The 69312-nt window shown below is 47.4% G+C and overlaps 1 protein-coding gene across 1 annotated transcript; it reads right to left on the bottom strand.

Annotated features, from left to right (window-relative positions):
- Positions 1-21932: 21932 nt before the first annotated feature.
- Positions 21933-36685, bottom strand: LOC135174561 (uncharacterized). Its single transcript, XM_064141882.1, is given in 3 exon segments — positions 21933-23217; positions 23219-23300; positions 36679-36685. Coding segments are annotated over 3 exon segments (1374 nt in total).
- Between the last annotated feature and the right edge of the window lie 32627 nt (positions 36686-69312).

Here is a 69312-nt window from a genome sequence, read left to right as displayed (position 1 = left end):
ACGGAGCTGGAAAGCTGCAGAATGGTGCAGGGGATTCCAGGCTAGGCCATTCCTGGCTGGGTCTACACGCAGAAGGAGTGCTTTTTCTAACCGGCATTTCTATGGTTCTTCAATGGGGCTAGGATGTAAACGTGTTTCTGCTTCAAAGGAAAGCAGCTAGGAGAAAGTTTCTTTTGCCAGTGTGTGAGGGAGCTGGAAAGCTGCAGAATGGTGCAGGGGATTCCAGGCTAGGCCATTCCTGGCTGGGTCTACACACAGAAGTAATGCTTTTTCTAACCGGCATTTCTATGGTTCTTCAATGGGGCTAGGATGTAAACGTGTTTCTGCTTCAAAGGAAAGCAGCTAGGAGAAAGTTTCTTTTGCCAGTGTGTGAGGGAGCTGGAAAGCTGCAGAATGGTGCAGGGGCATTCCAGGCTAGGCCATTCCTGGCTGGGTCTACACACAGAAGTAATGCTTTTTCTAACCGGCATTTCTATGGTTCTTCAATGGGGCTAGGATGTAAACGTGTTTCTGCTTCAAAGGAAAGCAGCTAGGAGAAAGTTTCTTTTGCCAGTGTGTGAGGGAGCTGGAAAGCTGCAGAATGGTGCAGGGGATTCCAGGCTAGGCCATTCCTGGCTGGGTCTACACGCAGAAGTAGTGCTTTTTCTAACCGGCATTTCTATGGTTCTTCAGTGGGGCTAGGATGTAAACGTGTTTCTGCTTCAAAGGAAAGCAGCTAGGAGAAAGTTTCTTTTGCCAGTGTGTGAGGGAGCTGGAAAGCTGCAGAATGGTGCAGGGGATTCCAGGCTAGGCCATTCCTGGCTGGGTCTACACACAGAAGTAATGCTTTTTCTAACCGGCATTTCTATGGTTCTTCAATGGGGCTAGGATGTAAACGTGTTTCTGCTTCAAAGGAAAGCAGCTAGGAGAAAGTTTCTTTTGCCAGTGTGTGAGGGAGCTGGAAAGCTGCAGAATGGTGCAGGGGATTCCAGGCTAGGCCATTCCTGGCTGGGTCTACAAGCAGAAGTAGTGCTTTTTCTAACCGGCATTTCTATGGTTCTTCAATGGGGCTAGGATGTAAACGTGTTTCTGCTTCAAAGGAAAGCAGCTAGGAGAAAGTTTCTTTTGCCAGTGTGTGACGGAGCTGGAAAGCTGCAGAATGGTGCAGGGGATTCCAGGCTAGGCCATTCCTGGCTGGGTCTATAAGCAGAAGGAGTGCTTTTTCTAACCGGCATTTCTATGGTTCTTCAATGGGGCTAGGATGTAAACGTGTTTCTGCTTCAAAGGAAAGCAGCTAGGAGAAAGTTTCTTTTGCCAGTGTGTGAGGGAGCTGGAAAGCTGCAGAATGGTGCAGGGGATTCCAGGCTAGGCCATTCCTGGCTGGGTCTACACGCAGAAGGAGTGCTTTTTCTAACCGGCATTTCTATGGTTCTTCAATGGGGCTAGGATGTAAACGTGTTTCTGCTTCAAAGGAAAGCAGCTAGGAGAAAGTTTCTTTTGCCAGTGTGTGAGGGAGCTGGAAAGCTGCAGAATGGTGCAGGGGATTCCAGGCTAGGCCATTCCTGGCTGGGTCTACACACAGAAGTAGTGCTTTTTCTAACCGGCATTTCTATGGTTCTTCAATGGGGCTAGGATGTAAACGTGTTTCTGCTTCAAAGGAAAGCAGCTAGGAGAAAGTTTCTTTTGCCAGTGTGTGAGGGAGCTGGAAAGCTGCAGAATGGTGCAGGGGATTCCAGGCTAGGCCATTCCAGGCTGGGTCTACACACAGAAGTAATGCTTTTTCTAACCGGCATTTCTATGGTTCTTCAATGGGGCTAGGATGTAAACGTGTTTCTGCTTCAAAGGAAAGCAGCTAGGAGAAAGTTTCTTTTGCCAGTGTGTGACGCAGCTGGAAAGCTGCAGAATGGTGCAGGGGATTCCAGGCTAGGCCATTCCTGGCTGGGTCTACACACAGAAGTAATGCTTTTTCTAACCGGCATTTCTATGGTTCTTCAATGGGGCTAGGATGTAAACGTGTTTCTGCTTCAAAGGAAAGCAGCTAGGAGAAAGTTTCTTTTGCCAGTGTGTGAGGGAGCTGGAAAGCTGCAGAATGGTGCAGGGGATTCCAGGCTAGGCCATTCCTGGCTGGGTCTACACGCAGAAGGAGTGCTTTTTCTAACCGGCATTTCTATGGTTCTTCAGTGGGGCTAGGAGGTAAACGTGTTTCTGCTTCAAAGGAAAGCAGCTAGGAGAAAGTTTCTTTTGCCAGTGTGTGAGGGAGCTGGAAAGCTGCAGAATGGTGCAGGGGATTCCAGGCTAGGCCATTCCAGGCTGGGTCTACACACAGAAGTAATGCTTTTTCTAACCGGCATTTCTATGGTTCTTCAATGGGGCTAGGATGTAAACGTGTTTCTGCTTCAAAGGAAAGCAGCTAGGAGAAAGTTTCTTTTGCCAGTGTGTGAGGGAGCTGGAAAGCTGCAGAATGGTGCAGGGGATTCCAGGCTAGGCCATTCCTGGCTGGGTCTACACACAGAAGTAATGCTTTTTCTAACCGGCATTTCTATGGTTCTTCAATGGGGCTAGGATGTAAACGTGTTTCTGCTTCAAAGGAAAGCAGCTAGGAGAAAGTTTCTTTTGCCAGTGTGTGAGGGAGCTGGAAAGCTGCAGAATGGTGCAGGGCATTCCAGGCTAGGCCACTCCTGGCTGGGTCTGCACGCTGAAGTAATGCTTTTTCTAACCGGCATTTCTATGGTTCTTCAATGGGGCTAGAATATAAACGTGTTTCTGCTTCAAAGGAAAGCAGCTAGGAGAAAGTTTCTTTTGCCAGTGTGTGAGGGAGAAGGAAAGCTGCAGAATGGTGCAGGGGATTCCAGGCTAGGCCATTCCTGGCTGGGTCTACACACAGAAGTAATGCTTTTTCTAACCGGCATTTCTATGGTTCTTCAATGGGGCTAGGATGTAAACGTGTTTCTGCTTAAAAGGAAAGCAGCTAGGAGAAAGTTTCTTTTGCCAGTGTGTGAGGGAGCTGGAAAGCTGCAGAATGGTGCAGGGGATTCCAGGCTAGGCCATTCCTGGCTGGGTCTATAAGCAGAAGTAGTGCTTTTTCTAACCGGCATTTCTATGGTTCATCAATGGGGCTAGGATGTAAACGTGTTTCTGCTTCAAAGGAAAGCAGCTAGGAGAAAGTTTCTTTTGCCAGTTCGTGACGCAGCTGGAAAGCTGCAGAATGGTGCAGGGGATTCCAGGCTAGGCCATTCCTGGCTGGGTCTATAAGCAGAAGTAGTGCTTTTTCTAACCGGCATTTCTATGGTTCTTCAATGGGGCTAGGATGTAAACGTGTTTCTGCTTTAAAGGAAAGCAGCTACGAGAAAGTTTCTTTTGCCAGTGTGTGAGGGAGCTGGAAAGCTGCAGAATGGTGCAGGGGATTCCAGGCTAGGCCATTCCTGGCTGGGTCTACAAGCAGAAGTAATGCTTTTTCTAACCGGCATTTCTATGGTTCTTCAATGGGGCTAGGATGTAAACGTGTTTCTGCTTCAAAGGAAAGCAGCTAGGAGAAAGTTTCTTTTGCCAGTGCGTGACGCAGCTGGAAAGCTGCAGAATGGTGCAGGGGATTCCAGGCTAGGCCATTCCTGGCTGGGTCTACAAGCAGAAGGAGTGCTTTTTCTAACCGGCATTTCTATGGTTCTTCAATGGGGCTAGGATGTAAACGTGTTTCTGCTTCAAAGGAAAGCAGCTAGGAGAAAGTTTCTTTTGCCAGTGTGTGAGGGAGCTGGAAAGCTGCAGAATGGTGCAGGGGATTCCAGGCTAGGCCATTCCTGGCTGGGTCTACACACAGAAGTAATGCTTTTTCTAACCGGCATTTCTATGGTTCTTCAATGGGGCTAGGATGTAAACGTGTTTCTGCTTCAAAGGAAAGCAGCTAGGAGAAAGTTTCTTTTGCCAGTGTGTGGCGCAGCTGGAAAGCTGCAGAATGGTGCAGGGGATTCCAGGCTAGGCCATTCCTGGCTGGGTCTACACGCAGAAGGAGTGCTTTTTCTAACCGGCATTTCTATGGTTCTTCAATGGGGCTAGGATGTAAACGTGTTTCTGCTTCAAAGGAAAGCAGCTAGGAGAAAGTTTCTTTTGCCAGTGTGTGACGCAGCTGGAAAGCTGCAGAATGGTGCAGGGGATTCCAGGCTAGGCCATTCCTGACTGGGCCTTTAAGCAGAAGGAGTGCTTTTTCTAACCGGCATTTCTATGGTTCTTCAATGGGGCTAGGATGTAAACGTGTTTCTGCTTCAAAGGAAAGCAGCTAGGAGAAAGTTTCTTTTGCCAGTGTGTGAGGGAGCTGGAAAGCTGCAGAATGGTGCAGGGGATTCCAGGCTAGGCCATTCCAGGCTGGGTCTACACGCAGAAGGAGTGCTTTTTCTAACCGGCATTTCTATGGTTCTTCAATGGGGCTAGGATGTAAACGTGTTTCTGCTTCAAAGGAAAGCAGCTAGGAGAAAGTTTCTTTTGCCAGTGTGTGAGGGAGCTGGAAAGCTGCAGAATGGTGCAGGGGATTCCAGGCTAGGCCATTCCTGGCTGGGTCTACACGCAGAAGGAGTGCTTTTTCTAACCGGCATTTCTATGGTTCTTCAATGGGGCTAGGATGTAAACGTGTTTCTGCTTCAAAGGAAAGCAGCTAGGAGAAAGTTTCTTTTGCCAGTGTGTGAGGGAGCTGGAAAGCTGCAGAATGGTGCAGGGGATTCCAGGCTAGGCCATTCCTGGCTGGGTCTACACACAGAAGTAATGCTTTTTCTAACCGGCATTTCTATGGTTCTTCAGTGGGGCTAGGATGTAAACGTGTTTCTGCTTCAAAGGAAAGCAGCTAGGAGAAAGTTTCTTTTGCCAGTGTGTGAGGGAGCTGGAAAGCTGCAGAATGGTGCAGGGGATTCCAGGCTAGGCCATTCCTGGCTGGGTCTACACACAGAAGTAATGCTTTTTCTAACCGGCATTTCTATGGTTCTTCAATGGGGCTAGGATGTAAACGTGTTTCTGCTTCAAAGGAAAGCAGCTAGGAGAAAGTTTCTTTTGCCAGTGTGTGAGGGAGCTGGAAAGCTGCAGAATGGTGCAGGGGATTCCAGGCTAGGCCATTCCTGGCTGGGTCTACACGCAGAAGGAGTGCTTTTTCTAACCGGCATTTCTATGGTTCTTCAGTGGGGCTAGGAGGTAAACGTGTTTCTGCTTCAAAGGAAAGCAGCTAGGAGAAAGTTTCTTTTGCCAGTGTGTGACGCAGCTGGAAAGCTGCAGAATGGTGCAGGGGATTCCAGGCTAGGCCATTCCTGGCTGGGTCTATAAGCAGAAGTAATGCTTTTTCTAACCGGCATTTCTATGGTTCTTCAATGGGGCTAGGATGTAAACGTGTTTCTGCTTCAAAGGAAAGCAGCTAGGAGAAAGTTTCTTTTGCCAGTGTGTGAGGGAGCTGGAAAGCTGCAGAATGGTGCAGGGGATTCCAGGCTAGGCCATTCCTGGCTGGGTCTACACACAGAAGTAATGCTTTTTCTAACCGGCATTTCTATGGTTCTTCAATGGGGCTAGGATGTAAACGTGTTTCTGCTTCAAAGGAAAGCAGCTAGGAGAAAGTTTCTTTTGCCAGTGTGTGAGGGAGCTGGAAAGCTGCAGAATGGTGCAGGGGATTCCAGGCTAGGCCATTCCTGGCTGGGTCTACAAGCAGAAGTAGTGCTTTTTCTAACCGGCATTTCTATGGTTCTTCAATGGGGCTAGGATGTAAACGTGTTTCTGCTTCAAAGGAAAGCAGCTAGGAGAAAGTTTCTTTTGCCAGTGCGTGACGCAGCTGGAAAGCTGCAGAATGGTGCAGGGGATTCCAGGCTAGGCCATTCCTGGCTGGGTCTACAAGCAGAAGGAGTGCTTTTTCTAACCGGCATTTCTATGGTTCTTCAATGGGGCTAGGATGTAAACGTGTTTCTGCTTCAAAGGAAAGCAGCTAGGAGAAAGTTTCTTTTGCCAGTGTGTGAGGGAGCTGGAAAGCTGCAGAATGGTGCAGGGGATTCCAGGCTAGGCCATTCCTGGCTGGGTCTACACGCAGAAGGAGTGCTTTTTCTAACCGGCATTTCTATGGTTCTTCAATGGGGCTAGGATGTAAACGTGTTTCTGCTTCAAAGGAAAGCAGCTAGGAGAAAGTTTCTTTTGCCAGTGTGTGAGGGAGCTGGAAAGCTGCAGAATGGTGCAGGGGATTCCAGGCTAGGCCATTCCTGGCTGGGTCTACACACAGAAGTAATGCTTTTTCTAACCGGCATTTCTATGGTTCTTCAATGGGGCTAGGATGTAAACGTGTTTCTGCTTCAAAGGAAAGCAGCTAGGAGAAAGTTTCTTTTGCCAGTGCGTGGCGCAGCTGGAAAGCTGCAGAATGGTGCAGGGGATTCCAGGCTAGGCCATTCCTGGCTGGGTCTACACGCAGAAGGAGTGCTTTTTCTAACCGGCATTTCTATGGTTCTTCAATGGGGCTAGGATGTAAACGTGTTTCTGCTTCAAAGGAAAGCAGCTAGGAGAAAGTTTCTTTTGCCAGTGTGTGACGCAGCTGGAAACCAGCAGAATGGTGCAGGGGATTCCAGGCTAGGCCATTCCTGACTGGGTCTTTAAGCAGAAGGAGTGCTTTTTCTAACCGGCATTTCTATGGTTCTTCAATGGGGCTAGGATGTAAACGTGTTTCTGCTTCAAAGGAAAGCAGCTAGGAGAAAGTTCCTTTTGCCAGTGTGTGAGGGAGAAGGAAAGCTGCAGAATGGTGCAGGGGATTCCAGGCTAGGCCATTCCAGGCTGGGTCTACACACTGAAGTAATGCTTTTTCTAACCGGCATTTCTATGGTTCTTCAATGGGGCTAGGATGTAAACGTGTTTCTGCTTCAAAGGAAAGCAGCTAGGAGAAAGTTTCTTTTGCTAGTGTGTGACGCAGATGGAAAGCTGCAGAATGGTGCAGGGGATTCCAGGCTAGGCCATTCCTGGCTGGGTCTACACGCAGAAGGAGTGCTTTTTCTAACCGGCATTTCTATGGTTCTTCAGTGGGGCTAGGAGGTAAACGTGTTTCTGCTTCAAAGGAAAGCAGCTAGGAGAAAGTTTCTTTTGCCAGTGTGTGAGGGAGCCGGAAAGCTGCAGAATGGTGCAGGGGATTCCAGGCTAGGCCATTCCTGGCTGGGTCTACACACAGAAGTAATGCTTTTTCTAACCGGCATTTCTATGGTTCTTCAATGGGGCTAGGATGTAAACGTGTTTCTGCTTCAAAGGAAAGCAGCTAGGAGAAAGTTTCTTTTGCCAGTGTGTGAGGGAGCTGGAAAGCTGCAGAATGGTGCAGGGGATTCCAGGCTAGGCCATTCCAGGCTGGGTCTACACGCAGAAGGAGTGCTTTTTCTAACCGGCATTTCTATGGTTCTTCAATGGGGCTAGGATGTAAACGTGTTTCTGCTTCAAAGGAAAGCAGCTAGGAGAAAGTTTCTTTTGCCAGTGTGTGAGGGAGCTGGAAAGCTGCAGAATGGTGCAGGGGATTCCAGGCTAGGCCATTCCTGGCTGGGTCTACACGCAGAAGGAGTGCTTTTTCTAACCGGCATTTCTATGGTTCTTCAATGGGGCTAGGATGTAAACGTGTTTCTGCTTCAAAGGAAAGCAGCTAGGAGAAAGTTTCTTTTGCCAGTGTGTGAGGGAGCTGGAAAGCTGCAGAATGGTGCAGGGGATTCCAGGCTAGGCCATTCCTGGCTGGGTCTACACGCAGAAGGAGTGCTTTTTCTAACCGGCATTTCTATGGTTCTTCAATGGGGCTAGGATGTAAACGTGTTTCTGCTTCAAAGGAAAGCAGCTAGGAGAAAGTTTCTTTTGCCAGTGTGTGAGGGAGCTGGAAAGCTGCAGAATGGTGCAGGGGATTCCAGGCTAGGCCATTCCTGGCTGGGTCTACACACAGAAGTAATGCTTTTTCTAACCGGCATTTCTATGGTTCTTCAATGGGGCTAGGATGTAAACGTGTTTCTGCTTCAAAGGAAAGCAGCTAGGAGAAAGTTTCTTTTGCCAGTGTGTGAGGGAGCTGGAAAGCTGCAGAATGGTGCAGGGGATTCCAGGCTAGGCCATTCCTGGCTGGGTCTACACGCAGAAGTAATGCTTTTTCTAACCGGCATTTCTATGGTTCTTCAATGGGGCTAGGATGTAAACGTGTTTCTGCTTCAAAGGAAAGCAGCTAGGAGAAAGTTTCTTTTGCCAGTGTGTGAGGGAGAAGGAAAGCTGCAGAATGGTGCAGGGGATTCCAGGCTAGGCCATTCCTGGCTGGGTCTACACACAGAAGTAATGCTTTTTCTAACCGGCATTTCTATGGTTCTTCAATGGGGCTAGGATGTAAACGTGTTTCTGCTTCAAAGGAAAGCAGCTAGGAGAAAGTTTCTTTTGCCAGTGTGTGAGGGAGCTGGAAAGCTGCAGAATGGTGCAGGGGATTCCAGGCTAGGCCATTCCTGGCTGGGTCTATAAGCAGAAGTAGTGCTTTTTCTAACCGGCATTTCTATGGTTCTTCAATGGGGCTAGGATGTAAACGTGTTTCTGCTTCAAAGGAAAGCAGCTAGGAGAAAGTTTCTTTTGCCAGTGTGTGACGGCAGCTGGAAAGCTGCAGAATGGTGCAGGGCATTCCAGGCTAGGCCATTCCTGGCTGGGTCTACACGCAGAAGGAGTGCTTTTTCTAACCGGCATTTCTATGGTTCTTCAATGGGGCTAGGATGTAAACGTGTTTCTGCTTCAAAGGAAAGCAGCTAGGAGAAAGTTTCTTTTGCCAGTGTGTGAGGGAGCTGGAAAGCTGCAGAATGGTGCAGGGGATTCCAGGCTAGGCCATTCCTGGCTGGGTCTACACACAGAAGTAATGCTTTTTCTAACCGGCATTTCTATGGTTCTTCAATGGGGCTAGGATGTAAACGTGTTTCTGCTTCAAAGGAAAGCAGCTAGGAGAAAGTTTCTTTTGCCAGTGTGTGAGGGAGCTGGAAAGCTGCAGAATGGTGCAGGGGATTCCAGGCTAGGCCATTCCTGGCTGGGTCTACACGCAGAAGGAGTGCTTTTTCTAACCGGCATTTCTATGGTTCTTCAATGGGGCTAGGATGTAAACGTGTTTCTGCTTCAAAGGAAAGCAGCTAGGAGAAAGTTTCTTTTGCCAGTGTGTGACGCAGCTGGAAACCTGCAGAATGGTGCAGGGGATTCCAGGCTAGGCCATTCCTGACTGGGCCTTTAAGCAGAAGGAGTGCTTTTTCTAACCGGCATTTCTATGGTTCTTCAATGGGGCTAGGATGTAAACGTGTTTCTGCTTCAAAGGAAAGCAGCTAGGAGAAAGTTCCTTTTGCCAGTGTGTGAGGGAGAAGGAAAGCTGCAGAATGGTGCAGGGGATTCCAGGCTAGGCCATTCCAGGCTGGATCTACACACTGAAGTAATGCTTTTTCTAACCGGCATTTCTATGGTTCTTCAATGGGGCTAGGATGTAAACGTGTTTCTGCTTCAAAGGAAAGCAGCTAGGAGAAAGTTTCTTTTGCTAGTGTGTGACGCAGCTGGAAAGCTGCAGAATGGTGCAGGGGATTCCAGGCTAGGCCATTCCTGGCTGGGTCTACACGCAGAAGGAGTGCTTTTTCTAACCGGCATTTCTATGGTTCTTCAGTGGGGCTAGGATGTAAACGTGTTTCTGCTTCAAAGGAAAGCAGCTAGGAGAAAGTTTCTTTTGCCAGTGTGTGAGGGAGCTGGAAAGCTGCAGAATGGTGCAGGGGATTCCAGGCTAGGCCATTCCTGGCTGGGTCTACACACAGAAGTAATGCTTTTTCTAACCGGCATTTCTATGGTTCTTCAATGGGGCTAGGATGTAAACGTGTTTCTGCTTCAAAGGAAAGCAGCTAGGAGAAAGTTTCTTTTGCCAGTGTGTGACGCAGCTGGAAAGCTGCAGAATGGTGCAGGGGATTCCAGGCTAGGCCATTCCTGGCTGGGTCTACACGCAGAAGGAGTGCTTTTTCTAACCGGCATTTCTATGGTTCTTCAATGGGGCTAGGATGTAAACGTGTTTCTGCTTCAAAGGAAAGCAGCTAGGAGAAAGTTTCTTTTGCCAGTGTGTGAGGGAGCTGGAAAGCTGCAGAATGGTGCAGGGGATTCCAGGCTAGGCCATTCCTGGCTGGGTCTACACACAGAAGTAATGCTTTTTCTAACCGGCATTTCTATGGTTCTTCAGTGGGGCTAGGATGTAAACGTGTTTCTGCTTCAAAGGAAAGCAGCTAGGAGAAAGTTTCTTTTGCCAGTGTGTGAGGGAGCTGGAAAGCTGCAGAATGGTGCAGGGGATTCCAGGCTAGGCCATTCCTGGCTGGGTCTGCACGCTGAAGTAATGCTTTTTCTAACCGGCATTTCTATGGTTCTTCAATGGGGCTAGGATGTAAACGTGTTTCTGCTTCAAAGGAAAGCAGCTAGGAGAAAGTTTCTTTTGCCAGTGTGTGAGGGAGAAGGAAAGCTGCAGAATGGTGCAGGGGATTCCAGGCTAGGCCATTCCTGGCTGGGTCTACACGCAGAAGGAGTGCTTTTTCTAACCGGCATTTCTATGGTTCTTCAGTGGGGCTAGGAGGTAAACGTGTTTCTGCTTCAAAGGAAAGCAGCTAGGAGAAAGTTTCTTTTGCCAGTGTGTGAGGGAGCTGGAAAGCTGCAGAATGGTGCAGGGGATTCCAGGCTAGGCCATTCCTGACTGGGTCTACACGCAGAAGGAGTGCTTTTTCTAACCGGCATTTCTATGGTTCTTCAATGGGGCTAGGAGGTAAACGTGTTTCTGCTTCAAAGGAAAGCAGCTAGGAGAAAGTTTCTTTTGCCAGTGTGTGAGGGAGCTGGAAAGCTGCAGAATGGTGCAGGGGATTCCAGGCTAGGCCATTCCTGGCTGGGTCTACACACAGAAGTAATGCTTTTTCTAACCGGCATTTCAATGGTTCTTCAATGGGGCTAGGATGTAAACGTGTTTCTGCTTCAAAGGAAAGCAGCTAGGAGAAAGTTTCTTTTGCCAGTGTGTGAGGGAGAAGGAAAGCTGCAGAATGGTGCAGGGGATTCCAGGCTAGGCCATTCCTGGCTGGGTCTACACGCAGAAGGAGTGCTTTTTCTAACCGGCATTTCTATGGTTCTTCAGTGGGGCTAGGAGGTAAACGTGTTTCTGCTTCAAAGGAAAGCAGCTAGGAGAAAGTTTCTTTTGCCAGTGTGTGAGGGAGCTGGAAAGCTGCAGAATGGTGCAGGGGATTCCAGGCTAGGCCATTCCTGGCTGGGTCTACACACAGAAGTAATGCTTTTTCTAACCGGCATTTCTATGGTTCTTCAATGGGGCTAGGATGTAAACGTGTTTCTGCTTCAAAGGAAAGCAGCTAGGAGAAAGTTTCTTTTGCCAGTGTGTGAGGGAGCTGGAAAGCTGCAGAATGGCGCAGGGGATTCCAGGCTAGGCCATTCCTGGCTGGGTCTACACGCAGAAGGAGTGCTTTTTCTAACCGGCATTTCTATGGTTCTTCAATGGGGCTAGGATGTAAACGTGTTTCTGCTTCAAAGGAAAGCAGCTAGGAGAAAGTTTCTTTTGCCAGTGTGTGAGGGAGCTGGAAAGCTGCAGAATGGTGCAGGGGATTCCAGGCTAGGCCATTCCTGGCTGGGTCTACACACAGAAGTAATGCTTTTTCTAACCGGCATTTCTATGGTTCTTCAATGGGGCTAGGATGTAAACGTGTTTCTGCTTCAAAGGAAAGCAGCTAGGAGAAAGTTTCTTTTGCCAGTGTGTGAGGGAGCTGGAAAGCTGCAGAATGGTGCAGGGCATTCCAGGCTAGGCCACTCCTGGCTGGGTCTGCACGCTGAAGTAATGCTTTTTCTAACCGGCATTTCTATGGTTCTTCAATGGGGCTAGGATATAAACGTGTTTCTGCTTCAAAGGAAAGCAGCTAGGAGAAAGTTTCTTTTGCCAGTGTGTGAGGGAGAAGGAAAGCTGCAGAATGGTGCAGGGGATTCCAGGCTAGGCCATTCCTGGCTGGGTCTACACACAGAAGTAATGCTTTTTCTAACCGGCATTTCTATGGTTCTTCAATGGGGCTAGGATGTAAACGTGTTTCTGCTTCAAAGGAAAGCAGCTAGGAGAAAGTTTCTTTTGCCAGTGTGTGAGGGAGCTGGAAAGCTGCAGAATGGTGCAGGGGATTCCAGGCTAGGCCATTCCTGGCTGGGTCTAGAAGCAGAAGTAGTGCTTTTTCTAACCGGCATTTCTATGGTTCATCAATGGGGCTAGGATGTAAACGTGTTTCTGCTTCAAAGGAAAGCAGCTAGGAGAAAGTTTCTTTTGCCAGTGCGTGACGCAGCTGGAAAGCTGCAGAATGGTGCAGGGGATTCCAGGCTAGGCCATTCCTGGCTGGGTCTATAAGCAGAAGTAGTGCTTTTTCTAACCGGCATTTCTATGGTTCTTCAATGGGGCTAGGATGTAAACGTGTTTCTGCTTCAAAGGAAAGCAGCTAGGAGAAAGTTTCTTTTGCCAGTGTGTGACGCAGCTGGAAAGCCTGCAGAATGGTGCAGGGGATTCCAGGCTAGGCCATTCCTGACTGGGTCTATAAGCAGAAGGAGTGCTTTTTCTAACCGGCATTTCTATGGTTCTTCAATGGGGCTAGGATGTAAACGTGTTTCTGCTTCAAAGGAAAGCAGCTAGGAGAAAGTTCTTTTGCCAGTGTGTGAGGGAGAAGGAAAGCTGCAGAATGGTGCAGGGGATTCCAGGCTAGGCCATTCCAGGCTGGGTCTACACACAGAAGTAATGCTTTTTCTAACCGGCATTTCTATGGTTCTTCAATGGGGCTAGGATGTAAACGTGTTTCTGCTTCAAAGGAAAGCAGCTAGGAGAAAGTTTCTTTTGCCAGTGTGTGACGCAGATGGAAAGCTGCAGAATGGTGCAGGGGATTCCAGGCTAGGCCATTCCTGGCTGGGTCTACACGCAGAAGGAGTGCTTTTTCTAACCGGCATTTCTATGGTTCTTCAGTGGGGCTAGGAGGTAAACGTGTTTCTGCTTCAAAGGAAAGCAGCTAGGAGAAAGTTTCTTTTGCCAGTGTGTGAGGGAGCTGGAAAGCTGCAGAATGGTGCAGGGGATTCCAGGCTAGGCCATTCCTGGCTGGGTCTACACACAGAAGTAATGCTTTTTCTAACCGGCATTTCTATGGTTCTTCAGTGGGGCTAGGATGTAAACGTGTTTCTGCTTCAAAGGAAAGCAGCTAGGAGAAAGTTTCTTTTGCCAGTGTGTGAGGGAGCTGGAAAGCTGCAGAATGGTGCAGGGGATTCCAGGCTAGGCCATTCCTGGCTGGGTCTGCACGCTGAAGTAATGCTTTTTCTAACCGGCATTTCTATGGTTCTTCAATGGGTCTAGGATATAAACGTGTTTCTGCTTCAAAGGAAAGCAGCTAGGAGAAAGTTTCTTTTGCCAGTGTGTGAGGGAGAAGGAAAGCTGCAGAATGGTGCAGGGGATTCCAGGCTAGGCCATTCCTGGCTGGGTCTACACGCAGAAGGAGTGCTTTTTCTAACCGGCATTTCTATGGTTCTTCAGTGGGGCTAGGAGGTAAACGTGTTTCTGCTTCAAAGGAAAGCAGCTAGGAGAAAGTTTCTTTTGCCAGTGCGTGACGCAGCTGGAAACCTGCAGAATGGTGCAGGGGATTCCAGGCTAGGCCGTTCCTGGCTGGGTCTATAAGCAGAAGTAGTGCTTTTTCTAACCGGCATTTCTATGGTTCTTCAATGGGGCTAGGATGTAAACGTGTTTCTGCTTTAAAGGAAAGCAGCTACGAGAAAGTTTCTTTTGCCAGTGTGTGAGGGAGCTGGAAAGCTGCAGAATGGTGCAGGGGATTCCAGGCTAGGCCATTCCTGGCTGGGTCTATAAGCAGAAGTAATGCTTTTTCTAACCGGCATTTCTATGGTTCTTCAATGGGGCTAGGATGTAAACGTGTTTCTGCTTCAAAGGAAAGCAGCTAGGAGAAAGTTTCTTTTGCCAGTGTGTGAGGGAGCTGGAAAGCTGCAGAATGGTGCAGGGGATTCCAGGCTAGGCCATTCCTGGCTGGGTCTACACACAGAAGTAATGCTTTTTCTAACCGGCATTTCTATGGTTCTTCAATGGGGCTAGGATGTAAACGTGTTTCTGCTTCAAAGGAAAGCAGCTAGGAGAAAGATTCTTTTGCCAGTGTGTGACGCAGCTGGAAACCTGCAGAATGGTGCAGGGGATTCCAGGCTAGGCCATTCCTGACTGGGCCTTTAAGCAGAAGGAGTGCTTTTTCTAACCGGCATTTCTATGGTTCTTCAATGGGGCTAGGATGTAAACGTGTTTCTGCTTCAAAGGAAAGCAGCTAGGAGAAAGTTCCTTTTGCCAGTGTGTGAGGGAGAAGGAAAGCTGCAGAATGGTGCAGGGGATTCCAGGCTAGGCCATTCCAGGCTGGGTCTACACACTGAAGTAATGCTTTTTCTAACCGGCATTTCTATGGTTCTTCAATGGGGCTAGGATGTAAACGTGTTTCTGCTTCAAAGGAAAGCAGCTAGGAGAAAGTTTCTTTTGCTAGTGTGTGACGCAGATGGAAAGATGCAGAATGGTGCAGGGGATTCCAGGCTAGGCCATTCCTGGCTGGGTCTACACGCAGAAGGAGTGCTTTTTCTAACCTGGCATTTCTATGGTTCTTCAGTGGGGCTAGGATGTAAACGTGTTTCTGCTTCAAAGGAAAGCAGCTAGGAGAAAGTTTCTTTTGCCAGTGTGTGAGGGAGCTGGAAAGCTGCAGAATGGTGCAGGGGATTCCAGGCTAGGCCATTCCTGGCTGGGTCTACACACAGAAGTAATGCTTTTTCTAACCGGCATTTCTATGGTTCTTCAGTGGGGCTAGGATGTAAACGTGTTTCTGCTTCAAAGGAAAGCAGCTAGGAGAAAGTTTCTTTTGCCAGTGTGTGAGGGAGCTGGAAAGCTGCAGAATGGTGCAGGGGATTCCAGGCTAGGCCATTCCTGGCTGGGTCTGCACGCTGAAGTAATGCTTTTTCTAACCGGCATTTCTATGGTTCTTCAATGGGTCTAGAATATAAACGTGTTTCTGCTTCAAAGGAAAGCAGCTAGGAGAAAGTTTCTTTTGCCAGTGTGTGAGGGAGAAGGAAAGCTGCAGAATGGTGCAGGGGATTCCAGGCTAGGCCATTCCTGGCTGGGTCTACACGCAGAAGGAGTGCTTTTTCTAACCGGCATTTCTATGGTTCTTCAGTGGGGCTAGGAGGTAAACGTGTTTCTGCTTCAAAGGAAAGCAGCTAGGAGAAAGTTTCTTTTGCCAGTGCGTGACGCAGCTGGAAACCTGCAGAATGGTGCAGGGGATTCCAGGCTAGGCCGTTCCTGGCTGGGTCTATAAGCAGAAGTAGTGCTTTTTCTAACCGGCATTTCTATGGTTCTTCAATGGGGCTAGGATGTAAACGTGTTTCTGCTTCAAAGGAAAGCAGCTAGGAGAAAGTTTCTTTTGCCAGTGTGTGAGGGAGAAGGAAAGCTGCAGAATGGTGCAGGGGATTCCAGGCTAGGCCATTCCTGACTGGGTCTATAAGCAGAAGGAGTGCTTTTTCTAACCGGCATTTCTATGGTTCTTCAATGGGGCTAGGATGTAAACGTGTTTCTGCTTCAAAGGAAAGCAGCTAGGAGAAAGTTTCTTTTGTCAGTGTGTGAGGGAGCTGGAAAGCTGCAGAATGGTGCAGGGGATTCCAGGCTAGGCCATTCCTGGCTGGGTCTACACACAGAAGTAATGCTTTTTCTAACCGGCATTTCTATGGTTCTTCAATGGGGCTAGGATGTAAACGTGTTTCTGCTTCAAAGGAAAGCAGCTAGGAGAAAGTTTCTTTTGCCTGTGTGTGAGGGAGAAGGAAAGCTGCAGAATGGTGCAGGGGATTCCAGGCTAGGCCATTCCTGGCTGGGTCTACACGCAGAAGGAGTGCTTTTTCTAACCGGCATTTCTATGGTTCTTCAATGGGGCTAGGATGTAAACGTGTTTCTGCTTTAAAGGAAAGCAGCTACGAGAAAGTTTCTTTTGCCAGTGTGTGAGGGAGAAGGAAAGCTGCAGAATGGTGCAGGGGATTCCAGGCTAGGCCATTCCAGGCTGGGTCTACACACTGAAGTAATGCTTTTTCTAACCGGCATTTCTATGGTTCTTCAATGGGGCTAGGATGTAAACGTGTTTCTGCTTCAAAGGAAAGCAGCTAGGAGAAAGTTTCTTTTGCTAGTGTGTGACGCAGATGGAAAGCTGCAGAATGGTGCAGGGGATTCCAGGCTAGGCCATTCCTGGCTGGGTCTACACGCAGAAGGAGTGCTTTTTCTAACCGGCATTTCTATGGTTCTTCAGTGGGGCTAGGAGGTAAACGTGTTTCTGCTTCAAAGGGAAGCAGCTAGGAGAAAGTTTCTTTTGCCAGTGTGTGAGGGAGCTGGAAAGCTGCAGAATGGTGCAGGGGATTCCAGGCTAGGCCATTCCTGGCTGGGTCTACACGCAGAAGGAGTGCTTTTTCTAACCGGCATTTCTATGGTTCTTCAATGGGGCTAGGAGGTAAACGTGTTTCTGCTTCAAAGGAAAGCAGCTAGGAGAAAGTTGCTTTTGCCAGTGTGTGAGGGAGCTGGAAAGCTGCAGAATGGTGCAGGGGATTCCAGGCTAGGCCATTCCTGGCTGGGTCTACACACAGAAGTAATGCTTTTTCTAACCGGCATTTCTATGGTTCTTCAATGGGGCTAGGATGTAAACGTGTTTCTGCTTCAAAGGAAAGCAGCTAGGAGAAAGTTTCTTTTGCCAGTGTGTGAGGGAGAAGGAAAGCTGCAGAATGCTGCAGGGGATTCCAGGCTAGGCCATTCCTGGCTGGGTCTACACGCAGAAGGAGTGCTTTTTCTAACCGGCATTTCTATGGTTCTTCAATGGGGCTAGGAGGTAAACGTGTTTCTGCTTCAAAGGAAAGCAGCTAGGAGAAAGTTTCTTTTGCCAGTGTGTGAGGGAGCTGGAAAGCTGCAGAATGGTGCAGGGGATTGCAGGCTAGGCCATTCCTGGCTGGGTCTACACACAGAAGTAATGCTTTTTCTAACCGGCATTTCAATGGTTCTTCAGTGGGGCTAGGATGTAAACGTGTTTCTGCTTCAAAGGAAAGCAGCTAGGAGAAAGTTTCTTTTGCCAGTGTGTGAGGGAGCTGGAAAGCTGCAGAATGGTGCAGGGGATTCCAGGCTAGGCCATTCCTGGCTGGGTCTACACACAGAAGTAATGCTTTTTCTAACCGGCATTTCTATGGTTCTTCAGTGGGGCTAGGATGTAAACGTGTTTCTGCTTCAAAGGAAAGCAGCTAGGAGAAAGTTTCTTTTGCCAGTGTGTGAGGGAGCTGGAAAGCTGCAGAATGGTGCAGGGGATTCCAGGCTAGGCCATTCCTGGCTGGGTATGTAAGCAGAAGTAGTGCTTTATCTAACCGGCATTTCTATGGTTCTTCAATGGGGCTGGGATGTAAACGTGTTTCTGCTTCAAAGGAAAGCAGCTAGGAGAAAGTTTCTTTTGCCAGTGTGTGAGGGAGCTGGAAAGCTGCAGAATGGTGCAGGGGATTCCAGGCTAGGCCATTCCTGGCTGGGTCTACACACTGAAGTAATGCTTTTTCTAACCGGCATTTCTATGGTTCTTCAATGGGGCTAGGATGTAAACGTGTTTCTGCTTCAAAGGAAAGCAGCTAGGAGAAAGTTTCTTTTGCCAGTGTGTGACGCAGCTGGAAAGCTGCAGAATGGTGCAGTGGATTCCAGGCTAGGTCATTCCTGGCTGGGTATAGACGCAGATGGAGTGCTTTTTCTAACCGGCATTTCTATGGTTCTTCAGTGGGGTTAGGAGGTAAACGTGTTTCTGCTTCAAAGGAAAGCAGCTAGGAGAAAGTTTCTTTTGCCAGTGTGTGAGGGAGCTGGAAAGCTGCAGAATGGTGCAGGGGATTCCAGGCTAGGCCATTCCTGGCTGGGTCTACACACAGAAGTAATTCTTTTTCTAACCGGCATTTCTATGGTTCTTCAATGGGGCTAGGATGTAAACGTGTTTCTGCTTCAAAGGAAAGCAGCTAGGAGAAAGTTTCTTTTGCCAGTGCATGACGCAGCTGGAAAGCTGCAGAATGGTGCAGGGGATTCCAGGCTAGGCCATTCCTGGCTGGGTCTATAAGCAGAAGTAGTGCTTTTTCTTACCGGCATTTCTATGGTTCTTCAATGGGGCTAGGATGTAAACGTGTTTCTACTTCAAAGGAAAGCAGCTAGGAGAAAGTTTCTTTTGCCAGTGTGTGAGGGAGAAGGAAAGCTGCAGAATGCTGCAGGGGATTCCAGGCTAGGCCATTCCTGGCTCGGTCTACACGCAGAAGGAGTGCTTTTTCTAACCGGCATTTCTATGGTTCTTCAGTGGGGCTAGGATGTAAACGTGTTTCTGCTTCAAAGGAAAGCAGCTAGGAGAAAGTTTCTTTTGCCAGTGTGTGAGGGAGCTGGAAAGCTGCAGAATGGTGCAGGGGATTCCAGGCTAGGCCATTCCTGGCTGGGTCTACACACTGAAGTAATGCTTTTTCTAACCGTCATTTCTATGGTTCTTCAATGGGGCTAGGATGTAAACGTGTTTCTGCTTCAAAGGAAAGCAGCTAGGAGAAAGTTTCTTTTGCCAGTGTGTGAGGGAGCTGGAAAGCTGCAGAATGGTGCAGGGGATTCCAGGCTAGGCCATTCCTGGCTGGGTCTATAAGCAGAAGTAGTGCTTTTTCTTACCGGCATTTCTATGGTTCTTCAATGGGGCTAGGATGTAAACGTGTTTCTACTTCAAAGGAAAGCAGCTAGGAGAAAGTTTCTTTTGCCAGTGTGTGAGGGAGCTGGAAATCTGCAGAATGGTGCAGGGGATTCCAGGCTAGGCCATTTCTGACTGGGTCTATATGCAGAAGGAATGCTTTTTCTAACCGGCATTTATATGTTTCTGCAGTGGGGCTAGGATGTAAACGTATTTCTGCTTCAAAGGAAAGCGGCTAGGAGAAAGTTTCTTTTGCCAGTGTGTGAGGGAGCTGGAAAGCTGCAGAATGGTGCAGGGGATTCCAGGCTAGGCCATTCCTGGCTGGGTCTACACACAGAAGTAATGCTTTTTCTAACCGGCATTTCTATGTTTCTTCAATGGGGCTAGGATGTAAACGTGTTTCTGCTTCAAAGGAAAGCAGCTAGGAGAAAGTTTCTTTTGCCAGTGTGTGAGGGAGCTGGAAACCTGCAGAATGGTGCAGGGGATTCCAGGCTAGGCCATTCCTGGCTGGGTCTACACGCAGAAGTAGTGCTTTTTCTAACCGGCATTTCTATGGTTCTTCAATGCGGCTAGGATGTAAATGTGTTTCTGCTTCAAAGGAAAGCAGCTAGGAGAAAGTTTCTTTTGCCAGTGTGTGAGGGAGCTGGAAAGCTGCAGAATGGTGCAGGGGTGTCAAGGTCCGGAGGAGCAGAGATTAACAGTATCTCTGTCCAGAGGAGCTAGACCAGTTCTTATGGATTCCGTGTTGTGAAATTAAGGTGCAAACGAGACCAGATATCACCATGAAACTGTTTATTAAAGGATAAGGTTGGGCAAAACGGAGGGAGAGAAGGGAGAAGGGAGAGAGAGAAAGATCAGAACAGAGGGAGAGAGGGGAGAAGGGGGAGAGAGAAAGATAAAGAGATCGATGGAGAAGAAAAGAAGGAGCAGGGAAGGGGAAAAGGCTGTGATCATATTACCCTCAGCCGCCGATGAAGGGGAGAGAGAGAGACGGGTGCGTGGCCCAGGGATGATCTTCTGCGGAGTTTGTCAGAGGTTCTTCAGGCGGTGTGCAGCTGTGGTGGTCTGGTGATGGTCTGCCCTCGGTGGTCCGGTGGAGATGTCACTGGTGGTCCGATGGAGGTGCCACTCTTGGTCCGGTGGGAATGGTGGTCCGCTGGGAATGCCACTGGTGGTGCGGTGGGAATACCACTGGTGGGGATACCACCCTTGGTCTGGTGGGGATGACACACTTTGGCAGGCCTTTCTCCTGCCTTTTTATACAGTTTTCTGCTCAGTGTCCAGCTGCAGCCCCCCCAGGGCATCTTCCTGTGTATTCTCACACATTCGCAGGGGTCCGGCGTCACCGGGGGGAGGGCCTCCGCCCTCTCTCGGCTACACCTGTCCACACCCTGCATACACAGCCCTTGGGGGCAGCTGAGATAAGGTGGAGGCTTCCTGGGCAGTCCAGCCAGGGTGAGGTCTAGGAGTTTCAAAGGTATTGTCTGTTGATTTGCATCTCTGAGCTTTTGGGCCAAGCACCGAGTCTGAGTCCCAGAAGTAACAAGATTAAGGAGGGACAATGCAATCTTTATCTTTGTTGATTAACAAGAGAGAGGATCAGACTCTCACATCACCCCGTCAACAAAGATAAAAGAGGGAAAAAGGATGGGGGGGGGGGGGGGGGGGGGGAGAAATTAAAAGGAAAGGTTTAGGGAAAAAATGGGGAAGTTTTATACAATTTTCACAATAGACATGGGTTTTGATCGGGTAATGGCCCGAACGTGTCTCACACCATCAGTGGATACAAATTGCATATTGGATACTACATGTTGAATCAGTTGTATAAAACAGGGAATGATACATGGCAAGAAAAGTAACAATGCCAAAACACATAACAAATAAAACAACATCTGTTTAACCTAAGGTCCCCCTGGAAGCCAGGAGAGCCAGTCCATATTCCATCCTTCCCAGGTCTGGACAGGTACATGAGCTAATTTTCGAATCCCAGAAGATATTTGTCTCACTACTTTCCCATTGTCATCAATCTGTAGACAACAGTTGGAATCATTTAATTTTCCACAAACCCCTCCTTCTTCTGCTAACAGATAATCAAGAACCATTCACAGGGGTTCCAGGTAGCAGGACCATAGTATTTAAAAGTCTGTTGGGGAGGTCCAGTCACCTTTTTCCCCACTTTTGACCACTACCTTGTGCCAAATGAGTGGAGATGGACCTTCTCTTTCTTCCCAAATTATCATATACTTTGATTCCCAGACCCTTTCCTTCTCCACCTGGGAGTAAGAAAAACAGTGGGTGAATCAGTCAAATATAGCATACCCCAGTCCAATTAGGTGGTAACTTTTTATAGAATTTGTCCCTGCCAATGTGTTAGGGAAAAGGACATTGTTCCATCTCCCCTCAGGATGTGCGCGACCCTTCATACTACAATACCAAGCACCCAAATGATTTCTCACTAAGACAATACACCAAAGACATATTTTAGACAAAAGAACAATGCTGAATTGCTTAACAAACCAGGACAGAATACATTAATTCCATATCCCCCCACCCCATCAATCCTTCAGGTGGGAGTCCATTGAAGCTTATGTAAACCTTCCCTGTGCATCAGGCAAAAGAATAATGCTGTGTCATTTAACAAAACAGAACAGAATACATTAATTCCATATCCCCCCATGCCGTCAGTCCTTCAGTTGGGAGTCCATTGAAGCTTAGGTAAAGCTTCCCCGTGAATCTGGTGACACTGCCAGGCTGTGAGGAAAGGGCAGTCGGCAGTCCTCTGTTGTAGTGATGCTGCGGGGAGAACTTATAGCCTGCAAAACTTGAGAAGTCATTAGTATGGCAACAAAACAAATCCTTCTGACAATATCTCAAGGAATCTTTAGTCAACTCCCTCAGATACTGATAAGGTATCAGTGCAAGGCACCTCCACCCAAAGAGAGGCTCCCTGAGCCTGCCCAGGTGAAGCTAATTGCTTTGAATGGGCCGGTAAGTGCCTTTGATTGTTTCAGCTTGAAGCCAAGCTAGGCACAAACCAAATCCACCTCCCAGACCCTGTACAATTTGCAATTGATTGGTGAGCTCACAGATCTCTAGGCTTCACCTCCCCCACTCACCACAGAGGGGTGAAGCTCTCAGCTCCTCTGAGGATGAGAAGGGGGCACGCCTTTCCCCACATCAGATAAGTCTATCAAGGGGGGTGCAGTGGGCTCGGGTTTCTGGCTAGTTTTTTACAACGATTTCCAACTGCACTGAAGATAACCCATCAATCACTTCTTTTGGGATACCTTTCTTTCGGCCAAGCTCCCACCAATACTGTCTAGTGTTCGGGTGCTCTCTTCCCCCAGTCGAGTGTCGTTTGGGGATTCGAAGCATCTGGCTCTGGGGATCTGCACTTGGCAGTGGGTGATTAATTTTCACATGCCTCAAGCCTCTAGGCTCAGGCTTATGAACTTCCTCAGGCACCCCATACTGCCTGGCATAATCTAATAGCTCTCTCGCCACCTCTTCCCACGTCCATTGTCTGCAATCAGGCTGGTTCCTCCCGGGTGTTAAGTTCTCCCTCAGAGCAGCTTGTATTCGGGAGGTAAGTGGGGTGTCAGCTATCTCCTTTTGAAGCTGAATGCCTTTCATCTTAAGGGAGTCAGGAAGTCCCCTGACCAAAGGAGTCATTCGCTTTGGGTCCACCAAGAGAGAAAGGGGCGATTCAAAATGATGTTTCAGTTCTCGGTCATAGACCATTTGCAAACAAGCTGCCTTCTGCACATTTCCCATGATCTGATTCATGCCTCCCCTCAGAACTAGAGGCTCTCCTCTCTCCTTTGAATCAAAGCCCCCAGCCCAGAAAGCTGCTCGCTGAGTAAGGCTCCAGGGACCACTCCTATTTCCCGTAGTTAGGAACACGTTAGCACCCCAATAGCCGGTGGCTTCAGCCTCTGTCAACCTAATTTGATCACCTCCAGTTCTAGAGACACGCCATACATATTCCACCTCAGACTCTCCATCCGAACGTGTAAACTCTTTACGCAGTTTGGCCAGCTCAGTGGAAGAAAAGGGTATCTCTTTGGTTGTGATGGCAGGGGTGCCATCCTCATACAGCATTTCAGTTTTAATGAGAGGACACATGTGAGCAGCAGCTTCCTCTGCTGCTGCCAGTTCTGCCTGGGGGTATATGGAGGCAGGCTCTGTCTGCTTTAACTCTTCCTCCTTCAAAAACCACCTTTGCCACTTCTGTTCTGTTTTTAATCTATCCTTAAGATCTGCCACTTCGTCCTTTAAAGTTACTATATGCCCTTGCAGGGAATCTACCAGCTCCTGCAAGGAGGAAATGAGTTTGTTCTCTCGTCCGTTTTGGCTTTGCTTTTCATCTATTGAAGCAGCCAAACAGGCACCCAAAACTGCACAGATGAAGGCTTTGCCCTTTCCCGACTTGGCCCGTGCCTCCTTCTGCAGGGCCACAATCCGATCCGTCACACTCTGACAGTTACTCCAGTTCTCACAGGCCCAGCCCTTCCACGGACGGGCGGGCACCGTGAGCTTCCAACAGACAGAAAAGCCTCTCCACCGTGGCCATTGCCTTTAAGGTAAAAGCTCCACGGGGAGGTCACAACAACACAAACACCTTATACCTCAAAACCTTCCCTACAAAAACCGCTCAAAGAAAGCTCCTGCAGGGAGATCACACCAAGATCTAGCTTCTCGGAGAGGACAGCCACAGTCACCCCGAGAGGACACACTTTACCAACAGAGAAGCTGTTCCGTTTGGGTTCACTAGACTTCTCGGGGGGGAAATTCTTTCCCCCAGGACACAGTTTACACAATGCTATTTACCGCAGGGTACTAAGAATTCTCGGGAAGGCCACACTATAAAATCAACACTTGTACCCTAAAATATTCTTTCCCGGGAACGCAGAGATCTAGCTTCTCGGAGAGGACAGCCACAGTCACCCCGAGAGGACACACTTTACCAACAGAGAGGCTTCTCGGGGGAAATTCTTTCCCCCAGGACACACTTTACACAATATTACTAGACTTCTTGTGGAGGTACCTCTCCCCAAGAGGACACACTTTACACAATATTTCCTATTTACCGCGGGGTACTAAGAATTCTCGGGAAGGTCACACTATAAAATCAACACTTGTACCCTAAAATATTCTTTCCCGGGAACGCAGACACATTTAGACATTTGAAAAATCCCCACACTCTGCTCCACAAGCATTTATTTTGCTCTCAGAGTACATCTCAGACACACTCGTGCACACTTTGGGGTTCTCAGAAATGCAACAGTTTCCGATGATACTTTCACTACACAGAATCCTGTCCGTGACGCCAAAAAATGTCAAGGTCCGGAGGAGCAGAGATTAACAGTATCTCTGTCCAGAGGAGCTAGACCAGTTCTTATGGATTCCGTGTTGTGAAATTAAGGTGCAAACGAGACCAGATATCACCATGAAACTGTTTATTAAAGGATAAGGTTGGGCAAAACGGAGGGAGAGAAGGGAGAAGGGGGAGAGAGAAAGATCAGAACAGAGGGAGAGAGGGGAGAAGGGGGAGAGAGAAAGATAAAGAGATCGATGGAGAAGAAAAGAAGGAGCAGGGAAGGGGAAAAGGCTGTGATCATATTACCCTCAGCCGCCGATGAAGGGGAGAGAGAGAGACGGGTGCGTGGCCCAGGGATGATCTTCTGCGGAGTTTGTCAGAGGTTCTTCAGGCGGTGTGCAGCTGTGGTGGTCTGGTGATGGTCTGCCCTCGGTGGTCCGGTGGAGATGTCACTGGTGGTCTGATGGAGGTGCCACTCTTGGTCCGGTGGGAATGGTGGTCCGCTGGGAATGCCACTGGTGGTGCGGTGGGAATACCACTGGTGGGGATACCACCCTTGGTCTGGTGGGGATGACACACTTTGGCAGGCCTTTCTCCTGCCTTTTTATACAGTTTTCTGCTCAGTGTCCAGCTGCAGCCCCCCCAGGGCATCTTCCTGTGTATTCTCATACATTCGCAGGGGTCCGGCGTCACCGGGGGGAGGGCCTCCGCCCTCTCTCGGCTACACCTGTCCACACCCTGCATACACAGCCCTTGGGGGCAGCTGAGATAAGGTGGAGGCTTCCTGGGCAGTCCAGCCAGGGTGAGGTCTAGGAGTTTCAAAGGTATTGTCTGTTGATTTGCATCTCTGAGCTTTTGGGCCAAGCACCAAGTCTGAGTCCCAGAAGTAATAAGATTAAGGAGGGACAATTCAATCTTTATCTTTGTTGATTAACAAGAGAGAGGATCAGACTCTCACAAGGGGATTCCTGGCTAGGCCATTAATGACTGGGTCTATAAGCAGAAGGAGTGCTTTTTCTAACCGGCATTTCTATGGTTCTTCAATGGGGCTAGGATGTAAACGTGTTTCTGCTTCAAAGGAATGCAGCTAGGAGAAAGTTTCTTTTGCCAGTGTGTGACGCAGCTGAAAACCTGCGGAATGGTGCAGGGGATTCCAGGCTAGGCCATTCCTGGCTGGGCCTACACACAGAAGGAATGCTTTTTCTAACCGGCATTTCTATGGTTCTTCAATGGGGCTAGGATGTAAACGTGTTTCTGCTTCAAAGGAAAGCAGCTAGGAGAAAGTTTCTTTTGCCAGTGTGTGAGGGAGCTGGAAAGCTCCAGAATGGTGCAGGGGATTCCAGGCTAGGCCATTCCTGGCTGGGTCTACACACAGAAGGAATGCTTTTTCTAACCGGCATTTCTATGGTTCTTCAATGGGGCTAGGATGTAAACGTGTTTCTGCTTCAAAGGAAAGCAGCTAGGAGAAAGTTTCTTTTGCCAGTGTGTGAGGGAGCTGGAAAGCTCCAGAATGGTGCAGGGGATTCCAGGCTAGGCCATTCCTGGCTGGGTCTACACGCAGAAGGATTGCTTTTTCTAACCGGTATTTCTATGGTTCTTCAATGGGGCTGGGATGTAAATGTGTTTCTGCTTCAAAGGAAAGCAGCTAGGAGAAAGTTTCTTTTGCCAGTGTGTGACGGATCTGGAAAGCTGCAGAATGGTGCAGGGGATTCCAGGCCAGGCCATTCCAGACTGGGTCTATAAGCAGAAGGAGTGCTTTTTCTAAAGGGCATTTCTATGGTTCTTCAATGGGGCTAGGATGTAAACGTGTTCCTGCTTCAAAGGAAAGCAGCTGGGAGAAAGTTTCTTTTGCCAGTGTGTGAGGGAGCTGGAAAGCTGTTAAATGGTGCTTTGAATTCCAGGCTAGGCCATTCCTGGCTGGGTCTATAAGCAGAAGGATTGCTATTTGTAAACCGAATTTCTATGGTTCTTCAATGGGTCTAGGATGTAAACGTGTTTCTGCTTCAAAGGAAAGCAGGTAGGAGAAAGTTTCTTTTGCCACTGTGTTACGCAGCTGGAAAGCTGCAGAATGGTGCTGGGGATTCCAGGCTAGGCCATTCCTGACTGGGTCTATAAGCAGAAGGAGTGCTTTTTTTAAATCGAATTTCTCTGGTTCTTCAATGGGGCTAGGATGTAAACGTGTTTCTGCTTCAAAGGAAAGCAGCTAGGAGAAAGATTCTATTGCCAGTGTGTGAGGGAGCTGGAAAGCTGCAGAATGGTGCAGGGGATTCCAGGCTAGGCCATTCCTGACTGGGTCTATATGCAGAAGGAATGCTTTTTCTAACCGGTATTACTATGTTTCTGCAGTGGGGCTAGGATGTAAACGTGTTTCTGCTTCAAAGGAAAGCAGCTAGGAGAAAGTTTCTTTTGCCAGTGTGTGAGGGAGCTGGAAAGATGTAAAATGGTGCAGGGGTTTCCAGGCTAGGCCATTCCAGGCTGGGTATATAAGCAGAAGGAGTGCTTTTTCTAAAGGGCATTTCTATGGTTCTTCAATGGGGCTAGGATGTAAATGTGTTTCTGCTTCAAAGGAAAGCAGCTAGGAGAAAGTTTCTTTTGCCAGTGTGTGAGGGAGCTGGAAAGCTGTAAAATGGTGCTTTGAATTCCAGGCTAGGCCATTCCTGGCTGGGTCTATAAGCAGAAGGATTGCTTTTTGTAAACCGAATTTCTATGATTCTTCAATGGGGCTAGGATGTAAATGTGATTCTGCTTCAAAGGAAAGCAGCTAGGAGAAAGTTTCTTTTGCCTGTGTGTGAGGGAGCTGGAAAGCTGCAGAATGGTGTAGGGGATTCCAGGCTAGGCCATTCCTGGCTGGGTCTATATATAGAAGGAATGCTTTTTCTAACCGGCATTTCTATGTTTCTTCAAAGGGGCTAGGATGTAAACGTGCTTCTGCTTCAAAGGAAAGCAGCTAGGACAAAGTTTCTTTTGCCAGTGTGTGACACAGCTGGAAAGCTGCAGAATGGTGCTGGGGATTCCAGGCTAGGTCATGCCTGACTGGGTCTATAAGCGGAAGGAGTGCTTTTTCTAACCGGCATTTCTATGGTTCTTCAATGGGGCTAGGATGTAAACGTGTTTCTGCTTCAAAGGAAAGCAGCTAGGAGAAAGTTTCTTTTGCCAGTGTGTGAGGGAGCTGGAAAGCTGCAGAATGGTGCAGGGGATTCCAGGCTAGGCCATTCCTGGCTGGGTCTATAAGCAGAAGGAGTGCTTTTTGTAAACCGAATTTCTATTGTTCATCAATGGGGCTAGGATGTAAACGTGTATCTGCTTCAAAGGAAAGCAGCTAGGAGAAAGTTTCTTTTGCCAGTGTGTGAGGGAGCTGGAAAGCTGCAGAATGGTGCAGGGGATTCCAGGCTAGGCCATTCCTGATTGGGTCTATATGCGGCAGGAATGGTTTTTCTAACCGGCAGTTCTATGTTTCTTCACTGGGGCAAGGATGTAAACGTGTTTCTGCTTCAAAGGAAAGCAGCTAGGAGAAAGTTTCTTTTGCCAGTGTGTGAGGGAGCTGGAAAGCTGTAAAATGGTGCACGGGATTCCATTCTAGGCCATTCCTGACTGGGTCTATAAGCAGAAGGAGTGCTTTTTCTAACCGGCATTTCAATGGTTCTTCAATGGGGCTAGGATGTAGACGTGTTTCTGCTTCAAAGGAAAGCAGCTAGGAGAAAGTTTCTTTTGCCAGTGTGTGAGGGAGCTGGAAAGCTGCAGAATGGTGCAGGGGATTCCAGACTAGGCCCTTCCTGTCTGGGTTAATAATCAGAAGGAGTGCTTTTTCAAAATGGCATTTCTATGGTTCTTCAATGGGGCTAGGGGGTAAACGTGTCTCTGCTTCAAAGGAAAGCAGCTAGGAGAAAGTTTCTTTTGCCAGTGTGTGAGGGAGCTGGAAAGCTGCAGAATGGTGCAGGGGATTCCAGGCTAGGCCACTCCTGACTGGGTCTATAAGCAGAAGGAGTGCTTTTTGTAACGCGAATTTCTATGGTTCTTCAAAGGGGCTAGGATGTAAAAGTGTTTCTGCTTCAAAGGAAAGCAGCTAGGAGAAAGTTTCTTTTGCCAGTGTGTGACGCTGCTGGAATGCTGCAGAATGGTGCAGGGGATTCCAGGCCAGGCCACTCCTGACTGGGTCTATAAGCAGAAGGAATGATTTCTCTAACCGGCATTTCTATGTTTCTTCAATGGGGCTAGGATGTAAACGTGTTTCTGCTTCAAAGGAAAGCAGCTAGAGGGAAGTTTATTTTGCCAGTATCTGACGTAGCTGGGAAGCTGCAGAATGGTGCAGGGGATTCCAGGCTAGGTCATTCCTGAGTGGGTGTATAAGCAGTAGGAGTGCTTTTTGTAAAGCGAATTTCTATGGTTCTTCAATGGTGCTAGGATGTAAACGTGTTTCTGCTTCAAAGGAAAGCAGCTAGGAGAAAGTTTCTTTTGCCAGTGTGTGACGCAGCTGGAAAGCTGCAGAATGGTGTAGGGGATTCCAGGCTACGTCATGCCTGACTGGGTCTATAAGGAGAAGTAGTGCTTTTTCTGAATGGCATTTCTATGGTTCTGTAATGGGGCTAGGATGTAAACTTGTTTCTGCTTCAAAGGAAAGCAGCTAGGAGAAAGTTTCTTTTGCCAGTGTGTGAGGGAGCTGGAAAGCTGTAAAATGGTGCTTTGAATTCCAGGCTAGGCCATTCCTGGCTGGGTCTATAAGCAGAAGGAGTGCTTTTTGTAAACCGAATTTCTATGGTTCTTCAATGGCGCTAGGATGTAAATGTGTTTCTGCTTCAAAGGAAAGCAGCTAGGAGAAAGTTTCTTTTGCCAGTGTGTGAGGGAGCTGGAAAGCTGCAGAATGGTGCAGGGGATTCCAGGCTAGGCCGTTCCTGATTGGGTCTTTATGCGGCAGGAATGCTTTTTCTAACCGGCATTTCTATGTTTCTTCAATGGGGCTAGGATGTAAACGTGTTTCTGCTTCAAAGGAAAGCAGCTCGGAGAAAGTTTCTTTTGCCAGTGAGTGAGGGAGCTGGAAAGCTGTAAAATGGTGCAGGGGATTCCAGGCTTGGCCATTCCTGGCTGGGCCTATTAGCAGAAGGAATGCTTTTTCTAACCGGCATTTCTATGTTTCTTCAAAGGGGCTAGGATGTAAACGTGTTTCTGCTTCAAAGGAAAGCAGCTAGAGGGAAGTTTCTTTTGCCAGTGTGTGACGCAGCTGGAAAGCTGCAGAATGGTACAGGGGATTCCAGGCTAGGTCATTCCTGACTGGGTGTATAAGCAGAAGGAGTGCTTTTTGTAAAGTGAATTTCTATGGTTCTTCAATGGTGCTAGGATGTAAACGTGTTTCTGCTTCAAAGGAAAGCAGCTCGGAGAAAGTTTCTTTTGCCAGTGTGTGAGGGAGCTGGAAAGCTGTAAAATGGTGCAGGGGATTCCAGGCTAGGTCATGCCTGGCTGGGTCTATAAGCAGAAGGAGTGCTTTTTCTAACCGGCATTTCTCTGGTTCTTCAATGGGGCTAGGATGTAAACGTGTTTCTGCTTCAAAGGAAAGCAGCTAGGAGAAAGTTTCTTTTGCCAGTGTGTGAGGGAGCTGGAAAGCTGTAAAATGGTGCAGGGGATTCCATTCTAGGCCATTCCTGACTGGGTGTATAAGCAGAAGGAGTGCTTTTTCTAACCGGCATTTCAATGGTTCTTCAATGGGGCTAGGATGTAAACGTGTTTCTGCTTCAAAGGAAAGCAGCTAGGAGAAAGTTTCTTTTGCCAGTGTGTGAGGGAGCTGGAAAGCTGCAGAATGGTGCAGGGGATTCCAGGCTAGGCCATTCCTGTCTGGGTTAATAATCAGAAGGACTGCTTTTTCTAACCGGCATTTCTATGGTTCTTCAATGGGGCTAGGATGTAAACGTGTCTCTGCTTCAAAGGAAAGCAGCTAGGAGAAAGTTTCTTTTGCCAGTGTGTGAGGGAGCTGGAAAGCTGCCGAATGGTGCAGGGGATTCCAGGCTAGGCCATTCCAGACTGGGTCTATAAGCAGAAGGAGTGCTTTTTGTAACTCGAATTTCTATTGTTCTTCAAAGCGGCTAGGATGTAAATGTGTTTCTGCTTCAAAGGAAAGCAGGTAGGAGAAAGTTTCTTTTGCCACTGTGTGACGCTGCTGGAATGCTGCAGAATGGTGCAGGGGATTCCATTCTAGGCCATTCCTGACTGGGTCTATAAGCAGAAGGAGTGCTTTTTCAAAACGGCATTTCTATGGTTCTTCAATGGGGCTGGGATGTAAACGTGTTTCTGCTTCAAAGGAAAGCAGCTAGGAGAAAGTTTCTTTTGCCACTGTGTGAGGGAGCTGGAAAGCTGCCGAATGGTGCCGGGGATTCCAGGCTAGGCCATTCCTGGCTGGGCCTATAAGCAGAATGAGTTCTTTTCGTAAACCGAATTTCTCTGCTTCTTCAATGGGGCTAGGATGTAAACGTGTTTCTGCTTCAAAGGAAAGCAGCTAGGAGAAAGTTTCTTTTGCCAGTGTGTGACGCAGATGGGAAGCTGCAGAATGGTGCAGGGGATTCCAGGCTAGGCAATTCCTGGCTGGGTCTATAAGCAGAAGGAGTGATTTTCTAAAGGGCATTTCTATGGTTCTTCAATGGGGCTAGGATGTAAACGTGTTTCTGCTTCAAAGGAAAGCAGTTAGGAGAAAGTTTCTTTTGCCAGTGTGTGAGGGAGCTGGAAAGCTGCAGAATGGTGCAGGGGATTCCAGGCTAGGCCATTCCTGACTGGGTCTATAAGCAGAAGGAGTGATTTTTCTAAAGGGCATTTCTATGTTTCTTCAATGGGGCTAGGATGTAAACGTGTTTCTGCTTCAAAGGAAAGTAGCTAGGAGAAAGTTTCTTTTGCCAGTGTGTGAGGGAGCTGGAAAGCTGCAGAATGGTGCAGGGGATTTCAGGCTAGGCCATTCCTGGCTGGGTCTATAAGCAGAAAGAATGCTTTTTGTAAACCGAATTTCTATGTTTCTTCAATGGGGCTAGGATGTAAACGTGTTTCTGCTTCAAAGGGAAGCAGCTAGGAGAAAGTTTCTTTTGCCGTGTGTGAGGGATCTGGAAAGCTGCAGAATGGTGCAGGGGATTCCAGGCTAGGCCATTCCTGACTGGGTCTATAAGCAGAAGGAATGCTTTTTCTAACCGGCATTTCTATGTTTCTTCAATGGGGCTAGGATGTAATCGTGTTTCTGCTTCAAAGGAAAGCAGCTAGAGGGAAGTTTCTTTTGCCAGTATCTGACGTAGCTGGAAAGCTGCAGAATGGTGCAGGGGATTCCAGGCTAGGTGATTCCTGACTGGGTGTATAAGCAGAAGGAGTGCTTTTTGTAAAGCGAATTTCTATGGTTCTTCAATGGTGCTAGGATGTAAACGTGTTTCTGCTTCAAAGGAAAGCAGCTAGGAGAAAGTTTCTTTTGCCAGTGTGTGAGGGAACTGGAAAGCTGCAGAATGGTGCAGAGGATTCCAGGCTAGGTCATGCCTCACTGGGTCTATAAGCAGAAGGACTGCTTTTTCTAAACGGCATTTCTATGGTTCTTCAAAGGGGCTAGGATGTAAACGTGTTTCTGCTTCAAAGGAAAGCAGCTAGAGGGAAGTTTCTTTTGCCAGTGTGTGAGGGAGCTGGAAAGCTGCAGAATGGTGCAGGGGATTCCAGGCTAGGCCATTCCTGACTGGGTCTATAAGCAGAAGGAGGGCTTTTTCTAAACCGAATTTCTATGGTTCTTCAATGGGGCTAGGATGTAAACGTGTTTCTGCTTCCAAGGAAAGCAGCTAGGAGAAAGATTCTTTTGCCAGTGTGTGAAGGAGCTGGAAAGCTGCAGAATGGTGCAGGGGATTCCAGGCTAGGCCATTCCTGACTGGGTCTATAAGCAGAAGGACTGCTTTTTTATAAATCGAATTTCTCTGGTTCTTCAATGGGGCTAGGATGTAAACGTGTTTCTGCTTCAAAGGAAAGCAGCTAGGAGAAAGTTTCTTTTGCCAGTGTGTGAGGGGGCTGGAAAGCTGCAGAATGGTGCAGGGGATTCCAGGCTAGGCCATTCCTGACTGGGTCTATAAGCAGAAGGAGTGCTTTTTCTAAAGGGCATTTCTATGGTTCCTCAATGGGGCTTGGATGTAAACGTGTTTCTGCTTCAAAGGAAAGCAGCTAGGAGAAAGTTTCTTTTGCCAGTGTGTGAGGGAGCTGGAAAGCTGCAGAATGGTGCAGGGGATTCCAGGCTAGGCCATTCCTGGCTGAGTCTATAAGCAGAAGGAGTGCTTTTTGTAAAGCGAATTTCTATGGTTCTTCAATGGTGCTAGGATGTAAACGTGTTTCTGCTTCAAAGGAAAGCAGCTAGGAGAAAGTTTCTTTTGCCAGTGTGTGAGGGAACTGGAAAGCTGCAGAATGGTGCAGGGGATTCCAGGCTAGGTCATGCCTGACTGGGTCTATAAGCAGAAGGAGTGCTTTTTCTAAACGGCATTTCACAGTATCACAGTATCACAGTATCACCAAGGTTGGGAGAGACCTCACAGATCATCAAGTCCAACCCTTTACCACAGTGCCCAAGGCTAGACCATGGCACCAAGTGCCACATCCAACCTTGCCTTGAACTGCCCCAGGGACGACGACTCCACCACCTCCCCAGGCAGCCCATTCCAGTGCCTAATGACTCTCTCAGTGAAGAACTTTCTCCTCACCTCGAGCCGAAATTTCCCCTGGTGCAGCCTGAGGCTGTGTCCTCTTGTTCTGGAGCTGGCCACCTGAGAGAAGAGAGCAACCTCCTCCTGGCCACAACCACCCCTCAGGTAGTTGTAGACAGCAATAAGGTCACCCCTGAGCCTCCTCTTCTCCAGGCTAAACAACCCCAGCTCCCTAAGCCTCTCCTCGTAGGGCTTGTGCTCGAGGCCTCTCACCAGCCTCGTCGCCCTTCTCTGGACACGCTCAAGCATCTCAATGTCCTTCCTAAACTGGGGGGCCCAGAACTGAACGCAGTACTCGAGGTGTGGTCTGACCAGTGCAGAGTACAGGGGCAGAATGACCTCCCTGCTCCTGCTGACCACACCACTCCTGATACAGGCCAGGATGCCACTGGCTCTCTTGGCCACCTGGGCACACTGCTGGCTCATGTTCAGGCGGGTATCAATCAGTACCCCCAGATCCCTCTCTGTCTGGCTGCTCTCCAGCCACTCCGACCCCAGCCTGTATCTCTGCATGGGGTTGTTGTGGCCAAAGTGCAGCACCCTGCACTTTGAGCTATTGAACCCCATCCCATTGGCCTCTGCCCATCTGTGCAGGCGGTCAAGGTCCCGCTGCAGAGCCCTTCTGCCCTCCAGCTCAGTCACATCTGCCCCCAGCTTAGTGTCATCTGCAAACTTGCTGATGACTGACTCGATGCCCTCATCCAGATCATCTATGAAGATGTTAAAGAGGATGGGGCCCAGCACTGATCCCTGAGGGACACCACTAGTGACTGGCCGCCAGCTGGATGTGGCACCATTCACCACCACTCTCTGGGTCCGGCCCTCCAGCCAGTTCCTACCCCAGCACAGAGTGTTACCATCCAAGCCGCGGGCTGACAGCTTAGCCAGCAGTTTGCTGTGGGGGACAGTGTCAAAGGCCTTGCTGAAGTCCAGATAGACCATTTCTATGGTTCTTCAATGGGGCTAGGATGTAAACGTGTTTCTGCTTCAAAGGAAAGCAGCTAGGAGAAAGTTTCTTTTGCCAGTGTGTGACGCAGCTGGAAAGCTGCAGAATGGTGCAGAGGATTCCAGGCTAGGCCATTCCTGACTGGGTCTATAAGCAGTAGGAGTGCTTTTTGTAAAGCGAATTTCAATGGTTCTTCAATGGTGCTAGGATGTAAACGTGTTTCTGCTTCAAAGGAAAGCAGCTAGGAGAAAGTTTCTTTTGCCAGTGTGTGAGGGAACTGGAAAGCTGCAGAATGGTGCAGGGGATTCCAGGCTAGCTCATGCCTGACTGTGTCTATAAGCAGAAGGAGTGCTTTTTCTAACCGGCATTTCTATGGTTCTTCAATGGGGCTAGGATGTAAATGTGTTTCTGCTTCAAAGGAAAGCAGCTAGGAGAAAGTTTCTTTTGCCAGTGTGTGAGGGAGCTGGAAAGCTGCAGAATGGTGCAGGGGATTCCAGGCTAGGCCATTCTTGACTGGGTCTATAAGCAGAAGGAATGCTTTTTCTAACCGGCATTTCTATGTTTCTTCAAAGAGGCTAGGATGTAAACGTGCTTCTGCTTCAAAGGAAAGTACCTAGAGGGAAGTTTCTTTTGCCAGTGTGTGACGCAGCTGGAAAGCTGCAGAATGGTGCAGGGGATTCCAGGCTAGGTCATTCCTGACTGGGTGTATAAGCAGAAGGAGTGCTTTTTGTAAACCGAATTTCTATGGTTCTTCAATGGGGCTAGGATGTAAACGTGTTTCTGCTTCAAAGGAAAGCAGCTAGGAGAAAGTTTCTTTTGCCAGTGTGTGAGGGAGCTGGAAAGCTGCAGAATGGTGCAGGGGATTCCAGGCTAGGCCATTCCTGGCAGGGTCTATAAGCAGAAGGAGTGCTTTTTGTAAACCGAATTTCTATGGTTCTTCAATGGGGCTAGGATGTAAACGTGTTTCTGCTTCAAAGGAAAGCAGCTAGGAGAAAGTTTCTTTTGCCAGTGTGTGAGGGAGCTGGAAATCTGCAGAATGGTGCAGGGGATTCCAGGCTAGGCCGTTCCTGATTGGGTCTATATGCGGCAGGAATGCTTTTTCTAACCGGCATTTCTATGTTTCTTCAATGGGGCAAGGATGTAAACGTGTTTCTGCTTCAAAGGAAAGCAGCTAGGAGAAAGTTTGTTTTGCCAGTGTGTGAGGGAGCTGGAAAGCTGTAAAATGGTGCAGGGGATTCCAGGCTAGGCCATTCCTGACTGGGTCTATAAGCAGAAGGAGTGCTTTTTCTAACCGGCATTTCAATGGTTCTTCAATGGGGCTAGGATGTAAACGTGTTTCTGCTTCAAAGGAAAGCAGCTAGGAGAAAGTTTCTTTTGCCAGTGTGTGAGGGACCTGGAAAGCTGCAGAATGGTGCAGGGGATTCCAGGCTAGGCCATTCCTGTCTGGGTTAATAATCAGAAGGAGTGCTTTTTCAAAATGGCATTTCTATGGTTCTTCAATGGGGCTAGGATGTAAACGTGTCTCTGCTTCAAAGTAAAGCAGCTAGGAGAAAGTTTCTTTTGCCAGTGTGTGAGGGAGCTGGAAAGCTGCAGAATGGTGCAGGGGATTCCAGGCTAGGCCATTCCAGACTGGGTCTAAAAGCAGAAGGAGTGCTTTTTGTAACGCGAATTTCTATGGTTCTTCAAAGGGGCTAGGATGTAAACGTGTTTCTGCTTCAAAGGAAAGCAGCTAGGAGAAAGTTTCTTTTGCCAGTGTGTGACGCTGCTGGAATGCTGCAGAATGGTGCAGGGGATTCCAGGCTAGGCCACTCCTTACTGGGTCTATAAGCAGAAGGAATGATTTCTCTAACCGGCATTTCTATGGTTCTTCAATGGGGCTAGGATGTAATCGTGTTTCTGCTTCAAAGGAAAGCAGCTAGGAGAAAGTTTCTTTTGCCAGTGAGTGAGGGAGCTGGAAAGCTGCAGAGTGGCGCAGGGGATTCCAGGCTAGGCCATTCCTGGCTGGGTCTATAAGCAGAGGGAGTGCTTTTCGTAAACCGAATTTCTCTGCTTCTTCAATGGGGCTAGGATGTAAACGTGTTTCTGCTTCAAAGGAAAGCAGCTAGAGGGAAGTTTCTTTTGCCAGTGTGTGACGCAGCTGGGAAGCTGCAGAATGGTGCAGGGGATTCCAGGCTAGGTCATTCCTGACTGGGTGTATAAGCAGAAGGAGTGCTTTTTGTAAAGTGAATTTCTATGGTTCTTCAATGGGGCTAGGATGTAAACGTGTTTCTGCTTCAAAGGAAAGCAGCTAGGAGAAAGTTTCTTTTGCCAGTGTGTGAGGGAACTGGAAAGCTGCAGAATGGTGCAGGGGATTCCAGGCTAGGTCATGCCTGCCGCAATGAAGGGACGGGGCAACGGCTTGATGCAAGCCAAAAATCCACTTTATTAGAAAAATAGGCAGGTATATATTGTATCAGAAGGGCTAGCATGTTACTCACTGATTGGATAGAATTACAGTAAAAGTTAGTAACTACTATATGATTGGCTGATACTCTGCTCAGGCCGAAGACGCTGTTTCTACTTTCTTCTCTGCTCCTTGATATAAGTTGCTATGCAACTATCTCAGCAGTCCTGACCGCAGGATCTTACTTATCTTACTCTTCTGAGGTCTGTCTGACCCACACATTACATGCCCAAGGTCTGTACTGTGTTTTGTTTCGTCTTGGGGAGCTGTTCCCTGCTAACAGGCCATTCCCCTATTCCTACATCTCCCCCTTTTTGTTATACAAAGGAGAACCTAACAGTAGCACAACCAATCATTCGTTAAATACACAACAAAATACATAGCAGCAATATAAGTAGCAAGAATATTATAAGCAATACATAACAAAGCATTTTTACACACTACAAATAAATCCAATTAGTCCCCATCCCACAAAAGATTTTACAAAAAGAAATTCTAAAAAGTAACCATAACTAAACAAAGCAATTCTAATTCAGTGACATTAGCTAAAGTAAACTAACAACTAATCCAACCTCCCATATTCCCAAGATCACAATAACTGCAACTTTCATCCTAGAGTCAAAGCTGTTACTTTGTCCTTGTCCGTCTGATCTTCTTGAATCGATCCCTTGTAAGGACGAACATATTTTGCTGGTATCCATCTAGGACCTGACTCTGTGGAAACGCAAGCATATCCTTTTCCCCATGTTATTAAAGGATAAGGACCTTTGACTTTACCTGATTCTAAATCACGAATTAAAACTGGTGGCTTTTCCTGAAGCTCAAAAAGGTGATTATTTGCAAAATGCCGCACTATTGGTGGAATATCATCTGTCCTTGTGCAATTCAAAAAGTTGTAAACATAAAGAGCCTTTTGTAATCTTTCTTCAGGTGTCACTGAAATCCCTCCTCCCCCTTTTTGTTTCTGCAAAAGAGATTTCAAAGTCTGATGTGCTCTCTCAATGATAGATTGCCCTGTAGGGGAGCGTGGAATCCCAGTGACATGCCGAATTCCCCATTCTGAAAAAAAGCTTTGCAAGAATTGAGAAATATAGGCAGGGCCATTATCAGTTTTAATAGCTCGAGGCACTCCTAACATGGCAAAGGCTCTAAGAAAATGCTTTTTTGCATCCTTTGCTTTTTCTCCTTTGTGACAGGAGGCATATAATGCTCCAGAAAAGGTATCAATAGAAGAATGTACATATTTAAACAATCCAAAATCTGGAACATGGGTCACATCTGATTGCCAGATTTCTAAGCTGTTTAATCCACGAGGGTTAACACCTTCGCTACCTGTAGGTACAATAGTACGTTGGCAATCTGGACAGGATGCAATGATATCTGCTGCTTGTTGAGCAGACAATTCAAATTGCCTTCTTAAGCCTTTTGCATTTTGATGGAAAAACATATGACTGAGCTTGGCCTGAGCCATCCGATCAGGTAAAGTCAAAACTGGTAAAGTTAGTAAATCTGCTTGGCGATTCCCTTCTGCAAGAAATCCTGGGAGGTCAATATGAGATCTAATGTGCATAATGAAAAATGAATGTTGTCTGTTATTTAAAAGAAAAATCAATTTCTGCAGCAAATCAAAAAGGTGGGGATTGGAAACATCTTTAAGTGCAGCAGCTTCAGCACGTATAACAATCCCTGCCACATAGGCAGAATCAGTGACTAAATTGAAAGGCTTATCATGATGTAATTGAAACACACGTGTTACTGCTGCTAGTTCCACTATTTGAGGGGAACCTGGACATAAAGAAACTTCTGAATTCCAACCTTGCATATTAACATCCCACCAAACTATTGCTGACTTTTGTGATGTTCCTGACCCATCTGTAAAAAAGGTAATCGCATCCAGTGGTTGAAGGCTTCTCTTAGGTTCCTCTGCCAGAGCAAAAGATAAATGAAACAATTTGTGGGGTGGTGGGTGATTTGAAAACTGACCCACATACCCCTGGACTGCCACTTGAAATGGTAAGGAATTCTGCATCAGCCAGATAAAATAAACATCTGTAAGTGGGGTGTAAATGACTGAAAATTGTTTGCCCGTTAGGGTAACTACCCTATTCCTAGCTTTCATGATAATATGAGCAAACATTTCTGGCTGGGAATAAATAGTTTTTGAAGGCTGATGGGGTAAAAAGACCCACTCAAGAAGTAGCAATGGATCTTTCAGGCTCAAATCCCATTGAAAGATGAGACCCAAAGGTTTAACATCATCCCACAAAATTATCAGAAACAGTGGCAGGTCAGGGTCCCAACGATGAGCCTGTCGTGATTGTATGGCTTCACAAATGTTTTGAATGGCTTTCTTTGCTTCTGGAGTCAAAGAACGGGGGGCAGACAAATTAATGTCACCTTTTAGGAGTTCAAATAGTGGGACCAAATCAGAATTAGAAATACCCAGAAGAGGCCGTAGCCAATTTATAGAACCTAGTAGTTTTTGAATGTCATGCAAATTGCTCACTTGAGTTTGCAGCTGAACCTTCTGAGGTGTTATTGTTTGAGCTCTTATTTTCCATCCCAGGTATTGCCAAGGTTCAAATCTCTGTATCTTTTCTTTAGAGATACAAAGACAGGCTTTTTCAATGGCTGCACAAACCTCCTGTACCGCCCGTTCCATGTCAAATGGATCTTTGGCAGCAATAAGCAAATCATCCATGTAGTGATACAGCAACACCTGAGGAAATTGCTCACGTACTGGAGACAATGCTTTAGCCACATACCATTGACAAATTGTGGGGCTATTTTTCATTCCCTGTGGTAATACAGTCCATTGATAACGCTTTAGAGGTGCTCTCATATTAACACTTGGGATGGAAAAGGCAAACCGAGGAGCATCTTCAGGGTGAAGAGGAATGCTAAAAAAGCAATCTTTCAAATCTATGACGGTTAAAGCCCAATTTTTAGGAATCATTGTGGGAGAGGGGAGCCCTGGTTGCAATGCTCCCATGGATTCCATAGCATCATTAATTTTTCTTAAATCGTGAAGCAAATGCCATTTGCCAGACCTTTTTTGAATCACAAAAACAGGAGTATTCCAGGGACTAAAAGAAGGTGCCCTTGCTCTAGCTGCTCCTGTACTAACTGTTCCAAGGCGCGAAGTTTTTCCTCAGGGAGGGGCCACTGATCTACCCATATAGGAATTTGTATTTTCCAAGATAATTTTGGGGTATCGCACCCATCAGCAGCCCTCTCTAAAAATGTGTTTCCAATGTGAGACCCCATTGCGACAGGACATCTCTCCCCCACAGGACCATAGGTACCGGCAACACAAAAGGTTTAACAGTGGCAATCCTTCCCTCAGGCCCAACAATCTGTATAAATTCCACACTCTGCTGACTTTTCCTCACACCCCCTATTCCTGCCAGTGGCTGTAAGATTTTTGCCAGTGGCCATACCGGGGGCCATTTGGCCAAAGAAATAACAGTAACATCAGCACCAGTATCAATAATGCCATTTAAAACAACCTGCTGGTCTGCTTTTTTCATTATGCATTTTTGTATAGGTCTTTCATTAGACACCGACTGAGTCCAATAGACCTCTGGAAGTCCTGTTGAACCGAAAGCTCCTTCACGTTTCTTCACTGTTTGAGGATTAAATGGATCCCTAGGAAGTAAAAGCAACTGAGCTATACGGCTATTTTTTGCAATCGTACAGGGAGGGAGTGGTGTCCAAACCATGATTTTCACTTCCTTTGCATCACTATCAATAACTCCTGGTAATACAAAAAGACCAGTCAGGGTAGTTGACGATCTTCCCAAAATCAAAGCCGTTGTATTTTTTGGCAAAGGTCCCTGAAAGTTCGTGTCTAATAAGTGAACTGAAGAATCGAGTAAGGACACTGCGTATTTGGTTTCCAAGTCCAGTCCTGCACTGCCTGTTGTGGCTCGTTGCAAGCCGCAGACTGGCGTTCGGAGATCTGGTATGCCGGCTGCATCATTTGTGTCGGAGCGCGGCGCCGATCCGCGCTCTTCCGCCAGTTTCCCTGAAGCGGCTTCCCTTGTTTATCGTATTTAGAGTGGCACTGAGTTGCATAATGGCGACCTTTCTGGCACCGGGGGCATATTGATACAGGCTTATTCACTTGCCCCTTTTGAGCGTAACAGTTCTTCCTAATGCGACCTGGCTTCCCGCAGCCAAAACAAACAGTCGCCCTCCCCCCGTGTTCACAGCGGCAAAAGCAGCCGCCATAGTCTCGCATTTAAAATCGGACGTCCCGAAGCGATTACAAGCTTCCATCATCTCAACCAGGGAGGGTTTTGGATTCGGTAACGATTTCAGCAACTTCTTACAGTCCACATCGGCATTTTCAATTGCTAATTGTTGAAGTAAAATCTCTCTAGCTTCCTCGTTTTCAACCTGCTTTCCAAGAGCTTCCTGCAATCTTGCTACGAAATCCATAAACGACTCCTTTGGTCCTTGCATGATAGTCGTGAAAGCCTTTTGGGGTTTACGGGTGTCTGGAATCTTAAGGAGCGCTCGCTTAGCAGCCTCCTTAGTGGCATCCAGAGCTTCTCTCGGACAATCTCTAACCCTGGGCAACGGGATCGGCTAACGGCCCCATGCCCATCAGATGATCCATAGTTAAGGCTTGCAGGGCTGGATTATTCCCCGCTGCAAACCTTTGTAAAACAGTTTCTAAACTCTGACGCCATCCCGACTCCCAAAGCATGTATTGAGAAGAATTTAAAAGCAATTTGGCTATTGTCTTCAAATCATAAGGTGTTAAAACGTAACTTTCACAAACAGACTCAAACAGTCCCGCGAAATAATGTGAACCCAGTCCATTATCAGCGGCAACACGGCGCAGCTCTTTGGTAACTGAAAAGCTGAGAGCTTCCCACTGGGGGTTGCCGCCACGTCCTGGATAGATCACCGGTGCTGCGACGATGCGGGCTGGTACTGTGGCAGGTCGGGGCGGAATCGTAATACGCCCTGCCATGTCGGCATCCCCTTCGTCTAAAGCTCGTTGTTTAATTGCTGCCCACACGACACGGGGATCATGACCATCCGGTAGATACGGGTCTGGTTCCTTTTCGGGATCAAAGGGATCTAACTCAAAATGATCTTCGCTAAATGATGTTGATTGCGAAGTTCCCACAGCGGGCTTAAATCGCACTCGCGGCTTAGGCGCCGATAGAGTAGGCAAGTCGTTAGCATCAAAAGGCAAGGGAGGGGCAGAGGGTTGAATCGGAGCATTCGTCTGCATTCCCTTCTTCTTTAAATCTAAGGGATTAAATGCTCTCCCCGACTTCCCCTCCTGTTCTTTAACAGCCTCAAACACCTTTCGCCACGGTGCAAGCAAGCGCTGTGCTTCTAAATCACCATTTGTAGAAAGATCCCATAAACAGACCCCTACATTGTCCCATAGTTCCGACTCAAAAACCGTAATTTCTGTAGTGTCAGGGAATTTATCCTTGACCCATCTCATAAGTAATTCCAGCTCATAACCAGATACGTCTTTCTTATGTTCATATACAAAATCTTTCATGAGCTTATAAACGTCCCTTTCTTCATATGAGGTTTGATTCCCCATGTTTAAGTTCCTCTGAGCTCACCTACCAATCTCGAGGAGGTGATGAAGTGCGGGCCCGCGATCTGCTTCCTTTCAGCAGCTTTCAGTTCCCAGAGGCTTGCGGCCGGTCGTCCTCATATCCCGGACGATAAGCACCGATATCACATCGGGAGTCACCATTTGCCGCAATGAAGGGACGGGGCAACGGCTTGATGCAAGCCAAAAATCCACTTTATTAGAAAAATAGGCAGGTATATATTGTATCAGAAGGGCTAGCATGTTACTCACTGATTGGATAGAATTACAGTAAAAGTTAGTAACTACTATATGATTGGCTGATACTCTGCTCAGGCCGAAGACGCTGTTTCTACTTTCTTCTCTGCTCCTTGATATAAGTTGCTATGCAACTATCTCAGCAGTCCTGACCGCAGGATCTTACTTATCTTACTCTTCTGAGGTCTGTCTGACCCACACATTACATGCCCAAGGTCTGTACTGTGTTTTGTTTCGTCTTGGGGAGCTGTTCCCTGCTAACAGGCCATTCCCCTATTCCTACACATGCCTGACTGGGTCTATAAGCAGAAGGAGTGCTTTTTCTAAACGGCATTTCTATGGTTCTTCAATGGGGCTAGGATGTAAACGTGTTTCTGCTTCAAAGGAAAGCAGCTAGGAGAAAGTTTCTTTTGCCAGTGTGTGAGGGAGCTGGAAAGCTGCAGAATGGTGCAGGGGATTCCAGGCTAGGCCATTCCTGATTGGGCCTATAAGCAGAAGGAGTGCTTTTTCTAACCGGCATTTCTATGGTTCTTCAATGGGGCTAGGATGTAAACGTGTTTCTGCTTCAAAGGAAAGCAGCTAGGAGAAAGTTTCTTTTGCCAGTGAGTGAGGGAGCTGGAAAGCTGCAGAATGGTGCAGGGGATTCCAGGCTAGGCCATTCCTGGCTGGGTCTATAAGCAGAGGGAGTGCTTTTTCAAAATGGCATTTCTATTGTTCTTCAATGGGTCTAGGATGTAAACGTGTTTCTGCTTCAAAGGAAAGCAGCTAGGAGAAAGTTTCTTTTGCCAGTGTGTGAGTGAGCTGGAAAGCTGCCGAATGGTGCAGGGGATTCCAGGGTTGGCCATTCCTGGCTGGGCCTATAAGCAGAATGAGTTCTTTTCGTAAACCGAATTTCTCTGCTTCTTCAATGGGGCTAGGATGTAAACGTGTTTCTGCTTCAAAGGAAAGCAGCTAGAGGGAAGTTTCTTTTGCCAGTGTGTGACGCAGCTGGAAAGCTGCAGAATGGTGTAGGGCATTCCAGGCTAGGTCATTCCTGACTGGGTGTATAAGCAGAAGGAGTGCTTTTTGTAAAGTGAATTTCTATGGTTCTTCAATGGGGCTAGGATGTAAACGTGTTTCTGCTTCAAAGGAAAGCAGCTAGGAGAAAGTTTCTTTTGCCAGTGTGTGAGTGAGCTGGAAAGCTGCCGAATGGTGCAGGGGATTCCAGGGTTGGCCATTCCTGGCTGGGCCTATATGCAGAAAGATTTCTTATCGTAAACCGAATTTCTCTGCTTCTTCAATGGGGCTAGGATGTAAACGTGTTTCGGCTTCAAAGGAAAGCAGCTAGAGGGAAGTTTCTTTTGCCAGTGTGTGACGCAGCTGGAAAGCTGCAGAATGGTGTAGGGTATTCCAGGCTAGGTCATTCCTGACTGGGTGTATAAGCAGAAGGAGTGCTTTTTGTAAACCGAATTTCTATGGTTCTTCAATGGGGCTAGGATGTAAACGTGTTTCTGCTTCAAAGGAAAGCAGCTAGGAGAAAGTTTCTTTTGCCAGTGTGTGAGGGAGCTGGAAAGCTGCAGAATGGTGCAGGGGATTCCAGGCTAGGCCATTCCTGATTGGGTCTATATGTGGCAGGAATGCTTTTTCTAACCGGCATTTCTATGTTTCTTCAATGGGGCAAGGATGTAAACGTGTTTCTGCTTCAAAGGAAAGCAGCTAGGAGAAAGTTTCTTTTGCCAGTGTATGAGGGAGCTGGAAAGCTGTAAAATGGTGCAGGGGATTCCAGGCTAGGCCATTCCTGACTGGGTCTATAAGCAGAAGGAGTGCTTTTTCTAACCAGCATTTCTATGGTTCTTCAATGGGGCTAGGATGTAAACGTGTTTCTGCTTCAAAGGAAAGTAGCTAGGAGAAAGTTTCTTTTGCCAGTGTGTGAGGGAGCTGGAAAGCTGCAGAATGGTGCAGGGGATTTCAGGCTAGGCCATTCCTGGCTGGGTCTATAAGCAGAAAGAATGCTTTTTGTAAACCGAATTTCTATGTTTCTTCAATGGGGCTAGGATGTAAACGTGTTTCTGCTTCAAAGGGAAGCAGCTAGGAGAAAGTTTCTTTTGCCAGTGTGTGAGGGAGCTGGAAAGCTGCAGAATGGTGCAGGAGATTCCAGGCTAGGCCATTCCTGACTGGGTCTATAAGCAGAAGGAATGCTTTTTCTAACCGGCATTTCTATGTTCTTCAATGGGGCTAGGATGTAAACGTGTTTCTGCTTCAAAGGAAAGCAGCTAGGAGAAAGTTTCTTTTGCCAGTGTGTGACGCAGCTGGAAAGCTGCAGAATGGTGCAGGGGATTCCAGGCTAGGCCATTCCTGGCTGGGTCTATAAGCAGAAGGAGTGCTTTTTCTAACCGGAATTTCTATGGTTCTTCAATGGGGCTAGGATGTAAACGTGTTTCTGCTTCAAAGGAAAGCAGCTAGGAGGAAGTTTCTTTTGCCAGTGTGTGACGGAGCTGGAAAGCTGCAGAATGGTGCAGGGGATTCCAGGCTAGGCCATTCCTGACTGGGTCTATAAGCAGAAGGAGTGCTTTTTGTAAAGCGAATTTCTATGGTTCTTCAATGGGGCTAGGATGTAAACGTGTTTCTGCTTCAAAGGAAAGCAGCTAGGAGAAAGTTTCTTTTGCCAGTGTGTGACGCAGCTGGAAAGCTGCAGAATGGTGTAGGGGATTTCAGGCTAGGCCATTCCTGGCTGGGTCTATAAGCAGAAGGAGTGCTTTTTCTAAACGGCATTTCTATGGTTCTTCAATGGGGCTAGGATGTAAACGTGTTTCTGCTTCAAAGGAAAGCAGCTAGGAGAAAGTTTCTTTTGCCAGTGTGTGAGGGAGCTGGAAAGCTGCAGAATGGTGCAGGGGATTCCAGGCTAGGCCATTCCTGGATGGGTCTACACTCAGACGGACTTCTTTTTCTAAACGGCATTTCTATGTTTCTAAAATGGGGCTAGGATGTAAACGTGTTTCTGCTTCAAAGGAAAGCACCTAGGAGAAAGTTTCTTTTGCCAGTGTGTGAGGGAGCTGGAAAGCTGCAGAATGGTGCAGGGGATTCCAGGCTAGGCCATTCCTGGCTGGGTCTATAAGCAGAAAGATTGCTTTTTCTAAACCGAATTTCTATGTTTCATAAATGGGGCTAGGATGTAAACGTGTTTCTGCTTCAAAGGAAAGCAGCTAGGAGAAAGTTTCTTTTGCCAGTGTGTGACGCAGCTGGAAAGCTGCAGAATGGTGCTGGGGATTCCAGGCTAGGTCATTCCTGGATGGGTGTATAAGCAGAAGGAGTACTTTTTGTAAACGGCATTTCTATGGTTCTTCAATGGGGCTAGGATGTAAACGTGTTTCTGCTTCAAAGGAAAGCAGCTAGGAGAAAGTTTCTTTTGCCAGTGTGTGACGCAGCTGGAAAGCTGCAGAATGGTGCAGGGGATTCCAGGCTAGGCCATTCCTGGCTGGGTCTATAAGCAGAAGGATTGCTTTTTGTAAAGCAAATTTCTATGGTTCTTCAAAGGGGCTGGGATGTAAACGTGTTTCTGCTTCAAAGGAAAGCAGCTAGGAGAAAGTTTCTTTTGCCAGTGTGTGTCGCAGATGGAAAGCTGCAGAATGATGCAGGGGATTCCAGGCTAGGTCATTCCTGACTGGGTCTATAAGCAGAAGGATTGCCTTTTGTAAAGCGAATTTCTATGGTTCTTCAATAGGGATAGGATGTAAACGTGTTTCTGCTTCAAAGGAAAGCAGCTAGGAGAAAGTTTCTTTTGCCAGTGTGTGAAGGAGCTGGAAAGCTGCAGAAGGGTGCAGGGGATTACAGGCTAGGCAATTCCTGACTGGGTCTATAAGCAGAAGGAGTGCTTTTTGTAAAGCGAATTTCTATGGTTCTTCAAAGGGGCTAGGATGTAAACGTGTTTCTGCTTCAAAGGAAAGCAGCTAGGAGAAGGTTTCTTTTGCCAGTGTGTGAGGGAGCTGGAAAGCTGCAGAATGGTGCAGGAGATTCCAGGCTAAGCCATTCCTGGATGGGTCTACAAGCAGAATGAGTGCTTTTTCTAAACGGCATTTCTGTGGTTCTTCAATGGGACTAGGATGTAAACGTGTTTCTGCTTCAAAGGAAAGCAGCTAGGAGAAAGGTTCTTTTGCAGTGTGTGACGCAGCTGGAACGCTGCAGAGTGGTGCAGGGGATTCCAGGCTAGGCCATTCCTGACTGGGTCTATAAGCAGAAGGAGTGCTTTTTCTAAACGGCATTTCTATGGTTCTTTAATGGGGCTAGGATGTAAACGTGTTTCTGCTTCAAAGGAAAGCAGCTAGGAGAACGATTCTTTTGCCAGTGTGTGACACAGCTGGAACGCTGCAGAGTGGTGCAGGGGATTCCAGGTTAGGCCATTCCTGACTGGGTCTATAAGCAGAAGGAGTGCTTTTTCTAAACGGCATTTCTATGGTTCTTTAATGGGGCTAGGATGTAAACGTGTTTCTGCTTCAAAGGAAAGCAGCTAGGAGAAAGTTTCTTTTGCCAGTGTGTGACGCAGCTGGAAAGCTGCAGAATGGTGCAGAGGATTCCAGGCTACGTCATTCCTGACTGGGTCTATAAGCAGAATGAATGCTTTTTGTAAAGCGAATTTCTATGGTTCTGCTCTCCCTCAGCTTCAAACCATTCCCCTTGCCCTGTCTTTAGACACCCTTATGGAAAAATTCTCTCTGCAGCCTTCCTGCTGCAGGTTCCCTTCAGGTACTGGGAGGTAGCTTTAAAGTCTCCCTGGAGTCTTGTCCCCTTCAGGCTTAGCAGCCCCAGCTCCCTCAGCCTATCCTCTTAGAAGTGCTCCAGCCCTTGGCTCATCCTCGTGGTCCTGCTCTGAACTGGTTCCAGCAGTTTTTCGTTCTTCAGCTGGACTGTGGCCATGTGGAATGTTTTGGGTTGTGCTTTTGCCTTTGCATGCTGAAAGACTTCCTGTGTTACCTTAGTAGTACGTTTCATGTGCAAGGTTCCTGTCTGTGATCTCTTGCTGCTGGGGAAGTCATGAGCTACCTGTGGGGGTGTGAAATGCAATAAGCTTCGATCGCGTTGCCTGCACAGATGTGAGGGGACAAAGTACTGCTGAGAAGCTTTTTTGTACCATTCTCTTCCCCCTTCCCCTCTTGCCTTTAAGGGAACACACACAGGGAGAAGCTTACTGAGCGCCCTCTGACATGCTGTAGGAATTCTTTGCTTTGCAGTGTTTTACACTGTGGCTCTTCAAACCTGTAACCCATCTGCTTTCCATTGCCAGCGAGCTGACCATCCGTACTACCGTCGCCTTGAATGCCTCCAACCAGCAGTGTTTGCTGCCAGACAGACACCTTGAGAAGACAGAGGACATGGTTAAGTTCATGAAGGATATCTTGGATGGTGCTGCTGAAGTAAGTCTTTGTTGTGGCTTGAGATATATTGGTTGGTGTTTGGTTTTTCCCCCCTTAGCTGCGGTGGCTCCGATTGTTACGCCGTGTGATTTATCTTCCTGTCCTGGCTGTCTTCCCGTGTTGGGTGCTGGCAGTGAATACGTGGTGAGGAGTGCTTGGGGTGTGCCATCCTTTGCTGTTCTCACTGTGGGAACTCCAAGAGCCATGGAATGGGTGCCTTATGAGTGATGCACAATTAATAATCAATATTAATGTTGGTATCCAGGCAAAGGTTGTTAATAACTACAACCAACCTGTTTCTTATCATTCAGTCTCTGCAGAAAGCTTATTGACAAGGTTCAAAGCACACAGCTGGGGTATTTGTACACTTAGAATCGTGGAATCAGCCAGGTTGGAAGAGACCTCCAAGCTCATCCAGCCCAACCTAGCCCCCAGCCCTCTCCAGTCAGCTAGGCCATGGCACTAAGTGCCTCATCCAGGCTTTTCTTGAGCAGCTGCAGGGATGGCGACTCCCTAGGCAGCCTCTGTGGTCTGAGAGTAGAGCAGCAACTTGCTGTTAGTTTGCTGTGATGGTCTCAAACAACTGTGGGAGAGTTTGGCCTGAGCCTGTTGGAATGCTTAGCCTTACTGGAGGAGCTGGGAGCGTCTGGGCAGCATGAAATGCAAGAGCAATTGCTTTTCACTTCCTTCTTAAGGGACTTAAGGGTTGGGAGGTCTGAGGAATGAACTGTTGGGATCATAACTGCAAAGTGTCAGCAGTTTTGACATGGTTCCATTTGACATTGCAGGCACAGGCTGGTGATGGACTTCTGCAACGAAGCAAGAGAGTCATCTATGAGGCCAAGGCTGCTGTAATGGTAGAGTTCATTGCTTATTCAGTGAGGTGATGCTCTTGTCAGTCAAGAAGGACTTAGTTGCAGAGGCTTTGGAAATGCTTTGATGTAAGCTTGTTGCCATGCTGTGCCTAGTGTATCTGTTGTCACTATTTAGAACTAGGCTTAAACCAAATGAACTTCTTGATTAAAACAGCCAGTCATGTCTGCCACAGTTCTATACTGTTCCACCTGCATGAATTTCACATTTTTCACTCTGCTGTTAGTCTGACATATTTTAAGGGACAGAATAATGAAAATCCAACCTCTTTTCCTTGAGCTTTTTGCCATGGCTTCAGAGGTTCTTTTGTGTTCTGAGCAATGTTTTGGTTTCAGTCTGTCCCAGTCCTCTGTCAGCCTCCCAGACAAGAAAACTCTGCTCCTGTTGAGGCGGAGCAGCTTCTGTCTGTTGTTACTTGTCCTAGTGCTGAGCACCACCAAGCAGCAGCTGAGCCCTTGGTGCTGACCCCTGCCCCTTGGTAATGTATAGACGTTCATGAGATCCCTTCTCTTCCCCCGACTAAACAGCTCCCCCCCCTCCTCTTCACTCCCCCCCCCCCACCTCTTCTCTCCCCCCCTCTTCGCTCTCGCCCCCCACTCCTCTCTCCACCCCCGCCCCCCACCTCCCTCTTCGCTCTCCCCCCCACCTCCCTCTTCGCTCTCCCCCCCCACCCCCCTCTTCGCTCTCCCCCCCACAATAACGAGAGCCACACCAGAGGCCAGAGCTGTGCTGTCTCAGCAAGCAAAGGGCAAAGGAGGCAACGAGATGCTGTAGGGACTCTGACTCTTGCTGCCAGGCTGCAACAAGAGGAAGGGAGATTCTGGCCCCCAACAGGTGAAAACAAGAGAGGAGCAAGGCAGGAAGCACAAAAGCAAACCTCTCTCATGAAGGAAACAGCACAACTTCAAGCACAGCTTTCAGCACAGCATACCAAGGAGGAACAGAAATCCCAAGCAGAGCAGAGGGGAGGAGTGGCTTAGAGAAAAGCAAAAGCACCCCACAAAGCACACAGCCAAAACACCACCCCACAAAGGACACAGCCAACCTACCCCCGCAAAGGGGAGCAGCCAAAGGCTTCTGCCTCTCCTGGGGCAACTTAAAAAGGGGAGGTCAATTGAAGTCTCCTCCCACCCCAGCTGTGGCCACTTTGCCCTCCCTGCTCAGTGCCCTTTATAAGCAGAGCAGGAGGAGCCCAGCCCCAAGCTGGGCCCATTGCGGGCCAAGGGATCCTCCGCCTGGCATCCCAGGTGAGTGCGCACGGGTGAGCACCGGGTGTGTGGTGGAGGGTTTCAAAGGCCGGGGGGCCTGGCTGGCCCCCCGGCTAGCTAGGGCCACCTTAGGGCTGGGCTACTGACCCACTGCAACATCCCCCTTAGCTCACGGGTGCTAAGTCTGTGTTGTTACTGAGGCTGAGGTTTCTCTAGGAGGTTGGATCCTCGAGGGTTTTGCTCTGGGTTCTGCGATGGAGGCAAAGATGGAGCAGGAGCACCAACTGGAGCTGGTAATGGACCAGCAGCAGCAGCTGGTAATGGAACTGGTAATGGAGCAGAAGCTGGTAACGTAGAGTGGAGAGGAGGAGGAGGAAAGCAGCAGAGACTGCCCGGGGGAAGGCAGAGAGTGGGGGAAGATGGCAGGGGCTGCCCGGGGAAAGGTGGAGGGCAGCGGCAGGAGGGCAGGGAAGAGGTACAGAGCTTTCAGATGCTGAGCTTCAACAGAAAGACCTGATGGAAAAGAAAAGAGACTAACTTGTTTAGCAAAAGTACTCTCTGGAATTTCCCAAATCACTTATTTATTGAAGGGAGTCATTTGTTGGTCATTGTCATCACGAGAGAGGACCTTTTGGTTTGCATTAGGGTGGTTTGGGCTTGCCTGTAACTCCAGGCCCCTCAGAAATTGACAGGGGGGGAAAATCCCCAACCCATGGATGTTCTCTTGGTTGTCTTTAATAGATAAACAAAGAGCAAGTGCGACTGAAAGAGCTTTGCAGGTAACAACTCTGTAACACTGTTTGGAGAGTTTTGAATTGGTCATTACCAGCGAGATCAAGGTAGTGCCCCTTGGCCTTGCTGCATGTGGTGAACTGCTCCTAACACAGCCCAGCTGAACACAGAGTCAGGTGAAATGAAGGCTGAAGAGATAGGAAAAGTCTTTCTCAGCCTCATAGCTAAAGACAGTTTAGTTTCCCCAAGAAGTCCCATTCTACCTGTTGTGCATTGGTTTGATGCCAAAGCCAAACAACTGCCCCAGACCTTTCTATTTTCTCAGCTTTGGTGTAAATGAATATGAATTGAGGTTGGATGAGGCCTTGAGCAGCCTGTTGCAGTGGGAGGTATCCCTGCCTAGAGCAGAGGGTTGGGACTGGATGATCCTTGAGGTCCCTTCCAACCTAAACCATTCAATGAAGTCTTTTATCAGTCTTTTATAGGATTAGTGACAGTGGGGAATGTTTGCTTGCTATGAGATGAGGGAGCTGTTTCCTAAATGGAATGTTCATTAGTTCTTTAGCACCTGAAAATGTTGGCAGGCTACTTGATAAACCTCCTGGAACACAGGGGCCTGTTGAATTGTTTTCCCAGTGCCTGAACAACTTACAGTGCTGTAATGGGTTAGCCTCCTGTTTCCCTCCAACACAGAAGTGAGGCAAAAGTAACACAGCCAAGGAAAAACCCTCTGGGTTGAGATCAAGAGGTAAATACAAAATGAGATCCTGCAGTGCACAATTACCTTAGCCTGTTTCTGTTTGCAGAAAGCAGGAGTCAGCCACCTGCCACCCATCCCCTCCTGATCCCAACCCCAGAAACCCAAAGCAGCACTTGGCACAGGAGGTCTCTCGTGTTGCAGTCTCACCTTCACGCCCTGGAATACTTTGCTTCAGCCAGCAGCATGGGGTTGGATACCAACAGCAGAGTCGACTTAACCTGTGACTAAGTGGACTTTAAGTGTTCTGACTCCACAGTAGAACTTGATAAAGAAAGATGTGAATGGAAGCAGGCTCTGACTGCTCTGTGTAACTGATGAGAAGCTTTCTGAAGGAGGTGAATTTGTTTTACAGCCCTTCACTCAGCTGGTTACAGATCTTCAAGGTAGCTGCTGGTGCAGTGTCTGTTGGAGACTGTTAGCCACTCTGAAGGAGGGAGTTAGTGGAGCATCATAGGAACATGTAGAGAGATTGGTCAGTAAAAGGCATTTGTGTTACCCTTTTTAGTCATTTGAGTCACTTTTATTGTAATCCCATGGCTGAGAGCAGGACTCCTTTGTGTCCAGGGTTAAAATCTTCAAGGAGAAACAGTGCCAAGGCTCTGAATTGATTTGGACTTGGTGCTGCTAGTTACAATGTAGGACAGTTAAGGCAGTCCTATGTTTTGTGATTTGTCTGTTTTCCTACCGTTCTAGTTTTGGCTCAGGCTAGTGTGAAGTGTCTCTGGATCGAGGTCCTTGTGGTCCCTTCTGACCCTGACTGATTCTATGATTCCAGCAAGCAGCTTTTGACTTAAAAACCCCTGAGGTCACTGCAGCACCTCTCTATGGAATAAAAGAAAGGGATTTTGCTGCACTGCTGAGAACTGTTTCCAGCTCTGAGCCTTTGTTTTTGTGGTTGTTTTTGGTTCGTGTTTATAAACAGCAGTAGCTAAGCAATCCTCCCTGAGCTATGGACCAGAATCTGCTGCATCCTGTGCAAGAAGCAGATCCCAGTGTGATCTGGTGCAGCTGTAGCACTTCCTAACTGCTAGGTTTGGGAGGAGGGCATGTGTCTCAGTCGTTTCTGAGCTGTGATAGCAATCAGGTGTCTGCTTAAGTCTTGAACCTCTGCCACGTTCACCAGATCTTTCTCCCGGCTTCAGGGAGAGAAGGAGTGTACAGCTCCCAGAGTGGGTGTCAGAAGCGATGTGAAGTGAAAGGGGTTTGCTGTGGTCATGCAGAAAGTTGTGTGAGGGAATCTGGCAGTTTGATTTTTGATTTCTTCAGTCTCTAAAGTTTTTCTTGGAGCAGCTTCACTGCAATACTTTTAAATGCACAGAGTATCAGCACAGGCCCTTTTAGACAGTCCTCCAGCTTTGCTGCAGGTCCCTTTCAGATACTGCAGCGTAGCTCGAAGCTCTACCTTCTCTTCTGCAGCCTCAACAGCCCCAGTTGTTTCAGTCCTGCTTCCCAGGAGAGGTGCCATTCCTGCCTGGGTCTATAAGGAGAAGGAGTGCTTTTTCAAAACGGCATTTCTATGGTTCTTCAATGGGGCTAGGATGTAAACGTGTTTCTGCTTCAAAGGAAAGCAGCTAGGAGAAAGTTTCTTTTGCCACTGTGTGAGGGAGCTGGAATGCTGCAGAATGGTGTAGGGGATTCCAGGCTAGGCCATTCCTGACTGGGTCTATAAGCAGAATGAGTGCTTTTTGTAAAGCAAGTTTCTATGGTTCTTCAATAGGGATAGGATGTAAACGTGTTTCTGCGTCAAAGGAAAGCAGCTAGGAGAAAGTTTCTTTTGGCAGTGTGTGAGGGAGCTGGAGAGCTGCAGAATGGTGCAGGGGATTCCAGGCTAGGCCATTCCTGTCTGGGTCTACAAGCAGAAGGAGCGCTTTTTATAAAGGGAATTTCTATGGTTCTTCAATGGGGCTAGGATGTAAACGTGTTTCTGCTTCAAAGGAAAGCAGCTATGAGAAAGTTTCTTTTGCCAGTGTGTGATGGAGCTGGAAAGCTGCAGAATGGTGCAGGGGATTCCAGGCTAGGCCACTGTTGGCAGGGTCTATAAGCAAAAGGAGTGCTTTTTGTAAAGCGAATTTCTATGGTTCTTCAATGGGGCTAGGATGTAAACGTGTTTCTGCTTCAAAGGAAAGCAGCTAGGAGAAAGTTTCTTTTGGCAGTGTGTGACACAGCTGGAAAGCTGCAGAATGGTGCAGGGGATTCCAGGCTAGGCCATTCCTGACTGGGTCTACACACAGAAGGAGTACTTTTTCTAAATGGCATTTCTATGGTTCTTCAATGGGGCTAGGATGTAAATGTGTTTCTGCTTCAAAGGAAAGCAGCTAGGAGAAAGTTTCTTTTGCCAGTGTGTGACGCAGATGGAAAGCTGCAGAATGGTGTAGGGGATTCCAGGCTAGGTCATTCCTGGCTGGGTTTATAAGCAGAAGGAGTGCTTTATGTAAAGCGAATTTCTATGGTTCTTCAATAGGGCTAGGATGTAAACGTGTTTCTGCTTCAAAGGAAAGCAGCTAGGAGAAAGTTCCTTTGCCAGTGTGTGACGCAGCTGGAAAGCTGCAGAATGGTGTAGGGGATTCGAGGATAGGTCATTCCTGACTGGGTCTATGAGCAGAATGAGTGCTTCTTATAAAGCAAATTTCTATGGTTCTTCAATGGGACTAGGATGTAAACGTGTTTCTGCTTCAAAGCAAAGCAGCTAGGAGAAAGTTTCTTTTGCCAGTGTGTGACGTAGCTGGAACGCTGCAGAATGGTGTAGGGGATTCCAGGCTAGGTCATTCCTGGCTGGGTCTACACGCACAAGGAGTTCTTTTTCTAAACATCATTACTATGGTTCTTCAATGGGGCTATGATGTAAACGTGTTTCTGCTTCAAAAGAAAGCAGCTGGGAGAAAGTTTCTTTTCGCAGTGTGTGACGCAGCTGGAAAGCTGCAGAATGGTGCAGTGGATTCCAGGCTAGGCCATTCCTGGCTGGGTCCATAAGCAGAAGGATTGCCTTTTCTAAACCGAATTTCTATGTTTCATCAATGGAGCTAGGATGTAAACGTGCTTCTACTTCAAAGGAACGCAGCTAGGAGAAAGCTTCTTTTGCCAGTGTGTGCTGCAGCTGGAAAGGTGCACAATGGTGTAGGGGATTCCAGGCTAGGCCATTCCTGACTGGGTCTATAAGCAGAAGGATTGCTTTTTGTAAAGCGAATTTCTATGTTTCTTCAATGGGGGTAGGATGTAAACGTGTTTCTGCTTCAAAGGAAGGCAGCTAGGAGAAAGTTTCTTTTGCCAGTGTGTGAGGGATCTGGAAAGCTGCAGAATGGTGTAGGGGATTCCAGGCTAGGCCATTCCTGTCTGGGTCTGTAAGCAGAAGGATTGCTTTTTCAAAAGCGTATTTCTATGGTTCTTCAATGGGACTAGGATGTAAACGTGTTTCTGCTTCAAAGGAAGGCAGCTAGGAGAAAGATTCTTTTGCCAGTGTGTGACGCAGGTGGAACACTGCAGAATGGTGTAGGGGATTCCAGGCTAGGCCATTCCTGTCTGGGTCTACAAGCAGAATGAGTGCTTTTTGCAAAGGGAATTTCTATGGTTCTTCAAAAGGGATAGGATGTAAACGTGTTTCTGCTTCAAAGGAAAGCAGCTAGGAGAAAGATTCTTTTGCCAGTGTGTGACGCAGCTGGAACGCTGCAGAATGGTGTAGGGGATTCCAAGCTAGGTCATTCCTGGCTGGGTCTATAAGCAGAAGGAGTACTTTTTCTAAATGGCATTTCTATGGTTCTTCAATGGGGCTAGGATTTAAACGTGTTTCTGCTTCAAAGGAAAGCAGTTAGGAGAAAGTTTCTTTTGCCAGTGTGTGAGGGAGCTGGAACGCTGCAGAATGGTGTAGGGGATTCCAAGCTAGGTCATTCCTGACTGGGTCTATAAGCAGAAGGAGTGCCTTTTGTAAAGCGAATTTCTATGGTTCTTCAATAGGGCTAGGATGTAAACGTGTTTCTGCTTCAAACGAAAGCAGCTAGGAGAAAGTTTCTTTTGCCAGTGTGTGAGGGAGCTGGAAAGCTGCAGAATGGTGCAGGGGATTCCAGGCTAGGCCATTCCTGACTGGGTCTATAAGCAGAAGGATTGCTTTTTGTAAAGCGAATTTCTATGGTTCTTCAATGGGGCTAGGATGTAAACGTGTTTCTGCTTCAAAGGAAAGCAGCTAGGAGAAGGTTTCTTTTGCCAGTGTGTGACGCAGCTGGAAAGCTGCAGAATGGTGTAGGGGATTCCAGGCTAGGCCATTCCTGGCTGGGTCTACACGCAGAAGGAGTGCTTTTTCTAAACAGCATTTCTATGGTTCTTCATTGGGGCTAGGATGTAAACGTGTTTCTGCTTCAAAAGAAAGCAGCTAGGAGAAAGTTTCTTTTGCCAGTGTGTGAGGGAGCTGGAAAGCTGCAGAATGGTGCAGGGGATTCCAGGCTAGGCCATTCCTGGCTGGATCTATAAGCAGAAGGATTGCTTTTTCTAAACCGAATTTCTATGTTTCTTCAATGGAGCTAGGATGTAAACGTGTTTCTGCTTCAAAGGAAAGCAGCTAGGAGAAAGTTTCTTTTGCCAGTGTGTGAGGGAGCTGGAATGCTGCAGAATGGTGTAGGGGATTCCAGGCTAGGCCATTCCTGGCTGAGTCTATAAGCAGAAGGATTGCTTTTTCTAAACAGCATTTCTATGTTTCTTCAATGGGGCTCGGATGTAAACGTGTTTCTGCTTCAAAGGAAAGCAGCTAGGAGAAAGTTTCTTTTGCCAGTGCGTGATGCAGCTGGAAAGCTGCAGAATGATGTAGGGGGTTCCAGGCTAGGCCATTCCTGGCTGGGTCTATAAGCAGAAGGAGTGCTTTTTGTAAGGCGAATTTCTACGGTTCTTCAATGGAGCTAGGATGTAAACGTGTTTCTGCTTCAAAGGAAAGCAGCTAGGAGAAAGTTGCTTTTGCCAGTGTGTGAGGGAGCTGGAAAGCTGCAGAATGGTGCAGGGGATTCCACCCTAGGTCATTCCTGACTGGGTCTATAAGCAGAATGAGTGCTTTTTCTTAACGGAATTTCTATGGTTCTTCAATCGGCTAGGACGTAAACGTGTTCCGGCTTCAAAGGAAAGCAGCTAGGAGAAAGTTTCTTTTGCCAGTGTGTGAGGGAGCTAGAAAGCTGCCGAACGGTGCAGGAAATTCCAGGTTAGGCCATTCCTGTCTGGGTCTATTAGGAGAAGGAGTGCTTTTTCTAAACAACATTTCTATGGTTCTTGAATGGGGCTAGGATGTAAACGTGTTTGTACTTCAAAGGAAAGCAGCTAGGAGAAAGCTTCTTTTGCCAGTTTGTGACGCAGCTGGAACGCTGCAGAATGTTGTAAGGGATTCCAAGCTAGGCCATTCCTGAGTGGGTTTATAAGCAGAAGGAATGCTTTTTGTAAAGCAAATTTCTATGGTTCTTCAAAAGGGATAGGATGTAAACGTGTTTCTGCTTCAAAGGAAAGCAGCTAGGAGAAAGTTTCTTTTGCCAGTGTGTGAGGGAGCTGGAAAGCTGCAGAATGGTGCAGGGGTTTCCAGGCTAGGCCATTCCTGACTGGGTCTATAAGCAGAAGGATTGCTTTTTGTAAAGCGAATTTCTATGGTTCTTCAATGGGGCTAGGATGTAAACGTGTTTCTGCTTCAAAGGAAAGCAGCTAGGAGAAGGTTTCTTTTGCCAGTGTGTGACGCAGCTGGAAAGCTGCAGAACGGTGTAGGGGATTCTAGGCTAGGCCATTCCTGGCTGGGTCTACACGCACAAGGAGTGCTTTTTCTAAACATCATTACTATGGTTCTTCATTGGGGCTGTGATGTAAACGTGTTTCTGCTTCAAAAGAAAGCAGCTGGGAGAAAGTTTCTTTTGCCAGTGTGTGAGGGAGCTGGAAAGCTGCAGAATGGTGCAGGGGATTCCAGGCTAGGCCATTCCTGGCTGAATCTATAAGCAGAAGGATTGCTTTTTCAAAACCGAATTTCTATGTTTTATCAATGGAGCTAGGATGTAAACGTGTTTCTGCTTCAAAGGAAAGCAGCTAGGAGAAAGTTTCTTTTGCAGTGTGTGAGGGAGCTGGAATGCTGCAGAATTCTTTAAGGGATTCCAGGCTAGGCCATTCCTGGCTGAGTCTATAAGCAGAAGGATTGCTTTTTCTAAACAGCATTTCTATGTTTCTTCAATGGGGCTAGGATGTAAACGTGTTTCTGCTTCAAAGGAAAGCAGCTAGGAGAAAGTTTCTTTTGCCAGTGTGTGATGCAGCTGGAAAGCTGCAGAATGGTGTAGGGGGTTCCAGGCTAGGCCATTCCTGGCTGGGTCTATAAGCAGAAGGAGTGCTTTTTGTAAGGCGAATTTCTACGGTTCTTCAATGGAGCTAGGATGTAAACGTGTTTCTGCTTCAAAGGAAAGCAGCTAGGAGAAAGTTGCTTTTGCCAGTGTGTGAGGGAGCTGGAAAGCTGCAGAATGGTGCAGGGGATTCCAGGCTAGGTCATTCCTGGCTGGGTCTATAAGCAGAAGGAATGCTTTTTGTAAAGCTAATTTCTATGGTTCTTCAATGGGGATAGGTTGTAAACGTGTTTCTTCTTCGAAGGAAAGCAGCTAGGAGAAAGTTACTTTTGCCAGTGTGTGACGCAGCTGGAAAGCTGCAGAATGGTGTAGGGGATTCAAGGCTAGGTCATTCCTGACTGGGTCTATAAGCAGAAGGAGTGCTTTTTGTGAAGCGAATTTCTATGGTTCTTCAATGGGGCTAGGATGTAAACGTGTTTCTGCTTCAAAGGAAAGCAGCTAGGAGAAAGTTCCTTTTGCCAGTGTGTGACGCAGCTGGATAGCTGCAGAACGGTGCATGGGATTCCAGGCTAGATCATTCCTGACTCGGTCTATAAGCAGAATGAGTGCTTTTTGTAAAGCAAATTTCTATGGTTCTACAATGGGGCTAGGATGTAAACATGTTTCTGCTTGAAAGCAAAGCAGCTAGGAGAAAGTTTCTTTTACCAGTGTGTGACGCGGCTGGAAAGCTGCAGAATGATGTAGGGGATTCCAGGCTAGGCCATTCCTGACTGGGTCTATAAGCAGAAGGAGTGCTTTTTGTAAAGCGAATTTCTATGGTTCTTCAATGGGGCTAGGATGTAAACGTGTTTCTGCTTCAAAGGAAAGCAGCTAGGAGAAAGTTTCTTTTGCCAGTGTGTGACGCAGCTGGAAAGCTGCAGAATGGTGTAGGGGATTCCAGGCTCGGTCATTCCTCACTGGGTCTATAAGCAGAAGGAGTGCTTTTTGTAACGCCAATTTCTATGGTTCTTCAATAGGGATAGGATGTAAACATGTTTCTGCTTCAAAGGAAAGCAGCTAGGAGAAAGTTTCATTTGCCAGTGTGTGAGGGAGCTGGAAAGCTGCAGAGTGGTGCAGGGGATTCCAGGCTAGGCCATTCCTGGCTGGGTCTATAAGCAGAAGGAGTGCTTTTTGTAAAGCAAATTTCTATGGTTCTTCAATGGGGCTAGGATGTAAACGTGTTTCTGCTTGAAAGGAAAGCAGCTAGGAGAAAGTTTCTTTTGCCAGTGTGTGTGGGAGCTGGAAAGCTGCAGAATGGTGTAGGGGATTCCAGACTAGGTCATTCCTGACTGGGTCTATAAGCAGAAGGATTGCTTTTTCTAAACCGAATTTCTATGTTCCTACAATGCGGCAAGGATGTAAACGTGTTTCTGCTTCAAAGGAAAGAAGCTAGGAGAAAGTTTCTTTTGCCATTGTGTGAGGGAGCTGGAAAGCTGCAGAATGGTGCAGGGGATTCCAGGCTAGGTCATTCCTGACTGGGTCTATAAGCAGAAGGAGTGCTTTTTGTAAAGCGAATTTCTATGGTTCTTCAATGGGGCAAGGATGTAAACGTGTTTCTGCTTCAAAGGAAAGCAGCTAGGAGAAAGTTTCTCTTGCCAGTGTGTGACGCAGCTGGAAAGCTGCAGAATGGTGCAGGGGATTCCAGGGTAGGTCATTCCTGACTGGGTGTATAAGCAGAATGAGTGCTTTTTGTAAAGCGTATTTCTATGGTTCTTCAATAGGGATAGGATATAAACGTGTTTATGCTTCAAAGGAAAGCAGCTAGGAGAAAGTTTCTTTTCCCATTGTGTGAGGCGGCTGGAAAGCTGCAGAATGGTGCAGGAGATTCCAGGCTAGGCCCTTCCTGGCTGGGTCTATAAGCAGAAGGATTGCTTTTTCTAAACCGAATTTCTGTTTCTTCAATAGGGATAGGATGTAAACGTGTTTCTGCTTCAAAGGAAAGCAGCTAGGAGAAAGTTTCTTTTGCCAGTGTGTGACGCGGCTGGAAAGCTGCAGAATGGTGCAGGGGATTCCAGGCTAGGCCATTCCTGACTGGGTCTATAAGCAGAATGAGTGCTTTTTGTAAAGCGAATTTCTGTGATTCTTCTATAGGGATAGGATGTAAACGTGTTTCTGCTTCAAAGGAAAGCAGCTGGGAGAAAGTTTCTTTTCCCAGTGTGTGACACAGCTGGAAAGATACAGAATAGTGTAGGGGATTCCACGCTAGGCCATTCCTGGCTGGGTCTAGAAGTAGAAGAATTGCTTTTTCTAAACAGCATTACTATGGTTCTTCAATGGGGCTAGGATGTAAACGTGTTTCTGAATCAAAGGAAAGCAGCCAGGAGAAAGTTTCTTTTGCCAGTGTGTGACGCAGCGGGAAAGCTGCAGAATGGTGTAGGGGATTCCAGGCTAGGTCATTCCTGACTGGGTCTATAAGCAGAAGGAGTGCTTTTTGTAAAGCGAATTTCTATGGTTCTTCAGTGGGGTTAGGATGTAAACGTGTTTCTGCTTCAAAGGAAAGCAGCTAGGAGAAAGTTTCTTTTGCCAGTGTGTAACGCAGCTGGAAAGCTGCAGAATGGTGTAGGGGATTCCAGGCTAGGCCATTCTTGGGTGGGTCTACACGCAGTAGGGGTGCTTTTTCTAAACAGCATTACTATGGTTCTTCAATGGGGCTAGGATGTAAACGTGTTTCTGCTTCAAAGGAAAGCAGCTAGGAGAAAGTTCCTTTTGCCAGTGTGTGAAGCAGCTGGAAAGCTGCAGAAAGGTGTAGGGGATTCCAGGCTAGGTCATTCCTGACTGGGTCTATAAGCAGAAGGAGTGCTTTTTGTAAAGCCAATTTCTATGGTTATTCAATAGGGATAGGATGTAAACATGTTTCTGCTTCAAAGGAAAGCAGCTAAGAGAAAGTTTAATTTGCCAGTGCATGATGGAGCTGGAAAGTGGCAGAGTGGTCCAGGGGATTCCAGGCTAGGCCATTCCTGGCTGGGTCTACACGCAGAAGGAGTGCTTTTTCTAGACGGCATTTCTATGGTTCTTCAAAGGGGCAAGGATGTAAACGTGTTTCTGCTTCAAAGGAAAGCAGCTAGGATAAAGTTTCTTTTGCCAGTGTGTGAGGGAGCTGGAAAGCTGCAGAACAGTGCAGGGGATTCCAGGCTAGGCCATTCCTGGCTGGGTCTATAAGCAGAATGAGTGCTTTTTGTAAAGCGAATTTCTATGGTTCTTGAATGGGGCTAGGATGTACACGTGTTTCTGCTTCAAAGGAAAGCAGCTAGGAGAAAGTTTCTTTTGCCAGTGTGTGAGGGAGTTGGAACGCTGCAGAATGGTGCAGGGGATTCCAGGCTAGGCCATTCCTGGATGGGTCTACACGCAGAAGGAGTACTTTTTCTAAACGGCATTTCTATGTTTCTTCAATGGGGCTAGGATGTAAACGTGTTTCTGCTTCAAAGGAAAGCAGCTAGGAGAAAGTTTCCTTTGCCTGTGTGTGAGGGAGCTGGAAAGCTGCAGAATGGTGCAGGGGATTCCAGGCTAGGCCATTCCTGGATGGGTCTACACGCAGAAGGAGTGCGTGTTCTAAACGGCATTTCGATGGCTCTTCAATGGGGCTAGGATGTAAACGTGTTTCTGCTTCAAAGGAAAGCAGCTAGGAGAAAGTTTCTTTTGCCAGTGTGTGACACAGCTGGAAAGCTGCAGAATGGTGCAGGGGATTCCAGGCTAGGCCATTCCTGGATGGGTCTATAAGCAGAAGGAGTGCTTTTTGTAAAGCGAATTTCTATGGTTCTTCAATGGGGCTAGGATGTAAACGTGTTTCTGCTTCAAAGGAAAGCAGCTAGGAGAAAGTTTCTTTTGCCAGTGTGTGAGGGAGCTGGAACGCTGCAGAATGGTGTAGGGGATTCCAGGCTAGGTCATTCCTGACTGGGTCTATAAGCAGAAGGAGTGCTTTTTGTAAAGCGAATTTCTATGATTCTTCAATGGGGCTAGGATGTAAACGTGTTTCTGCTTCAAAGGAAAGCAGCTAGGAGAAAGTTGCTTTTGCCAGTGTGTGAGGGAGCAGGAAAGCTGCAGAATGGTGCAGGGGATTCCAGGCTAGGTCATTCCTGGCTGGGTCTATAAGGAGAAGGAGTGCTTTTTCTAAACACCATTTCTATGGTTCTTCAATGGGGACAGGATGTAAACATGTTTCTGCTTCAAAGGAAAGCAGCTAGGAGAAAGTTTCTTTTGCCAGTGTGTGAGGGAGCTGGAAAGGTGCAGAATGCTGGAGGAGATTCCAGGCTAGGCCATTCCTGGCTGGCACTATAAGCACAATGAGTGCTTTTTCTAAACGGCATTTCTATGGTTCTTCAATGGGGCTAGGATGTAAACGTGTTTCTGCTTCAAAGGAAAGCAGCTAGGAGAAAGTTTCTTTTGCCAGTGTGTGACACAGCTGGAAAGCTGCAGAACGGTGCAGGGGATTCCAGGCTAGGCCATTCCTGGATGGGTCTACACGCAGGAGGAGTGCTTTTTCTAAACGGCATTTCTATGGTTCTTCAATGGGGCTAGGATATAAAGGTGTTTCTGCTTCAAAGGAAAGGAGCTAGGAGAAAGTTTCTTTTGCCAGTGTGTGACGCAGCTGGAAAGCTGCAGAATGGTGCAGGGGATTCCAGGCTAGGCCATTCCTGGATGGGTCTACACGCAGAAGGAGTGCGTGTTCTAAACGGCATTTCGATGGCTCTTCAATGGGGCTAGGATGTAAACGTGTTTCTGCTTCAAAGTAAAGCAGCTAGGAGAAAGTTTCTTTTGCCAGTGTGTGACACAGCTGGAAAGCTGCAGAATGGTGCAGGGGATTCCAGGCTATGCCATTCCTGGATGGGTCTATAAGCAGAAGGAGTGCTTTTTTAAAGCGAATTTCTATGGTTCTTCAATGGGGCTAGGATGTAAACGTGTTTCTGCTTCAAAGGAAAGCAGCTAGGAGAAAGTTTCTTTTGCCAGTGTGTGACGCAGCGGGAAAGCTGCAGAATGGTGCAGGGGATTCCAGGCTAGGTCATTCCTGGCTGGGTCAATAAGGAGAAGGAGTGCTTTTTTAAACACCATTTCTATGGTTCTTCAATGGGGACAGGATGTAAACATGTTTCTGCTTCAAAGGAAAGCAGCTAGGAGAAAGTTTCTTTTGCCAGTGTGTGAGGGAGCTGGAAACCTGCAGAATGGTGCAGGGGATTCCAGGCTAGGCCATTCCTGGCTGGGTCTATAAGCAGAAGGAGTGCTTTTTCTAAACGGCATTTCTATGGTTCTTTAATGGGGCTAGGATGTAAACATGTTTCTGATTCAAAGGAAAGCAGCTAGGAGAAAGTTTGTTTTGCCAGTGTGTGAGGGAGCTGGAAAGGTGCAGAATGGTGGAGGAGATTCCAGGCTAGGCCATTCCTGGCTGGCACTATAAGCAGAAGGAGTGCTTTTTCTAAACGGCATTTCTATGGTTCTTTAATGGGGCTAGGATGTAAACATGTTTCTGCTTCAAAGGAAAGCAGCTAGGAGAAAGTTTCTTTTGCCAGTGTGTGAGGGAGCTGGAAAGCTGCAGAAAGATGCAGGGGATTCCAGGCTAGGCCATTCCTGATGGGTCTATAAGCAGAAGGAGTGCTTTTTGTAAAGCGAATTTCTATGTTTCTTCAAAGGGGCTAGGATGTAAACGTGTTTCTGCTTCAAAGGAAAGCAGCTAGGAGAAAGTTTCTTGTGCCAGTGTGTGACGCAGCTTGAAAGCTGCAGAATGGTGTAGGGGATTCCAGGCTAGGCCATTCCTGGATGGGTCTAGAAGCAGAAGGAGTGCTTTTTCTAAACGGCATTTGTATGGTTCTTCAATGGGGATAGGATGTAAACGTGTATCTGCTTCAAAGGAAAGCAGCTAGGAGAAAGTTTCTTTTGCCAGTGTGTGAGGGAGCTGGAAAGCTGCAGAATGGTGCAGGGGATTCCAGGCTAGGCCATTCCTGACTGGGTGTATAAGCAGGAGTGCTTTTTGTAAAGCGAATTTCTATGGTTCTTCTATAGGGATAGGATGTAAACGTGTTTCTGCTTCAAAGGAAAGCAGCTGGGAGAAAGTTTCTTTTGCCAGTGTGTGACACAGCTGGAAAGATGCAGAATAGTGTAGGGGATTCCACGCTAGGCCATTCCTGGCTGGGTCTAGAAGTAGAAGAATTGCTTTTTCTAAACAGCATTACTATGGTTCTTCAATGGGGCTAGGATGTAAACGTGTTTCTGAATCAAAGGAAAGCAGCTAGGAGAAAGTTCCTTTTGCCAGTGTGTGACGCAGCTGGAAAGCTGCAGAATGGTGTAGGGGATTCCAGGCTAGGTCATTCCTGGCTGGGTCTATAAGCAGAAGGAGTGCTTTTTGTAAAGCAAATTTCTATGGTTCTTCAATAGGGATAGGATGTAAACGTGTTTCTGCTTCAAAGGAAAGCAGCTAGGAGAAAGTTCCTTTTGCCAGAGTGTGAGGGAGCTGGAAAGCTGCAGAATGGTGCAGGGGATTCCAGGCTAGGCCATTCTTGACTGGGTCTACACGCAGAAGGAGTGCTTTTTTAAACAGCATTACTATGGTTCGTCAATGGGGCCAGGATGTAAACGTGTTTCTGCTTCAAAGGAAAGCAGCTAGGAGAAAGTTTCTTTTGCCAGTGTGTGACACAGCTGGAAAGCTGCAGAATGGTGAACTATATTCCAGGCTAGGCCATTCCTGGCTGGGTCTACACGCAGAAGGAATGCTTTTTCTAAACTGAATTTCTATGTTTCTTCAATGGGGATAGGATATAAACGTGTTTCTGCTTCAAAGGAAAGGAGCTAGGAGAAAGTTTCTTTTGCCAGTGTGTGACGCAGCTGGAAAGCTGCAGAATGGTGTAGGGGATTCCAAGCTAGGCCGTTCCTGACTGGGTCTATAAGCTGTATGAGTGCTTTTTGTAAAGCGAATTTCTATGGTTCTTCAATAGGGATAGGATGTAAACGTGATTCTGCTTCAAAGGAAAGCAGCTAGGAGAAAGTTTCTTTTGCCAGTGTGTGAGGGAGCTGGAAAGCTGCAGAATGGTGCAGGGGAGATTCCAGGCTAGGTCATTCCTGATGGGTCTGTAAGCAGAAGGAGTGCTTTTTCTAAACCAAATTTGTATGTTTCGTCAAAGGGGCTAGGATATAAACGTGTTTCTGCTTCAAAGGAAAGCAGCTAGGAGAAAGTTTCTTTTGCCAGTGTGTGATACAGCTGGAAAGCTGCAGAATGGTGCAGTGGATTCCAGGCTAGGCCATTCCTGCCTGGGTCTACACGCAGATGGAGTGCTTTTTCTAAACCGAATTTCTATGGTTCTTCAATAGGGATAGTACGTAAACATGTTTCTGCTTCAAAGGAAAGCAGCTAGGAGAAAGTTTCTTTTGCCAGTGTGTGAGGGAGCTGGAAAGCTGCAGAATGGTGTAGGGGATTCCAGGGTAGGCCATTTCTGGCTGGGTCTATAAACAGAATAAATGCTTTTTCTAAATAGCATTACTATGGTTCTTCAATGGGGCTAGGATGTAAACGTGTTTCTGCTTCTAAGGAAAGCAGCTAGGAGAAAGTTTCTTTTGCCAGTGTGTGAGGTAGCTGGAAAGCTGCAGAATGGTGCAGGGGATTCCAGGCTAGGTCATTCCTGACTGGGTCTATAAGCAGAAGGATTGCTTTTTGTAAAGCGAATTTCTATGGTTCTTCAATAGGGATAGGATGTAAACGTGTTTCTGCTTCAAAGGAAAGCAGCTAGGAGAAAGTTTCTTTTGCTAGGGTGTGATACAGCTGGAAAGCTGCAGAATGGTTCAGGGGACTCCAGGCTAGGCCATTCCTGCCTGGGTCTACACGCAGATGGAGTGCTTTTTCTAAACAGCATTACTATGGTTCTTCAATGGGGCTGGGATGTAAACGTGTTGCTGCTTCAAAGGAGAGCAGCTAGGAGAAAGTTTCTTTTGCCAGTGTGTGACGCAGCTGGAAAGCTGCAGAATGGTGTAGGGGATTCCAGACTAGGTCATTCCTGACTGGGTCTACACGCAGAAGGAGTGCTTTTTGTAAAGCGAATTTCTATGTTTCTTCAATAGGGATAGGATGTAAACGTGTTTCTGCTTCAAAGGAAAGCAGCTAGGAGAAAGGTTCTTTTGCCAGTGTGTGAGGGAGCTGGAAAGCTGCAGAATGGTGCAGGGGATTCCAGGCTAGGCCATTCCTGACTGGGTGTGTAAGCAGAATGAGTGCTTTTTGTAAAGCGAATTTCTATGGTTCTTCTATAGGGATAGGGTGTAAACGTGTTTCTGCTTCAAAGGAAAGCAGCTGGGAGAAAGTTTCTTTTGCCAGTGTGTGACACAGCTGGAAAGATGCAGAATAGTGTAGGGGATTCCACGCTAGGCCATTCCTGCTGGGTCTAGAAGTAGAAGAGAATTGCTTTTTCTAAACAGCATTACTATGGTTCTTCAATGGGGCTAGGATGTAAACGTGTTTCTGCTTCAAAGGAAAGCAGATAGGAGAGTTTCTTTTGCCAGTGTGTGACACAGCTGAAAAGCTGCAGAACGGTGCAGGGGATTCCAGTCTAGGTTATTCCTGACTGGGTCTATAAGCAGAAGGAGTGCTTTTTGTAAAGCGAATTTCTATGTTTCATCAAAGGGGCTAGGATGTAAACGCGTTTCTGCTTCAAAGGAAAGCAGCTAGGAGAAAGTTTCTTTTGCCAGTGTGTGAGGGAGCTGGAAAGCTGCAGAATGGTGTATGGGATTCCAGGCTAGGCCATTTCTGGCTGGGTCTATAAACAGAATAAATGCTTTTTCTATATAGCATTACTATGATTCTTCAATGGGGCTAGGATGTAAACGTGTTTCTGCTTCTAAGGAAAGCAGCTAGGAGAAAGTTTCTTTTGCCAGTGTGTGTGGGAGCTGGAAAGCTGCAGATTGGTGCAGGGGATTCCAGGCTAGGCCATTCCTGGCTGGGTCTATAAACAGAATAAATGCTTTTTCTAAATAGCATTACTATGGTTCTTCAATGGGGCTAGGATGTAAACGTGTTTCTGCTTCTAAGGAAAGCAGCTAGGAGAAAGTTTCTTTTGCCAGTGTGTGAGGGAGCTGGAAAGCTGCAGATTGGTGCTGGGGATTCCAGGCTAGGTCATTCCTGACTGGGTCTATAAGCAGAAGGAGTGCTTTTTGTAACGCGAATTTCTATGGTTCTTCAATAGGGATAGGATGTAAACGTGTTTCTGCTTCAAAGGAGAGCAGCTAGGAGAAAGTTTCTTTTGCCAGTGTGTGACGCAGCTGGAAAGGTGCAGAATGGTGCAGGGGATTCCAGGCTAGATCATTCATGACTGAGTCTATAAGCAGAAGCATTGCTTTACTTAACCGAATTTCCAAGTTTCTTCAATGCGTCTAGGATGTAAACGTGTTTCTGCTTCAAAGGAAAGCAGCTAGGAGAAAGTTTCTAATCCAGTGTGTGACGGAGCTGGAAAGCTGCAGAATGGTGCAGGGGTTCCAGGCTAGGCCATTCCTGGCTGGGTCTACACGCAGAAGGAGTGCTTTTTGTAAAGCGAATTTCTATGGTTCTTCAATGGGGATAGGATGTAAACATGTTTCTGCTTCAATGGAAAGCAGCTAGGAGAACGATTCTTTTGCCAGTGTGTGAGGGAGCTGGAAAGCTGCAGAATGGTGTAGGGGGTTCCAGGCTAGGCCATTCCTGGCTGGGTCTGTAAGCAGAAGGAGTGCTTGTTCTAAACGGCATTTCTATGGTTCTTCAATGGCGCTAGGATGTAAACGCTGGTTCTGCTTCAAAGGAAAGCAGCTAGGAGAAAGTTTCTTTTGCCAGTGTGTGACGGCAGCTGGAAAGCTGCAGAATGGTGCAGGGGATTCCAGGCTAGGCCATTCCTGGCTGGGTCTATAAGCAGAAGGAGTGCTTTTTCTAAAGCGAATTTCTATGGTTCTTCAATGGGGCTAGGATGTAAACGTGTTTCTGCTTCAAAGGAAAGCAGCTAGGAGAAAGTTTCTTTTGCCAGTGTGTGACGCAGCTGGAAAGCTGCAGAATGGTGCAGGGGATTCCAGGCTAGGCCATTCCTGGCTGGGTCTATAAGCAGAAGGAGTGCTTTTTCTAAACGGCATTTCTATGGTTCTTCAATGGGGCTAGGATGTAAACGTGTTTCTGCTTCAAAGGAAAGCAGCTAGGAGAAAGTTTCTTTTGCCAGTGTGTGAGGGAGCTGGAAAGCTGCAGAATGGTGCAGGGGATTCCAGGCTAGGCCATTCCTGGCTGGGTCTATAAGCAGAAGGAGTGCTTTTTCTAAACGCATTTCTATGGTTCTTCAATGGGGCTAGGATGTAAACGTGTTTCTGCTTCAAAGGAAAGCAGCTAGGAGAAAGTTTCTTTTGCCAGTGTGTGAGGGAGCTGGAAAGCTGCAGAATGGTGCAGGGGATTCCAGGCTAGGCCATTCCTGGCTGGGTCTATAAGCAGAAGGAGTGCTTTTTCTAAACGGCATTTCTATGGTTCTTCAATGGGGCTAGGATGTAAACGTGTTTCTGCTTCAAAGGAAAGCAGCTAGGAGAAAGTTTCTTTTGCCAGTGTGTGAGGGAGCTGGAAAGCTGCAGAATGGTGCAGGGGATTCCAGGCTAGGCCATTCCTGGCTGGGTCTATAAGCAGAAGGAGTGCTTTTTCTAACCGGCATTTCTATGGTTCTTCAATGGGGCTAGGATGTAAACGTGTTTCTGCTTCAAAGGAAAGCAGCTAGGAGAAAGTTTCTTTTGCCAGTGTGTGAGGGAGCTGGAAAGCTGCAGAATGGTGCAGGGGATTCCAGGCTAGGCCATTCCTGGCTGGGTCTATAAGCAGAAGGAGTGCTTTTTCTAACCGGCATTTCTATGGTTCTTCAATGGGGCTAGGATGTAAACGTGTTTCTGCTTCAAAGGAAAGCAGCTAGGAGAAAGTTTCTTTTGCCAGTGTGTGAGGGAGCTGGAAAGCTGCAGAATGGTGCAGGGGATTCCAGGCTAGGCCATTCCTGGCTGGGTCTATAAGCAGAAGGAGTGCTTTTTCTAAACGGCATTTCTATGGTTCTTCAATGGGGCTAGGATGTAAACGTGTTTCTGCTTCAAAGGAAAGCAGCTAGGAGAAAGTTTCTTTTGCCAGTGTGTGAGGGAGCTGGAAAGCTGCAGAATGGTGCAGGGGATTCCAGGCTAGGCCATTCCTGGCTGGGTCTATAAGCAGAAGGAGTGCTTTTTCTAAACGGCATTTCTATGGTTCTTCAATGGGGCTAGGATGTAAACGTGTTTCTGCTTCAAAGGAAAGCAGCTAGGAGAAAGTTTCTTTTGCCAGTGTGTGAGGGAGCTGGAAAGCTGCAGAATGGTGCAGGGGATTCCAGGCTAGGCCATTCCTGGCTGGGTCTATAAGCAGAAGGAGTGCTTTTTCTAACGCGAATTTCTATGGTTCTTCAATGGGGCTAGGATGTAAACGTGTTTCTGCTTCAAAGGAAAGCAGCTAGGAGAAAGTTTCTTTTGCCAGTGTGTGTGGGAGCTGGAAAGCTGCAGAATGGTGCAGGGGATTCCAGGCTAGGCCATTCCTGGCTGGGTCTATAAGCAGAAGGAGTGCTTTTTCTAAACGGCATTTCTATGGTTCTTCAATGGGGCTAGGATGTAAACGTGTTTCTGCTTCAAAGGAAAGCAGCTAGGAGAAAGTTTCTTTTGCCAGTGTGTGAGGGAGCTGGAAAGCTGCAGAATGGTGCAGGGGATTCCAGGCTAGGCCATTCCTGGCTGGGACTATAAGCAGAAGGAGTGCTTTTTCTAAACGGCATTTCTATGGTTCTTCAATGGGGCTAGGATGTAAACGTGTTTCTGCTTCAAAGGAAAGCAGCTAGGAGAAAGTTTCTTTTGCCAGTGTGTGACGCAGCTGGAAAGCTGCAGAATGGTGCAGGGGATTCCAGGCTAGGCCATTCCTGGCTGGGTCTATAAGCAGAAGGAGTGCTTTTTCTAAACGGCATTTCTATGGTTCTTCAATGGGGCTAGGATGTAAACGTGTTTCTGCTTCAAAGGAAAGCAGCTAGGAGAAAGTTTCTTTTGCCAGTGTGTGAGGGAGCTGGAAAGCTGCAGAATGGTGCAGGGGATTCCAGGCTAGGCCATTCCTGGCTGGGTCTACAAGCAGAAGGAGTGCTTTTTCTA

This window comes from Pogoniulus pusillus, unplaced genomic scaffold (genome assembly GCF_015220805.1).
Source record: "Pogoniulus pusillus isolate bPogPus1 unplaced genomic scaffold, bPogPus1.pri scaffold_78_arrow_ctg1, whole genome shotgun sequence".
Classification (NCBI taxonomy): Eukaryota; Metazoa; Chordata; class Aves; order Piciformes; family Lybiidae; genus Pogoniulus; species Pogoniulus pusillus.
The sequence above is the reverse complement of the archived record's forward strand: the minus strand, read 5'-3'. Positions and strand labels throughout refer to the sequence as shown.